Below are 72,089 nucleotides of genomic sequence, written 5' to 3' on the forward strand. Positions count from 1 at the left end.
TCAAAAAAAAATCACTCTTTTTTCTGTTTTTTTTTTGCATTCACAGACTTTTTTCCAACTCTCTGTAGACTATAACCAAATATTGACGCACGACAAATATGTATAAGATAACTTAACCCAAAAAACACGAACGATCAAAGTTTTAGGCTATTCAATAATTTTTTAGAAAAAAGCTTCTAATAAAGAAATATGGCAAACTGTGACAAAATTTGATTTTAATGTGATTCAACAAGACCATGGAAGAGAAAAACAAAAGGAATTATAAAATTATAAAATTTTCCAAATAGCAATAACTTAAAAAGTTTTTTTTTGCAGCAAATTTTCACACATCAAAAAAAAATTGAAAAATTCTCATTAGTTTGTGTTTCCACGCTGCAGGGGCTCTAAAATTAAATCACATGGTTGTGCACTGGTGGAAATTGCGCAACTCTAATGCAAGTTCCCACTTGAATTTAAAATTTTTCAGTCAAAAAATTTTAAGATCATATATTTTTTCGTTTGAAAATCGAAAAATGAAAATTTTCAGAATAGAGTCATTTTTTTCTGTTTATTTTTGCATTCACTGACATTTTTCCAACTCTCTGTAGAATTTATCCCACTATTGCCGCACTCCAAATATGTTTAAGATAACTTAACCCAAAAAAACACGACCGATCAAATTCTTAGGCTGTTCAAATTTTTTTTCGAAATAAAAAGCTTCTAAAAATGAGATATGGCAAACTGTGACAAAATTTGATATTACTGTGGTACAACAAGATCATGGAAAAGAAAAACAGAAGCAATTATAACATTTTCTTTATTAAAACAAAAAATTAAAAATTTTAGTTTGCAGCATTTTTTCACCAAAACAATTGAAAAATTCTCATTAGCTTGTGTTTCCACACTGCAGGGGCACTGGTGAAAAATGCGCAACTCTAATGCAAGCTCGCGTTTTAATTTAAAATTTTTGAGTCAAAAAATTATAAGATCATATATTTTTTCGTTTGAAAGTCAAAAAATGAAAATTTTCAGAATAAAGTCATTTTTTTTCTGTTTGTTTTTGCTTTCACTGACTTTTTTTTCGACTCTCTGTAGACTATATCCAAATATTGCCGCACTGCAAGTATGTATAAGTTAACTTAACCCAAAAAAACAAGACCGATCAAAGTTTTAGGCTGTTCAATATTTTTTTTAGAAAAAAGCTTCTAATAATGAAATACGGCAAAATGTGACAAAACTTGATTTTACTGTGATTCAACAAGATCATGGAAGAGAAAAACAGAAGAAAATATAACATTTTTTCAAAAAAAAACAATAAATTAAAAAGTTTTTGTTTGCAGCAATTTTTCATACATCAAAAAAAAACAATTGAAAAATTTTCATTACTTTGTGTTTTTACATAACAAGGGCTCTAAAAACAGATCAACTGGTTTTACACTGGTGGAAGTTGCGCAACTCTTTTAAAAGCTCCCATTTTAATTTAAAATTTTTGAGTCAAAAATTTATAAGACCATATATTTTTTCGTTTGAAACTCAAAAAATGAAAGTTTTCAAAATAAAGTCATTCTTTTTTCTGTTTATATTTGCATTCACTGACTTTTTTCTAACTCTTTGTAGACTATATCCATATATTGCCGCACTGCAAATATGTATAAGATAACTTAACCCAAAAAACACGACCGATCATAGTTTTAGGCTATTCAATTTTTTTTTTGAAAAAAGCTTCAAATAAGAAAATATGGCAAACTGTGACAAAATTTGATTTTACTGTGATTCAAAAAGATCATGGAAGAGAGAAAAAAAGAAGTTATAAAATTATAACTTTTTCCAAAAAGCAATAACTTAAAAAGTTTTTTTTGCAGCAAAATTTCACACATCAAAAAAAAACAAATGAAAAATTCTCATTAGTTTGTGTTTCCACGCTGCAGGGGCTCTAAAATTAGATCACAATGGTTTAACACTGGTAGAAGTTGCGCAACTCTAATGCAAGCTTGCAGTTTAATTTAAAATTTTTGAGTCAAAAAATTATGAGACTATATATTTTTTCGTTTGAAAATCGAAAATTGAAAATTTTGAAATTAAAACTATTCTTTTTTTCTGTTTATTTTTGCATTCACTGACTTTTTTTCAACTCTCTGTAGACTATAACCAAATTTTGCCGCACTGCAAGCATGTATAAGTTAACTTAACCCAAAAAAACACGACCGATCAAAATTTTAGGCTGTTCAATATTTTTTTTCGAGAAAAGCTTCTAATAATGAAATACGGCAAAATGTGACAAAACTTGATTTTACTGTGATTCAACAAGATCATGGAAGAGAAAAACAGAAGAAATTATAACATTTTTTTAAAAAAACAATAAATTAAAAATAATTTTTTGTTTGCAGCAATTTTTCACACATCAAAAAAAAATTAATGAAAATTCTCATTAGTTTGTGTTTCCACGCTGCAGGGACTCTAAAATTAAATCACATGGTTGTGCACTGGTGGAAATTGCACAAGTCTAATGCAAGCTCGCACTTAAATTTAAAATTTTTGAGTCAAAAAATTTTAAGATCATACTTTTTCGTTTGAAAATCGAAAAATGAAAATTTTCAGAATAGAGTCATTTTTTTCAGTTTATTTTTGCATTCACTGAAATTTGTCAACTCTCTGTAGAATTTATCCCACTATTGCCGCACTCCAAATATGTTTAAGATAATTTAACCCAAAAAAACACGACCGATCAAAATCTTAGGCTATTCAAATTTTTTTTAGAAAAAAGCTTCTAATAATGAAATATGGCAAACTGTGACAAAATTTGATATTACTGTGGTTCAACAAGACCATGGAAAAGAAAAACAGAAGCAATTATAACATTTTCTTTAATAAACAAAAATTTAAAAATTTTAGTTTGCAGCAATTTTTCACAAAAACAATTGAAAAATTCTCATTAGCTTGTGTTTCCACACTGCAGGGGCTCTAAAATTAAATCACATGGTTGTGCACTGGTGAAAAATGCGCAACTCTAATGCAAGCTTGCATTTAAATTTAAAACTTTTGAGTCAAAAAATTATAAGATCATTTATTTTTTCGTTTGAAAGTCGAAAAATGAAAATTTTCAGAAAAAAGTCATTTTTTTTCTGTTTATTTTTGCTTTCACTGACTTTTTTCTGACTCTCTGTAGACTATATCCAAATATTGCCGCACTGCAAGTTTTTTAAGTTAACTTAACCCAAAAAAAACACGACCGATCAAAGTTTTAGGCTGTTCAATATTTTTTTTAGAAAAAAGCTTCTAATAATGAAATACGGCAAAATGTGACAAACTTCGATTTTACTGTGATTCAACAAGATCATGGAGGAGAAAAAAAGAAGAAGTTATAAAATTATAAGTTTTTCCAAAAAGCAATAACTTAAAATGTTTTTTTTTTTGCAGCAAATTTTCACACATCAAAAAAAAAATTGAAAAATTCTCATTAGTTTGTGTTTCCACGCTGCAGGGGCTCTAAAATTAGATCACATGGTTTAATACTGGTAGAAGTTGCGCAACTCTAATGCAAGCTTGCAGTTTAATTTAAAATTTTTGAGTCAAAAAATTATGAGACTATATATTTTTTCGTTTGAAAATCGAAAATTGAAAATTTTGAAATTAAAACTATTCTTTTTTTCTGTTTATTTTTGCATTCACTGACTTTTTTTCAACTCTCTGTAGACTATAACCAAATTTTGCCGCACTGCAAGTATGTATAAGTTAACTTAACCCAAAAAAACACGACCGATCAAAGTTTTAGGCTGTTCAATACTTTTTTTAGAAAAAAGCTTCTAATAATGAAAAACGGCAAAATGTGACAAACTTTGATTTTACTGTGATTCAACAAGATCATGGAAGAGAAAAACAGAAGAAATTATAACATTTAAAAAAAAACAATAAATTTTAAAAAAAATTTTGTTTGCAGCAATTTTTCACACATCAAAAAAAAATATTGAAAATTCTCATTAGTTTGTGTTTCCACGCTGCAGGGACTCTAAAATTAAATCACATGGTTGTGCACTGGTGGAAATTGCGCAACTCTAATGCAAGCTCGCACTTAAATTTAAAACTTTTGAGTCAAAAAATTTTAAGATCATATATTTTTTCGTTTGAAAATCGAATAATGAAATTTTTCAGAATAGAGTCATTTTTTTCTGTTTATTTTTGCATTCACTGAAATTTGTCAACTCTCTGTAGAATTTATCCCACTATTGCCGCACTCTAAATATGTTTAAGATAATTTAATCCAAAAAAACACGACCGATCAAAATCTTAGGCTATTCAAATTTTTTTTTCGAAAAAAGCTTCTAATAATGAAATATGGCAAACTGTGACAAAATTTGATATTACTGTGGTTCAACAAGACCATGGAAAAGAAAAACAGAAGCAATTATAACATTTTCTTTAATAAACAAAAATTTAAAAATTTTAGTTTGCAGCAATTTTTCACAAAATCAATTGAAAAATTCTCATTAGCTTGTGTTTCCACACTGCAGGGGCTCTAAAATTAAATCACATGGTTGTGCACTGGTGAAAAATGCGCAACTCTAATGCAAGCTTGCATTTAAATTTAAAACTTTTGAGTCAAAAAAGTATAAGATCATTTATTTTTTCGTTTGAAAGTCGAAAAATGAAAATTTTCAGGAAATAGTCATTTTTTTTTTCATTTTATTTTTGCTTTCACTGACTTTTTTCCGACTCTCTGTAGACTATATCCAAATATTGCCGCACTGCAAGTTTTTTTAAGTAAACTTAACCCAAAAAAACACGACCGATCAAAGTTTTAGGCTGTTCAATATTTTTTTTAGAAAAAAGCTTCTAATAATGAAATACGGCAAAATGTGACAAAACTTGATTTTACTGTGATTCAACAAGATCATGGAAGAGAAAAACAGAAGAAAATATAACATTAAAAAGTTTTTGTTTGCAGCAACTTTTGACCCACATCAAAAAAAACAATTGAAAAATTTTCATTACTTTGTGTTTTCACATAACAAGGGCTCTAAAAACAGATCAACTGGTTTTACACTGGTGGAAGTTGCGCAACTCTTTTGAAAGCTCCCATTTTAATTTAAAATTTTTGAGTCAAAAAATTATAAGACCATATATTTTTTCGTTTGAAACTCAAAAAATGAAAGTTTTCAAAATAAAGTCATTCTTTTTTCTGTTTATATTTGCGTTCACTGACTTTTTTCTAATTCTTTGTAGACTATATCCATATATTGCCGCACTGCAAATATGTATAAGATAACTTAACCCAAAAAACACGACCGATCATAGTTTTAGGCTATTCAATTTTTTTTTCGAAAAAAGCTTCAAATAAGAAAATATGGCAAACTGTGACAAAATTTGATTTTACTGTGATTCAAAAAGATCATGGAAGAGAAAAAAAGGAGAAGTTATAAAATTATAACTTTTTCCAAAAAGCAATAACTTAAAATGTTTTTTTTTGCAGCAAATTTTCACACATCAAAAAAAAAAATTGAAAAATTCTCATTAGTTTGTGTTTCCACGCTGCAGGGGCTCTAAAATTAGATCACATGGTTTAATACTGGTAGAAGTTGCGCAACTCTAATGCAAGCTTGCAGTTTAATTTAAAATTTTTGAGTCAAAAAATTATGAGACTATATATTTTTTCGTTTGAAAATCGAAAATTGAAAATTTTTAAATTAAAACTATTCTTTTTTTCTGTTTATTTTTGCATTCACTGACTTTTTTTCAACTCTCTGTAGACTATAACCAAATTTTGCCGCACTGCAAGTATGTATAAGTTAACTTAACCCAAAAAAACACGACCGATCAAAATTTTAGGCTGTTCAATATTTTTTTTCGAAAAAAGCTTCTAATAATGAAATACGGCAAAATGTGACAAAACTTGATTTTACTGTGATTCAACAAGATCATGGAAGAGAAAAACAGAAGAAATTATAACATTTTTTTAAAAAAACAATAAATTAAAAATAATTTTTTGTTTGCAGCAATTTTTCACACATCAAAAAAAAATTAATGAAAATTCTCATTAGTTTGTGTTTCCACGCTGCAGGGACTCTAAAATTAAATCACATGGTTGTGCACTGGTGGAAATTGCACAACTCTAATGCAAGCTCGCACTTAAATTTAAAATTTTTGAGTCAAAAAATTTTAAGATCATATTTTTTCGTTTGAAAATCGAAAAATGAAAATTTTCAGAATAGAGTCATTTTTTTCAGTTTATTTTTGCATTCACTGAAATTTGTCAACTCTCTGTAGAATTTATCCCACTATTGCCGCACTCCAAATATGTTTAAGATAATTTAACCCAAAAAAACACGACCGATCAAAATCTTAGGCTATTCAAATTTTTTTTTCGAAAAAAGCTTCTAATAATGAAATATGGCAAACTGTGACAAAATTTGATATTACTGTGGTTCAACAAGACCATGGATAAGAAAAACAGAAGCAATTATAACATTTTCTTTAATAAACAAAAATTTAAAAATTTTAGTTTGCAGCAATTTTTCACAAAAACAATTGAAAAATTCTCATTAGCTTGTGTTTCCACACTGCAGGGGCTCTAAAATTAAATCACATGGTTGTGCACTGGTGAAAAATGCGCAACTCTAATGCAAGGTTGCATTTAAATTTAAAACTTTTGAGTCTAAAAATTATAAGACCATATATTTTTTCGTTTGAAAGTCGAAAAATGAAAATTTTCAGAAAAAAGTCATTTTTTTTCTGTTTATTTTTGCTTTCACTGACTTTTTTCTGACTCTCTGTAGACTATATCCAAATATTGCCGCACTGCAAGTTTTTTTAAGTTAACTTAACCCAAAAAAACACGACCGATCAAAGTTTTAGGCTGTTCAATATTTTTTTTAGAAAAAAGCTTCTAATAATGAAATACGGCAAAATGTGACAAACTTCGATTTTACTGTGATTCAACAAGATCATGGAGGAGAAAAAAAGAAGAAGTTATAAAATTATAAGTTTTTCCAAAAAGAAATAACTTAAAACGTTTTTTTTGCAGCAAATTTTCACACATCAAAAAAAAAACAATTGAAAAGTTCTCATTAGTTTGTGTTTCCACGCTGCAGGGGCTCTAAAATTAGATCACATGGTTTAACACTGGTAGAAGTTGCGCAACTCTAATGCAAGCTCGCAGTTTAATTTAAAATTTTTGAGTCAAAAAATTATGAGACTATATATTTTTTCGTTTGAAAATCGAAAATTGAAAATTTTTAAAATAAAATTATTCTTTTTTTCTGTTTATTTTTGCATTCACTGACTTTTTTTCAACTCTCTGTAGACTATAACCAAATTTTGCCGCACTGCAAGTTTTTTTAAGTTAACTTAACCCAAAAAAACACGACCGATCAAAGTTTTAGGCTGTTCAATACTTTTTTTAGAAAAAAGCTTCTAATAATGAAATACGGCAAAATGTGACAAACTTTGATTTTACTGTGATTCAACAAGCTCATGGAAGAGAAAAAAAGAAGAAGTTATAAAATTATAACTTTTTCCAAAAAGCAATAACTTAAAAAATTTTTTTTGCAGCAAATTTTCACACATCAAAAAAAAACAATTGAAAAATTCTCATTAGTTTGTGTTTCCACGCTGCAGGGGCTCTAAAATTAGATCACATGGTTTAACACTGGTAGAAGTTGCGCAACTCTAATGCAAGCTCACAGTTTAATTTAAAAATTTTGAGTCAAAAAACTATGAGACTATATATTTTTTCGTTTGAAAATCGAAAATTGAAAATTTTTAAAATAAAATTATTCTTTTTTTCTGTTTTTGCATTCACTGACTTTTTTTCAACTCTCTGTAGACTATAACCAAATTTTGCCGCACTGCAAGTTTTTTTAAGTTAACTTAACACAAAAAAACACTACCGATCAAAATTTTAGGCTGTTCAATATTTTTTTTAGAAAAAAGCTTCTAATAATGAAATACGGCAAAATATGACAAAACTTGATTTTACTGAGATTCAACAAGATCATGGAAGAGAAAAACAGAAGAAATTATAACATTTTTTTAAAAAAACAATAAATTAAAAAAAATTTTTTGTTTGCAGCAATTTTTCACACATCAAAAAAAAATTATTGAAAAATCTAATTAGTTTGTGTTTCCACGCTGCAGGGGCTCTAAAATTAGATCACATGGCTTAACACTGGTAGAAGTTGCGCAACTCTAATGCAATTTCGCAGTTTAATTAAAAATTTTTGAGTCAAAAAATTATGAGACTATATATTTTTTCGTTTGAAAATCGAAAAATGAAAATTTTCAAAGAAAATTATTCTTTTTTTCTGTTTATTTTTGCATTCACTGACTTTTTTCAACTCTCTGTAGACTATAACCAAATTTTGCCGCACTGCAAGTATGTATAAGTTAACTTAACCCAAAAAACACGACCGATCAAAGTTTTAGGCTGTTCAATATTTTTTTTAGAAAAAAGCTTCTAATAATGAAATACGGCAAAATATGACAAAACTTGATTTACTGTGATTCAACAAGATCATGGAAGAGAAAAACAGAAGACATTATAACATTTTTTAGAAAAAAACAATATATTAAAAAGTTTTTGTTTGCAGCAATTTTTCACACATCAAAAAAAAACAATTGAAAAATTTTCATTAGTTTGTGTTTTCACATAACAAGGGCTCTAAAAATAGATCAACTGGTTTTACACTGGTGGAAGTTGCGCATCTCTTTTGAAAGCTCGCATTTTGATTTAAAATTTTTAAGTCAAAAAATTATAAGACCATATCTTTTTTTCGTTTCAAAATAGAAAATTGATAATTTTCAAAATGAAATCAGTCTCATTTCTGTTTATTTCTGCATTCACTGGCTTTTTTCCAACTCTCTGTAGACTATATCCAAATATTGCAGCACTGAAAAGATGCATTAGATAACTTAACCCAAAAAACACGACCGATCAAAATTTTAGGATTCAATACTTTTTTAGAAAAAGCTTCTAATAATGAAATATGGCAAACTGTGACAGAATTTGATTTTACTGTGGTTCAACAAGACCATGGAAAAGAAAAACAGAAGAAATTATAAGATTTAAAAAAAAAACAATAAATTAAACATTTTTGTTTGCAGCAATTTTTCACCGACAGCGGATTTAGAAAAATTTAAGGGTCGGTGGCAAAAAATGGGTTTCTTGAAAGTTACCACAGAGCGTCTTTTGTGTCTGCCGGAGGTTGAATCCCTGAAGGGGAGACGTCCAAAATGGAGGAAGGCGACAAATGTTAATTCATACAGTCAAAAACGGACATCTTTCGACTGCTGTCGCGCAAAGTCCCAACATACCCATTTTGAGTCGAAATGATTGGAACATACCTTTTTTGGGTCGCAATGGTTTCAACATACTTCCCAACCTTCGCCAGGATACAAGCGCGTGGGCGGGCAATTAATTGAAAACATTACCCAAGCTTACACTATCAACGAGAGAGAAGCAGCTATAATGAAAACAGACACTAAATCATTTTTTAATTAATTTCAAAATGAAAATCGTTAAAGAAATTTTAATGGAGCCTAACCTGTCTATAGACAACCTTATGCATAAAATCAGAGATACTTATTTAATTGATTGCGACTGCTTCAACAAATCGTTTTTTTAAATAGTTTTACTACAAAGCGAACACCCAAAAAACATTGTACTAATTGAAATAAAGCAAATGAAATAAAATATAATTTTCATGTCTGAAAAATGTTTATTTTTGCTACTTTTTTTTGCTTGTTAATCTGACTGTAAAAATATATCAAGATAAAGGAACTGTAAGATCTTGAAATTTACTTTTTTTCTCTAAATCTATTATATATTTTTTTCAGCATAAATGTTACTTAGATTGAAATAAAGGAACTGTAAGTTTTTGAAATTTCCTTTTTTTCTTTGAATCTATTATTATTTTTTAAGCATAATTGTTACTAAGATTAAACAATTAGGCCCATGTAAGAAAGTACTTAATAGAAAATTCTCAGCGGCGCTTCAGCAGGTTGAATTACCTTTCGCGCTTGCTCAAGTTGGTGCTCTGTCAATGATAAGTTCTCTATATTGCTGGATCAATGCAGTACTTGAAACAATTTTATTATCATTTTAGTCACGGTTACATAGCAGTTTTTAGACTACCGCGTATTCCTACTCGTCAGTAAGGAAACAAATACTGTATGAACATATCAGAATCTTTAATTTTACAAAATAGGAGAAAGCAAACTTTCGAAATACATAATTATTATTTGTTGATTTCTTCTTTGTCTCGATTCTGATTGGTCAATACAGTATTTGTCTGCTTGTTGACGAGTAGGAATATGTGGTTGTCTAAATACAGACCGCACTCCTATAGTCACCTATTTTAACAAAATTTTCAAACCATTTTACAAAAAGACCTTGGATGATAATCTGGATGTGCAAGCTTCTCGAAAGGCAGAACTTTTATGAATCCGATTATTTGATCTTGAATCTCATATATAAGGTTTCCAGGGTTTGACAAAGTTAATGAAGTAGTGCGTAAACGTAGTGAAATTTTGTATGGCAGACGCCAATACGTATGGGTTGGTTTGTAGAAATTGATTAAAAATAGTGAACAATTAAGTTTGACTTGGAGGGAGGAAGCAGCATCAACACAAAATTAATACACGTATACTTGGCTGCCATTTTGTTTATTTTTTAAAAATAATTTTCGCGCACTATTTTCGATAACAAGCAAAGTGTCCCTAATGATTAAGTGAAAAAAATAGAACGCTGTAGAACTTGGGAGAATCAGAATTTATCCCCGCCCCCTCAATTTTTGGCAGCCAAATTTTTCTATAGGGTTCCCCCTTTGGTATATTTTTACGGGATCCATTTTTAGCCGGCCAACATCAAAAATTTTGTAAAAGCGCTTTCGGCGCTGAAATAAGTGATTTGGAAGGGGTGGCGCCAAAAAACAGCCTGCGGCGCAGAATTGTCATGACGAAAAAGGGTCAATATACTTGAAATTGGTCGATCTAACAAAACGTCGATAAAGTTTCTCAAAAAACCTCCACCATAGAAACATTTCTGCCACTGTTGACAATCCCTCTATACCTTTTAGGCTATCTCGAAGTTCATTAAAGTATGCATGATTTCTGAAAAATTTCCAAAATAAAAAGAGGGAAAAAATCGAAATTAATAAAAAAAAAATTAAATGTATCTTCCAGTGTTGGGGTCCGCCGAAAGTCTAACAGCGACCCAAGCATTGTAGTTTGTTCGGGTTTTTCTAGTCACGGGCTAAATTTGGACGCAACACATGACTGTCACTACAGCTTAGATGTGAACCGCGATCGCTTGGAAATGAACTCGGGAGGGACCAAAAAATTGACACATAGCAAAACTTATGTCACTGATTGAGGCAAAAACGATGCATATTTGGCTTCACTGATCCGGTTTACCGTTTTCGGTTGTCTAGTACGTCAGCTTGCTCACCTTTTACTAAACACTTTAGTCCCAATAACACTAATTAGGCGAAGAAAACGCTCACTTTTTGCACAAAATATGGCTCATTCAAAGTGACATTGACAATCACATTGCATCAATTGTTGGTGTTTTTCTTGTTATTTGCCTTCAAAAATTGTTTTCCATCTTTGCCTATTTTACAATGAATGACGTAAATGCCTAAGCACTTCCAGTGTAGGTGTTCGCCGAAAGTCAAACCGCGACCTAAGCTATGTAGTTTGTTCGGGGTTTTCTAGGCATGGGCCAACATCAAAAATTTTGTAAAGGCGCTTTCGGCGCTAATACAAGTTCGGCGCGCCAAAAAAACGCAATTTTTTGGTCAAATACTTTTAAAAAGGCTCACAATGTAACTTAGCCTGTTTTTTTTTGGAAAAACTCCTGCGGCGCAGAAATGTTTTGACAAAATAAGGTTAATATAGTTTAAATTGGTTGACCTTACAAAAATTTTTCAAAACGCTACCCCCATAGAAAAATTTCTGCACTGTTGACAATACATCTATGCCGTTTTAAGCTATCTTGAAGTTAACTTGTGAGCAAGAGCACATTAAAGTATGCATGATTTCTAAAAAGTTTTAAAAACAAAAAGAGAAAAAAAGGAAGTGAATAAAAACTTTTGATGTCTTCCAGTGTTGGGGTCCGCCGAAAGTCTAACCGCGACCTAAACTTTGTAGTTTGTTCGGGGTTTTCTAGACACGGGCTAAATTTGGACACAACACATGACTTTCACGACAGCTTAGATGTGAACCGCGATCGCTTTAAAATGAACTAGGGAGGGACCAAAAAATTGACACATAGCAAAACTTATGTCACTGATTGAGGCAAAAACGATGCATATTTGGCTTCACTGATCTGGTTTACCGTTTTCGGTTGTCTACTACGTCAGCTTGCTCACCTTTTACTAAACACTTTAGTCCCAATAACACTAATTAGGCGAAGAAAACGCTCACTTTTTGCACAAAATATGGCTCATTCAAAGTGACATTGACAATCACATTGCATTAATTGTTGGCAATTTTCTTTCCAGCTTCTTTCTGTCAAAAAAATAACATGTGTAGTTTTCAATTATTTGATATTTCATTCTAACTGAAGAAAACTTACAATTAACTTTTTACTGAAGATTTTTTTGTCATTCAACAAGTATTCAACATAAAGATCCGGTTGCATGGATGATTTTGTTTAAAAAATGATTACAATCGATCCCGGGTTGAGTTGACAGGAAACATTACCGCTGATTCAGAGCTATCTCCCAGTTTTATTGAAAATTTCATGGCTAAATCAAGCATAACCCAATTTTTAAAAAAAATTTAGCGATGGTTCAGGGTTATTTTTCATGGCCATTATTCTCAGCGATAATCATGAATAATTTAGCCACGACAAATTCCTGAATCAGCGCTGAAAAAAATACAAATATTCGAATTGAATTCAAAGCTTTATTACTTGTCGTGTAACTGGTGAAACGGGCAGACTTAGCCAGAGAGATGGAAAATAAGTGGAAAACAATTAAGTGGAAAACATGGATCGGAAAACTATTTCCGTGTTTAGCGATCAGTTAAAGATCCAAGAGCAGCTTTTGGTTAAAAAATTGCCGGCGTTCTTGTGAATAATGTGCGACCGGCTTTAATTTTAGGGAGATGACTGCATATCACCTGGAATCTCATCTGAGATTGTGCGAAGTTGCACAATTTCAGAGCCCTCTGTGTTGACAAAATAATTGCGATAGAAGGCAAACGCGTGGGCGTGCACTTATTTGAAAACATTAACCAATTTTACACTTTCAACGAGAGAGAAGCAACTATAGTCACTGAGGTTTCAACAAAAATTTTGAACCAATTTAGAAAAAGGCCTTGGATGATAATCTGGATGTGCAAGCTTCTCTAAAGGCAGAACTTTAATGAAACCGATTATTTGATCTTGAATTTCAAATATATAGTTTCCAGGATTTGACATACTTAATGCAGTGTGTTGGGAGAATCAGAAATTATGCTCCCGCCCCTCAAAATTGGCTGCCAATTTATTCCATACGGTTCTCTCTTTGGTATAGTTTTACGCGATCCATTTTTGGCTGGCCAACATCAAAAGCTTTGTAAAGGGGCTTTCGGCGCTAAAATAAGTGATTTGGAAGGGGGGCGCCAAAAAAACAGCCTGCGGCGCAGAATTGTCATGACAAAAAAGGGGTCAATATAGTTGAAATTGGTCGACCTAACAAAACATCGATAAAGTTTCTCAAAAAACCTCCACCATAGAAACATTTCTGCCACTGTTGACAATCCCTCTATACCGTTTTAGGCTATCTCGAAGTTCATTAAAGTATGCATGATTTCTGAAAAATTTCCAAAATAAAAAGAGGGAAAAAATGAAATTAATAAAAATTTTTAATGTATCTTCCAGTGTTGGGGTCCGCCGAAAGTCTAACAGCGACCCAAGCATTGTAGTTTGCTCGGGTTTTTCTAGTCACTGGCTAAATTTGGACGCAACACATGACTGTCACTACAGCTCAGATGTGAACCGCTATCGCTTGGAAATGAAATCGGGAGTGACAAAAAATTGACATATCGCAAAAATTATGTCATTGATTGAAGCAAAAATGATTCATATTTGGTGTCTTTGATCTGGTTTTCCTTTTTTGGTTGTCTACTACGTCAGCTTACTCGCTTTTTGCTAAACACTTTAGTCCCAATAACACTAGTTAGGCGTTGAAAACGCTCGTTTTTTGCGCAAGATATGGCATATTCAAAGTGACATTGACAAGCACATGGCAATAATTGATAGCAGTTTTCTTTACATCTTTTTTCTGTCAAAAAAAACGTGGGTTGTTTTGAATTATTTGATTATTCAATCCAACTGAAGAAAACTTACATTTAAATTTTTTCTAGAGGTTTTCTCGTGTCATTCAACAAGTATTCAACATGAAATGCGGATGCATAGAAACTTTCATTTGAAAATTGATTGCAGTAGATCCCGGGTTGAGTTGACAGGAAACATTAGCGCTGATTCAAAGTTATTTCCCAGTTTTATTGAAAAATTCATGGCTATTTGGCAGAACTTTTATGAATCCAATTATTTCATCTTGAATTTCATATATTTGATTTCCAGGGTTTGACATAGTTAATGAAGCAGTGCGTAAACGTACTGAAATATTGTATGGTAGACGCCAATACGTTTGGGTGGGTTTGTAGAAATTGATTACAAATAGGGAACAATTACGTTTGACTTGGAGGGAGGAAACCGCATCAACCCAAAATTAATACACTTACCCTTGGCTGCCATATATTTATTTTACATACTTTTTGGGCGTTATTTTCGATAACAAGGAAAATTTCCTTTGGAAAATGGTTAAGTGAAAGGAAAATGATTAAGCGAAAAAAAGAACGTTGTAGAACTTGGGAGAATCATAACTTATGCCCCTCTCAATTTTGGCTGCCAATTTAACCCATAGGGTTCCCTCTTTGGTATAGTTTTACGCGATATATTTTTGGCTGGCCAACATGAAAAGCTTTGTAAAGGCGCTTTCGCCGCTAAAATAAGTGATTTTGAAGGAGGCGCCAAAAAAAACTGCCTGCGGCGCAGAATTGTTTTGACAAAAAAGGGTCAATATAGTTGAAATTGGTCGATCTAACAAAAGATCGACAAAATTTCTCAAAAAAACTCCGCCATAGAAACATTTCTGCCACTGTTGACAATCCCTCTATACCGTTTTAGGCTATCTCGAAGCTCATTAAAGTATGCATGATTTCTGAAAAATTTCAAAAGCAAAAAGAGGAAAAAAGTAGTGAATAAAGGTTTTTTTTAATGTATCTTCCAGTGTTGGGGTCCGCCGAAAGTCTAACCGCGACCTAAACATTGTAGTTTGATCGGGGTTTTCTAGACACGGGCTATATTTGGACTCAACACATGACTGTCACGATAGCTTAGGTGTGAACCGCGATCGCTTGGAAATGAAAACGGCAGGGACAAAAAATTGACACATCGCAAAAGAGTTGTCTTTGATTGAAGCAAAAACGAAGCATATTTGGAATATTTGATCATGTTTCCCGTTTTCGGTTGTCTACTTACGTCATCTTACTCGCCTTTTACTAAACACTTTAGTCCCAATAACACTAGTTAGGCGAAGAAAACGCTCGTTTTTTGCACAAGATATGGCCAATTCAAAGTGACATTGACAAGCGCGTGGTTTTAATTGTTAGCAGTTTTCTTTCCATTTTTTTCTGTCAAAAAAAATAACATGGGTAGTTTTGAACTTTATGATATTTCAATCCAACTGAAGAAAACTTACTTTTTTTTTTCTAAAAGTTTTCTCGTTATTCAAAAAGTGTTCAACATAAAGATTGGGATGCATAAAAAATTTTGTTTGAAAAATGATTACAATAGATCCCAGGTTGAGTTGACAAGAAACATCAACGCAGATTCAAAGATATTTCCCAGTTTTATTGAAAAATTCATTGCTACTTCAGGAATACCCCATTTTTATGAAATTTTTAGCGATGGTTCAGATTTTTTTTATGGTCATTTGGTTATTAAAACTCTTGAGCAACTAAATTTTTACACTTCTCCAAATACCCCTTCTCATTTTTTACTCCGTCTTTAATTTCACCCTCTGCCTTCTTAAGTCAAATTTACATGGCCGTTTTTTTTCTCCGCTCCTTGTCCCTTCCCCTACCAAACGTTTTACCATCTAGCCATCTCTCCTCACATGCACCCTCCAACTTGGTGGAAGACAAATAACAAGAAAAATGCAAAAAAGAATTAGAAAAATTAAATCTTTTTTTTTCAATTTTTTAAAAAATTTTTCCCAACCTTTTGAAGTTTCTGATTTATAAGATGGAGCTTAAAAGCTTACTTCATGTGAGTGAAACTAAATTTTCAAGGCTTGAGTTTAGCATAACTAAGCTAATCTAAGGCTCCTCACTCGCTCGAAATTATACAAAAAAATCTACACACTGAGAAAACTTTTATATGAAATAAGGGCTTCAATATGTTATATTACTCAACCCAATCCAATTATTATTTGTGATAGCTAGTTTTGCGTAGATAAAAAAAGAAAAAAATTACAACAGACCCGAATACTAAGTTTTTACCCATTTTCAATGGTCAAAACAAAACAAAAATTTCAAGATAAAGACTAGACGAGTGGAAATTAAGAAAACATTCGATTCAAAAACCATTTAGTTGACCGAGTAAGACATGAGAACCGATCATTTAGGACGAAATTTTATTTTGAAAAATGTTGTCTAAAATGATCGGTTCTCATGTGCTACTCGGTTAACTAAATGGATTTTGAATGAATTGTAATCGATTGTTTTCTTCATTTCCACTCGTCTAGTCTTAATCTGGAAAAATTCGTTTTTTTTTTTCGTTTCGACCATTGAAAATGGGGAAAAACTTATTATTCGGGTCTGTTGATTTTTTTTTCTTCTTCTTTTCCACGCAAAACTAGCTACCACAAATAATAATTTGATTGCGTTGATTGATATAACATATTGAAGTTCTTATATCATATAAAAGTTTTCCCAGTGTGTAGATTTTTTGTGTATTTTCGAGCAAGTGATGAGGCTTAAATTAGCTTATTTATGCTATATTTAAGCCTTGAAAAGTTATTTTTACCCAAATGAGTTAAGTTTTGTAAGCTCCAATTTATGAATTAAAAATTTCAAAAGGCAGAGTAAAAGTTTTTAAGAAATTGAAAAAAAAAAAGATTTTAAATTTTTTTTGAATTTTTTTTGTGTTTTTCTTGTTATTTGCCTTCAAAAATTGTTTTCCATCTTTGCCTATTTTAAAATGAATGACGTAAATGCCTAAGCACTTCCAGTGTAGGTGTTCGCCGAAAGTCAAACCGCGACCTAAGCTATGTAGTTTGTTCGGGGTTTTCTAGGCATGGGCTAAATTTGGACACAACACATGACTGTCACGACAGCTTAGATGAGAACCGCGATCCCTTAGAAATGAAATCGGGAGGGACAAAAAATTGATATATCGCAAAATTTATGTCATTGATTGAAGCAAAAACGATGCATATTTGGTTTCTTTGATCTGGTTTACCGTTTTTGGTTGTCTACTACGTCAGCTTACCCGCCTTTTAGAAAACACTTGAGTCCTAATAACACTAGTTAGGCGAATAAAACGCTCATTTTTTGCACAAGAAGTGGCTTCTCCAAAGTAACATTGACAAGCACTTGGCATTAATTGTTAGCAGTTTACTTTCAATCTTTTTTCTATCAAAAATAAAAAAAATTACACGGATAGTTTTGAAATTTTTGATATTTCATTCCAACTGAAGAAAACGTAAATTTACAATTTTTTAAACGTTTTCTCGTCATTTATCAAGTATTCAACATTAAGATTCGCATGCATAGAAGATTTTGTTTGAAAAACGATTACAATAGTTCCCGCGTTGAGTTGACAAGAAACATTAGCGCAGATTCAAAGATAATTCTCAGTTTTATTGAAAAATTCATGGCTACTTCAGGAATATCCCAGTTTTATGAAATTTTTAGCGATGTTTCAGGTTTTTTTCATACTTATTTGGTTATTAAAAGTCTTGAGCGACTAATTTTGTCTCCAATTACCCCTTAACCTTTTTTACTCCGTCCTTAATTTCATTCTCAGCCTGCTTAACTCAAACTTACATGGCCATTTTTTCTCCGCTCCGTGTCCCTTCCCCTACCAAACATTTTTACCATCTAGCCACCTCTCCTCACATGCACCCCACAACTTGAGGGAAGACAAATAACAAGAAAAACACGAAAAAGTATTTAAAAAAATTCAGATATATATTTTTTTTTTTTCATTTTTTCAAAGTTTTTTTCCCAACTTTTTGAAAATTTTGATTTATAAGATGGAGCTTAAAAGCTTACTTCATGTGAGTGAAACTAAATTTTCAAGGCTTGAGTTTAGCATAACTAAGCTAATCTAAGGCTCCTCACTCGCTCGAAATTATACAAAAAAATCTACACACTGAGAAAACTTTTATATGAAATAAGGGCTTCAATATGTTATATTACTCAACCCAATCCAATTATTATTTGTGATAGCTAGTTTTGCGTAGATAAAAAAAGAAAAAAATTACAACAGACCCGAATACTAAGTTTTTACCCATTTTCAATGGTCAAAACAAAAAAAAATTTCAAGATAAAGACTAGACGAGTGGAAATTAAGAAAACATTCGATTCAAAAACCATTTAGTTGACCGAGTAAGACATGAGAACCGATCATTTAGGACGAAATTTTATTTTGAAAAATGTTGTCTAAAATGATCGGTTCTCATGTGCTACTCGGTTAACTAAATGGATTTTGAATGAATTGTAATCGATTGTTTTCTTCATTTCCACTCGTCTAGTCTTAATCTGGAAAAATTCGTTTTTTTTTTCGTTTCGACCATTGAAAATGGGGAAAAACTTATTATTCGGGTCTGTTGATTTTTTTTCTTCTTCTTTTCCACGCAAAACTAGCTACCACAAATAATAATTTGATTGCGTTGATTGATATAACATATTGAAGTTCTTATATCATATAAAAGTTTTCCCAGTGTGTAGATTTTTTGTGTATTTTCGAGCAAGTGATGAGGCTTAAATTAGCTTATTTATGCTATATTTAAGCCTTGAAAAGTTATTTTTACCCAAATGAGTTAAGTTTTGTAAGCTCCAATTTATGAATTAAAAATTTCAAAAGGCTGAGTAAAAGTTTTTAAGAAATTGAAAAAAAAAAAGATTTTAAATTTTTTTTGAATTTTTTTTGTGTTTTTCTTGTTATTTGCCTTCAAAAATTGTTTTCCATCTTTGCCTATTTTAAAATGAATGACGTAAATGCCTAAGCACTTCCAGTGTAGGTGTTCGCCGAAAGTCAAACCGCGACCTAAGCTATGTAGTTTGTTCGGGGTTTTCTAGGCATGGGCTAAATTTGGACACAACACATGACTGTCACGACAGCTTAGATGAGAACCGCGATCCCTTAGAAATGAAATCGGGAGGGACAAAAAATTGATATATCGCAAAATTTATGTCATTGATTGAAGCAAAAACGATGCATATTTGGTTTCTTTGATCTGGTTTACCGTTTTTGGTTGTCTACTACGTCAGCTTACCCGCCTTTTAGAAAACACTTGAGTCCTAATAACACTAGTTAGGCGAATAAAACGCTCATTTTTTGCACAAGAAGTGGCTTCTCCAAAGTAACATTGACAAGCACTTGGCATTAATTGTTAGCAGTTTACTTTCAATCTTTTTTCTATCAAAAATAAAAAAAATTACACGGATAGTTTTGAAATTTTTGATATTTCATTCCAACTGAAGAAAACGTAAATTTACAATTTTTTAAACGTTTTCTCGTCATTTATCAAGTATTCAACATTAAGATTCGCATGCATAGAAGATTTTGTTTGAAAAACGATTACAATAGTTCCCGCGTTGAGTTGACAAGAAACATTAGCGCAGATTCAAAGATAATTCTCAGTTTTATTGAAAAATTCATGGCTACTTCAGGAATATCCCAGTTTTATGAAATTTTTAGCGATGTTTCAGGTTTTTTTCATACTTATTTGGTTATTAAAAGTCTTGAGCGACTAATTTTGTCTCCAATTACCCCTTAACCTTTTTTACTCCGTCCTTAATTTCATTCTCAGCCTGCTTAACTCAAACTTACATGGCCATTTTTTCTCCGCTCCGTGTCCCTTCCCCTACCAAACATTTTTACCATCTAGCCACCTCTCCTCACATGCACCCCACAACTTGAGGGAAGACAAATAACAAGAAAAACACGAAAAAGTATTTAAAAAAATTCAGATATATATATTTTTTTTTCTTCATTTTTTCAAAGTTTTTTTCCCAACTTTTTGAAAATTTTGATTTATAAGATGGAGCTTAAAAGCTTACTTCATGTGAGTGAAACTAAATTTTCAAGGCTTGAGTTTAGCATAACTAAGCTAATCTAAGGCTCCTCACTCGCTCGAAATTATACAAAAAAATCTACACACTGAGAAAACTTTTATATGAAATAAGGGCTTCAATATGTTATATTACTCAACCCAATACAAGTTCGGCGCGCCAAAAAAACGCAATTTTTTGGTCAAATACTTTTAAAAAGGCTCACAATGTAACTTAGCCTGTTTTTTTTTGGAAAAACTCCTGCGGCGCAGAAATGTTTTGACAAAATAAGGTTAATATAGTTTAAATTGGTTGACCTTACAAAAATTTTTCAAAACGCTACCCCCATAGAAAAATTTCTGCACTGTTGACAATACATCTATGCCGTTTTAAGCTATCTTGAAGTTAACTTGTGAGCAAGAGCACATTAAAGTATGCATGATTTCTAAAAAGTTTTAAAAACAAAAAGAGAAAAAAAGGAAGTGAATAAAAACTTTTGATGTCTTCCAGTGTTGGGGTCCGCCGAAAGTCTAACCGCGACCTAAACTTTGTAGTTTGTTCGGGGTTTTCTAGACACGGGCTAAATTTGGACACAACACATGACTTTCACGACAGCTTAGATGTGAACCGCGATCGCTTTAAAATGAACTAGGGAGGGACCAAAAAATTGACACATAGCAAAACTTATGTCACTGATTGAGGCAAAAACGATGCATATTTGGCTTCACTGATCTGGTTTACCGTTTTCGGTTGTCTACTACGTCAGCTTGCTCACCTTTTACTAAACACTTTAGTCCCAATAACACTAATTAGGCGAAGAAAACGCTCACTTTTTGCACAAAATATGGCTCATTCAAAGTGACATTGACAATCACATTGCATTAATTGTTGGCAATTTTCTTTCCAGCTTTTTTCTGTCAAAAAAATAACATGTGTAGTTTTCAATTATTTGGTATTTCATTCTAACTGAAGAAAACTTACAATTAACTTTTTTCTCAAGATTTTTTTGTCATTCAACAAGTATTCAACATAAAGATCCGGTTGCATGGATGATTTTGTTTAAAAAATGATTACAATCGATCCCGGGTTGAGTTGACAGGAAACATTACCGCTGATTCAGAGCTATATCCCAGTTTTATTGAAAATTTCATGGCTAAATCAAGCATAACCCAATTTTTAAAAAAAATTTAGCGATGGTTCAGGGTTATTTTTCATGGCCATTATTCTCAGCGATAATCATGAATAATTTAGCCACGACAAATTCCTGAATCAGCGCTGAAAAAAATACATATATTCGAATTGAATTCAAAGCTTTATTACTTGTCGTGTAACTGGTGAAACGGGCAGACTTAGCCAGAAAGATGGAAAATAAGTGGAAAACAATTAAGTGGAAAACATGGATCGGAAAACTATTTCCGTGTTTAGCGACCAGTTAAAGATCCAAGAGCAGCTTTTGGTTGAAAAATTGCCGGCGTTCTTGTGAATAATGTGTGACCGGCTTTAATTTTAGGGAGATGACTGCATATCACCTGGAATCTCATCTGAGATTGTGCGAAGTTGCACAATTTCAGAGCCCTCTGTGTTGACAAAATAATTGCGATAGAAGGCAAACGCGTGGGCGTGCACTTATTTGAAAACATTAACCAATTTTACACTTTCAACGAGAGAGAAGCAACTATAGTCACTGAGGTTTCAACAAAAATTTTGAACCAATTTAGAAAAAGGCCTTGGATGATAATCTGGATGTGCAAGCTTCTCTAAAGGCAGAACTTTAATGAATCCGATTATTTGATCTTGAATTTCAAATATATAGTTTCCAGGATTTGACATACTTAATGAAGCAGTGTGTTGGGAGAATCAGAAATTATGCTCCCGCCCCTCAAAATTGGCTGCCAATTTATTCCATACGGTTCTCTCTTTGGTATAGTTTTACGCGATCCATTTTTGGCTGGCCAACATCAAAAGCTTTGTAAAGGGGCTTTCGGCGCTAAAATAAGTGATTTGGAAGGGGGGCGCCAAAAAAACAGCCTGCGGCGCAGAATTGTCATGACAAAAAAGGGGTCAATATAGTTGAAATTGGTCGACCTAACAAAACATCGATAAAGTTTCTCAAAAAACCTCCACCATAGAAACATTTCTGCCACTGTTGACAATCCCTCTATACCGTTTTAGGCTATCTCGAAGTTCATTAAAGTATGCATGATTTCTGAAAAATTTCCAAAATAAAAAGAGGGAAAAAATGAAATTAATAAAAATTTTTAATGTATCTTCCAGTGTTGGGGTCCGCCGAAAGTCTAACAGCGACCCAAGCATTGTAGTTTGCTCGGGTTTTTCTAGTCACTGGCTAAATTTGGACGCAACACATGACTGTCACTACAGCTCAGATGTGAACCGCTATCGCTTGGAAATGAAATCGGGAGTGACAAAAAATTGACATATCGCAAAAATTATGTCATTGATTGAAGCAAAAATGATTCATATTTGGTGTCTTTGATCTGGTTTTCCTTTTTTGGTTGTCTACTACGTCAGCTTACTCGCTTTTTGCTAAACACTTTAGTCCCAATAACACTAGTTAGGCGTTGAAAACGCTCGTTTTTTGCGCAAGATATGGCATATTCAAAGTGACATTGACAAGCACATGGCAATAATTGATAGCAGTTTTCTTTACATCTTTTTTCTGTCAAAAAAAACGTGGGTTGTTTTGAATTATTTGATTATTCAATCCAACTGAAGAAAACTTACATTTAAATTTTTTCTAGAGGTTTTCTCGTGTCATTCAACAAGTATTCAACATGAAATGCGGATGCATAGAAACTTTCATTTGAAAATTGATTGCAGTAGATCCCGGGTTGAGTTGACAGGAAACATTAGCGCTGATTCAAAGTTATTTCCCAGTTTTATTGAAAAATTCATGGCTATTTGGCAGAACTTTTATGAATCCAATTATTTCATCTTGAATTTCATATATTTGATTTCCAGGGTTTGACATAGTTAATGAAGCAGTGCGTAAACGTACTGAAATATTGTATGGTAGACGCCAATACGTTTGGGTGGGTTTGTAGAAATTGATTACAAATAGGGAACAATTACGTTTGACTTGGAGGGAGGAAACCGCATCAACCCAAAATTAATACACTTACCCTTGGCTGCCATATATTTATTTTACATACTTTTTGGGCGTTATTTTCGATAACAAGGAAAATTTCCTTTGGAAAATGGTTAAGTGAAAGGAAAATGATTAAGCGAAAAAAAGAACGTTGTAGAACTTGGGAGAATCATAACTTATGCCCCCCTCAATTTTGGCTGCCAATTTAACCCATAGGGTTCCCTCTTTGGTATAGTTTTACGCGATATATTTTTGGCTGGCCAACATGAAAAGCTTTGTAAAGGCGCTTTCGCCGCTAAAATAAGTGATTTTGAAGGAGGCGCCAAAAAAAACTGCCTGCGGCGCAGAATTGTTTTGACAAAAAAGGGTCAATATAGTTGAAATTGGTCGATCTAACAAAAGATCGACAAAATTTGTCAAAAAAACTCCGCCATAGAAACATTTCTGCCACTGTTGACAATCCCTCTATACCGTTTTAGGCTATCTCGAAGCTCATTAAAGTATGCATGATTTCTGAAAAATTTCAAAAGCAAAAAGAGGAAAAAAGTAGTGAATAAAGGTTTTTTTTAATGTATCTTCCAGTGTTGGGGTCCGCCGAAAGTCTAACCGCGACCTAAACATTGTAGTTTGATCGGGGTTTTCTAGACACGGGCTATATTTGGACTCAACACATGACTGTCACGATAGCTTAGGTGTGAACCGCGATCGCTTGGAAATGAAAACGGCAGGGACAAAAAATTGACACATCGCAAAAGAGTTGTCTTTGATTGAAGCAAAAACGAAGCATATTTGGAATATTTGATCATGTTTCCCGTTTTCGGTTGTCTACTTACGTCATCTTACTCGCCTTTTACTAAACACTTTAGTCCCAATAACACTAGTTAGGCGAAGAAAACGCTCGTTTTTTGCACAAGATATGGCCAATTCAAAGTGACATTGACAAGCGCGTGGTTTTAATTGTTAGCAGTTTTCTTTCCATTTTTTTCTGTCAAAAAAAATAACATGGGTAGTTTTGAACTTTATGATATTTCAATCCAACTGAAGAAAACTTACTTTTTTTTTCTAAAAGTTTTCTCGTTATTCAAAAAGTGTTCAACATAAAGATTGGGATGCATAAAAAATTTTGTTTGAAAAATGATTACAATAGATCCCAGGTTGAGTTGACAAGAAACATCAACGCAGATTCAAAGATATTTCCCAGTTTTATTGAAAAATTCATTGCTACTTCAGGAATACCCCATTTTTATGAAATTTTTAGCGATGGTTCAGATTTTTTTTATGGTCATTTGGTTATTAAAACTCTTGAGCAACTAAATTTTTACACTTCTCCAAATACCCCTTCTCATTTTTTACTCCGTCTTTAATTTCACCCTCTGCCTTCTTAAGTCAAATTTACATGGCCGTTTTTTTTCTCCGCTCCTTGTCCCTTCCCCTACCAAACGTTTTACCATCTAGCCATCTCTCCTCACATGCACCCTCCAACTTGGTGGAAGACAAATAACAAGAAAAATGCAAAAAAGAATTAGAAAAATTAAATCTTTTTTTTTCAATTTTTTAAAATATTTTTCCCAACCTTTTGAAGTTTCTGATTTATAAGATGGAGCTTAAAAGCTTACTTCATGTGAGTGAAACTAAATTTTCAAGGCTTGAGTTTAGCATAACTAAGCTAATCTAAGGCTCCTCACTCGCTCGAAATTATACAAAAAAATCTACACACTGAGAAAACTTTTATATGAAATAAGGGCTTCAATATGTTATATTACTCAACCCAATCCAATTATTATTTGTGATAGCTAGTTTTGCGTAGATAAAAAAAGAAAAAAATTACAACAGACCCGAATACTAAGTTTTTACCCATTTTCAATGGTCAAAACAAAACAAAAATTTCAAAATAAAGACTAGACGAGTGGAAATTAAGAAAACATTCGATTCAAAAACCATTTAGTTGACCGAGTAAGACATGAGAACCGATCATTTAGGACGAAATTTTATTTTGAAAAATGTTGTCTAAAATGATCGGTTCTCATGTGCTACTCGGTTAACTAAATGGATTTTGAATGAATTGTAATCGATTGTTTTCTTCATTTCCACTCGTCTAGTCTTAATCTGGAAAAATTCGTTTTTTTTTTTCGTTTCGACCATTGAAAATGGGGAAAAACTTATTATTCGGGTCTGTTGATTTTTTTTTCTTCTTCTTTTCCACGCAAAACTAGCTACCACAAATAATAATTTGATTGCGTTGATTGATATAACATATTGAAGTTCTTATATCATATAAAAGTTTTCCCAGTGTGTAGATTTTTTGTGTATTTTCGAGCAAGTGATGAGGCTTAAATTAGCTTATTTATGCTATATTTAAGCCTTGAAAAGTTATTTTTACCCAAATGAGTTAAGTTTTGTAAGCTCCAATTTATGAATTAAAAATTTCAAAAGGCTGAGTAAAAGTTTTTAAGAAATTGAAAAAAAAAAAAGATTTTAAATTTTTTTTGAATTTTTTTTGTGTTTTTCTTGTTATTTGCCTTCAAAAATTGTTTTCCATCTTTGCCTATTTTAAAATGAATGACGTAAATGCCTAAGCACTTCCAGTGTAGGTGTTCGCCGAAAGTCAAACCGCGACCTAAGCTATGTAGTTTGTTCGGGGTTTTCTAGGCATGGGCTAAATTTGGACACAACACATGACTGTCACGACAGCTTAGATGAGAACCGCGATCCCTTAGAAATGAAATCGGGAGGGACAAAAAATTGATATATCGCAAAATTTATGTCATTGATTGAAGCAAAAACGATGCATATTTGGTTTCTTTGATCTGGTTTACCGTTTTTGGTTGTCTACTACGTCAGCTTACCCGCCTTTTAGAAAACACTTGAGTCCTAATAACACTAGTTAGGCGAATAAAACGCTCATTTTTTGCACAAGAAGTGGCTTCTCCAAAGTAACATTGACAAGCACTTGGCATTAATTGTTAGCAGTTTACTTTCAATCTTTTTTCTATCAAAAATAAAAAAAATTACACGGATAGTTTTGAAATTTTTGATATTTCATTCCAACTGAAGAAAACGTAAATTTACAATTTTTTACTTACGTCATCTTACGTCAAATTTTTGATATTTCATTCCAACTGAAGAAAACGTAAATTTACAATTTTTTACTTACGTCATCTTACTCGCCTTTTACTAAACACTTTAGTCCCAATAACACTAGTTAGGCGAAGAAAACGCTCGTTTTTTGCACAAGATATGGCCAATTCAAAGTGACATTGACAAGCGCGTGGTTTTAATTGCCAGTGTAGGTGTTCGCCGAAAGTCAAACCGCGACCTAAGCTATGTAGTTGGTTCGGGGTTTTCTAGGCATGGGCTAAATTTGGACACAACACATGAATGTCACGACAGCTTAGATGAGAACCGCGATCCCTTAGAAATGAAATCGGGAGGGACAAAAAATTGATATATCGCAAAATTTATGTCATTGATTGAAGCAAAAACGATGCATATTTGGTTTCTTTGATCTGGTTTACCGTTTTTGGTTGTCTACTACGTCAGCTTACCCGCCTTTTAGAAAACACTTGAGTCCTAATAACACTAGTTAGGCGAATAAAACGCTCATTTTTTGCACAAGAAGTGGCTTCTCCAAAGTAACATTGACAAGCACTTGGCATTAATTGTTAGCAGTTTACTTTCAATCTTTTTTCTATCAAAAATAAAAAAAATTACACGGATAGTTTTGAAATTTTTGATATTTCATTCCAACTGAAGAAAACGTAAATTTACAATTTTTTAAACGTTTTCTCGTCATTTATCAAGTATTCAACATTAAGATTCGCATGCATAGAAGATTTTGTTTGAAAAACGATTACAATAGTTCCCGCGTTGAGTTGACAAGAAACATTAGCGCAGATTCAAAGATAATTCTCAGTTTTATTGAAAAATTCATGGCTACTTCAGGAATATCCCAGTTTTATGAAATTTTTAGCAATGTTTCAGGTTTTTTTCATACTTATTTGGTTATTAAAAGTCTTGAGCGACTAATTTTGTCTCCAATTACCCCTTAACCTTTTTTACTCCGTCCTTAATTTCATTCTCAGCCTGCTTAACTCAAACTTACATGGCCATTTTTTCTCCGCTCCGTGTCCCTTCCCCTACCAAACATTTTTACCATCTAGCCACCTCTCCTCACATGCACCCCACAACTTGAGGGAAGACAAATAACAAGAAAAACACGAAAAAGTATTTAAAAAAATTCAGATATATATTTTTTTTTTTTCATTTTTTCAAAGTTTTTTTCCCAACTTTTTGAAAATTTTGATTTATAAGATGGAGCTTAAAAGCTTACTTCATGTGAGTGAAACTAAATTTTCAAGGCTTGAGTTTAGCATAACTAAGCTAATCTAAGGCTCCTCACTCGCTCGAAATTATACAAAAAAATCTACACACTGAGAAAACTTTTATATGAAATAAGGGCTTCAATATGTTATATTACTCAACCCAATCCAATTATTATTTGTGATAGCTAGTTTTGCGTAGATAAAAAAAGAAAAAAATTACAACAGACCCGAATACTAAGTTTTTACCCATTTTCAATGGTCAAAACAAAAAAAAATTTCAAGATAAAGACTAGACGAGTGGAAATTAAGAAAACATTCGATTCAAAAACCATTTAGTTGACCGAGTAAGACATGAGAACCGATCATTTAGGACGAAATTTTATTTTGAAAAATGTTGTCTAAAATGATCGGTTCTCATGTGCTACTCGGTTAACTAAATGGATTTTGAATGAATTGTAATCGATTGTTTTCTTCATTTCCACTCGTCTAGTCTTAATCTGGAAAAATTCGTTTTTTTTTTTTTCGTTTCGACCATTGAAAATGGGGAAAAACTTATTATTCGGGTCTGTTGATTTTTTTTTCTTCTTCTTTTCCACGCAAAACTAGCTACCACAAATAATAATTTGATTGCGTTGATTGATATAACATATTGAAGTTCTTATATCATATAAAAGTTTTCCCAGTGTGTAGATTTTTTGTGTATTTTCGAGCAAGTGATGAGGCTTAAATTAGCTTATTTATGCTATATTTAAGCCTTGAAAAGTTATTTTTACCCAAATGAGTTAAGTTTTGTAAGCTCCAATTTATGAATTAAAAATTTCAAAAGGCTGAGTAAAAGTTTTTAAGAAATTGAAAAAAAAAAAGATTTTAAATTTTTTTTGAATTTTTTTTGTGTTTTTCTTGTTATTTGCCTTCAAAAATTGTTTTCCATCTTTGCCTATTTTAAAATGAATGACGTAAATGCCTAAGCACTTCCAGTGTAGGTGTTCGCCGAAAGTCAAACCGCGACCTAAGCTATGTAGTTTGTTCGGGGTTTTCTAGGCATGGGCTAAATTTGGACACAACACATGACTGTCACGACAGCTTAGATGAGAACCGCGATCCCTTAGAAATGAAATCGGGAGGGACAAAAAATTGATATATCGCAAAATTTATGTCATTGATTGAAGCAAAAACGATGCATATTTGGTTTCTTTGATCTGGTTTACCGTTTTTGGTTGTCTACTACGTCAGCTTACCCGCCTTTTAGAAAACACTTGAGTCCTAATAACACTAGTTAGGCGAATAAAACGCTCATTTTTTGCACAAGAAGTGGCTTCTCCAAAGTAACATTGACAAGCACTTGGCATTAATTGTTAGCAGTTTACTTTCAATCTTTTTTCTATCAAAAATAAAAAAAATTACACGGATAGTTTTGAAATTTTTGATATTTCATTCCAACTGAAGAAAACGTAAATTTACAATTTTTTAAACGTTTTCTCGTCATTTATCAAGTATTCAACATTAAGATTCGCATGCATAGAAGATTTTGTTTGAAAAACGATTACAATAGTTCCCGCGTTGAGTTGACAAGAAACATTAGCGCAGATTCAAAGATAATTCTCAGTTTTATTGAAAAATTCATGGCTACTTCAGGAATATCCCAGTTTTATGAAATTTTTAGCGATGTTTCAGGTTTTTTTCATACTTATTTGGTTATTAAAAGTCTTGAGCGACTAATTTTGTCTCCAATTACCCCTTAACCTTTTTTACTCCGTCCTTAATTTCAACCTCAGCCTGCTTAACTCAAACTTACATGGCCATTTTTTCTCCGCTCCGTGTCCCTTCCCCTACCAAACATTTTTACCATCTAGCCACCTCTCCTCACATTCACCCCACAACTTGAGGGAAGACAAATAACAAGAAAAACACGAAAAAGTATTTTAAAAAATTCAGATATATATATTTTTTTTTTTCATTTTTTCAAAGTTTTTTTCCCAACTTTTTGAAAATTTTGATTTATAAGATGGAGCTTAAAAAATTATTTCATTTGAGTAAAACTAATTTTTCAAGGCTTAAGTTCAGCATAACTAAGCTAATTTAAGGCTCCTCACTCGCTCAAAATTATACAAAACTTCTACACAGTGAGAAAACTTTTATTTGATATAAGGGCTTGAATATGTTATATTACTCAACGCAATCCGAATTTTATTTGTGGTAGCTAATTTTGCGTGGAAAAAAAACAAAAAACTGAAACAGACCCGAATACTAAGTTCCTCCCCATTTTCAAGGGTCGGAACAAAATAAATTCAAGATAAAGACTAGACGAGTGTAAATAAACAAAAAAAATCTATTACATTCGATAAAAAAAAACCATTTAGTTGTCCGAGTAAGACACGAGAACCGATCATTTTGGACAACATTTTATTTTGAAAAATGTTTTTTAAAACAAAATTTAGTCTAAAATGATCGGTTCTCCTGGGCTACTCGGTTAACTAAATGGATTTTGAATGATTTTTAATCGATTGTTTTCTTCATTTCCACTCGTCTTGGCTTAATCTTGAAAAATTTGTTTTTTTTTGTTTCGACCATTGAAAATGGGGAGAAACTTAGTATTCGGGTCTGTTGTAGCAAAACAAGCTACCACAAAAAGTAGTTGGATTGCGTTGAGTAATATAACATATTGAAGCCCTTATATCAACTAAAAGTTTTCCCCGTGTGCAGATTTTTTGTGTAATTTCGAGCAAGTGAGGAGGCTTAAATTAGCTTATTTATGCTATATTTAAGCCTTGAAAAGTTCTTTTTACCCAAATGAATTAGGTTTTGTAAACTCCATTTTTTGAATCAAAAACTTCAAATATTTGAGTAAAAATTTTTGGAAAATTGAAAAAAAAAAAGATTTTAAATTTTTTTTGGATTTTTTTTGTGTTTTTCTTGTTATTTGCCTTCAAAAATTGTATTCCGTCTTTGCCTATTTTACAATCAATGACGTAAATGCCTAAGATCTTCCAGTGTAGGTGTTCGCCGAAAGTGAAACCGCGACCTAAGCTATGTAGTTTGTTCGGGGTTTTCTAGGCATGGGCCAACATCAAAAATTTTGTAAAGGCGCTTTCGGCGCTAATACAAGTTCGGCGCGCCAAAAAAACGCAATTTTTTGGTCAAATACTTTTAAAAAGGCTCAAGATGTTACTTAGCCTGTTTTTTTGGAAAAATGCCTGCGGCGCAGAAATGTTTTGACAAAATAAAGTTAATATAGTTTAAATTGGTTGACCTTACAAAAATTTTTCAAAACGCTACCCCCATAGAAAAATTTCTGCACTGTTGACAATACATCTATGCCGTTTTAAGCTATCTTGAAGTTAACTTGTGAGCAAGAGCACATTAAAGTATGCATGATTTCTAAAAAGTTTTAAAAACAAAAAGAGAAAAAAAGGAAATGAATAAAAACTTTTGATGTCTTCCAGTGTTGGGGTCCGCCGAAAGTCTAACCGCGACCTAAACTTTGTAGTTTGTTCGGGGTTTTCTAGACATGACTAAATTTGGACACAACACATGACTGTCACGACAGCTTAGATGTGAACCGCGATCGCTTTAAAATGAACTAGGGAGGGACCAAAAAATTGACACATAGCAAAACTTATGTCACTGATTGAGGCAAAAACGATGCATATTTGGCTTCACTGATCTGGTTTACCGTTTTCGGTTGTCTACTACGTCAGCTTGCTCACCTTTTACTAAACACTTTAGTCCCAATAACACTAATTAGGCGAAGAAAACGCTCACTTTTTGCACAAAATATGGCTCATTCAAAGTGACATTGACAATCACATTGCATTAATTGTTGGCAATTTTCTTTCCAGCTTTTTTCTGTCAAAAAAATAACATGTGTAGTTTTCAATTATTTGGTATTTCATTCTAACTGAAGAAAACTTACAATTAACTTTTTTCTCAAGATTTTTTTGTCATTCAACAAGTATTCAACATAAAGATCCGGTTGCATGGATGATTTTGTTTAAAAAATGATTACAATCGATCCCGGGTTGAGTTGACAGGAAACATTACCGCTGATTCAGAGCTATATCCCAGTTTTATTGAAAATTTCATGGCTAAATCAAGCATAACCCAATTTTTAAAAAAAATTTAGCGATGGTTCAGGGTTATTTTTCATGGCCATTATTCTCAGCGATAATCATGAATAATTTAGCCACGACAAATTCCTGAATCAGCGCTGAAAAAAATACATATATTCGAATTGAATTCAAAGCTTTATTACTTGTCGTGTAACTGGTGAAACGGGCAGACTTAGCCAGAAAGATGGAAAATAAGTGGAAAACAATTAAGTGGAAAACATGGATCGGAAAACTATTTCCGTGTTTAGCGACCAGTTAAAGATCCAAGAGCAGCTTTTGGTTGAAAAATTGCCGGCGTTCTTGTGAATAATGTGTGACCGGCTTTAATTTTAGGGAGATGACTGCATATCACCTGGAATCTCATCTGAGATTGTGCGAAGTTACACAATTTCAGAACCCTCTGTGTTGACAAAATAATTGCGATAGGAGGCAAACGCGTGGGCGTGCACTTATTTGAAAACATTAACCAATTTTACACTTTCAACGAGAGAGAAGCAACTATAGTCACTGAGGTTTCAACAAAAATTTCGAACCAATTTAGAAAAAGGCCTTGGATGATAATCTGGATGTGCAAGCTTCTCTAAAGGCAAAACTTTTATGAATCCGATTATTTGATCTTGAATTTCAAATATATAGTTTCCAGGATTTGACCAGGATTAAACGTACTGAAATTTTGTATGGTAGACGCCAATACGTATGGATGGGTTTGTAGAAATTGATTACAAATAGGAATAATTAAGTTTGATTTGGAGGGAGGAAACCGCATCAACCCAAAATTAATACACGTACCCTTGGCTGCCATTTATTTGTTTTACATACTTTTTGCGTTATTTTCGATAACAAGGAAAATTCCCTTTGAAAATGATTAAGTAAAAGGAAAATGATTAAGCGAAAAAAAAGAACGTCGTAGAACTTGGGAGAATCAGAAAGTATGCTCCCGCCCCTCAAAATTGGCTGCCAATTTATTCCATAGGGTTCTCTCTTTGGTATAGTTTTACGCGATCCGTTTTTGGCTGGCCAACATCAAAAGCTTTGTAAAGGGGCTTTCGGCGCTAAAATAAGTGATTTTGAAGGGGGGGCGCCAAAAAAACAGCCTGTGGCGCAGAATTGTAATGACAAAAAAGGGTCAATATAGTTGAAATTGGTCGACCTAACAAAACGTCGATAAAATTTCTCAAAAAACCTCCACCATAGAAACATTTCTGCCACTGTTGACAATCCCTCTATACCGTTTTAGGCTATCTCGAAGTTCATTAAAGTATGCATAATTTCTGAAAAATTTCCAAAATAAAAAGAGGGAAAAAAATTGAAATTAATAAAAATTTTTAATGTATCTTCCAGTGTTGGGGTCCGCCGGAAGTCTAACCGCGACCTAAACATTGTAGTTTGATCGGGGTTTTCTAGACACGGGCTATATTTGGACTCAACACATGACTGTCACGATAGCTTAGGTGTGAACCGCGATCGCTTGGAAATGAAAACGGCAGGGACAAAAAATTGACACATCGCAAAAGAGTTGTCTTTGATTGAAGCAAAAACGAAGCATATTTGGAATATTTGATCATGTTTCCCGTTTTCGGTTGTCTACTTACGTCATCTTACTCGCCTTTTACTAAACACTTTAGTCCCAATAACACTAGTTAGGCGAAGAAAACGCTCGTTTTTTGCACAAGATATGGCCAATTCAAAGTGACATTGACAAGCGCGTGGTTTTAATTGCCAGTGTAGGTGTTCGCCGAAAGTCAAACCGCGACCTAAGCTATGTAGTTGGTTCGGGGTTTTCTAGGCATGGGCTAAATTTGGACACAACACATGAATGTCACGACAGCTTAGATGAGAACCGCGATCCCTTAGAAATGAAATCGGGAGGGACAAAAAATTGATATATCGCAAAATTTATGTCATTGATTGAAGCAAAAACGATGCATATTTGGTTTCTTTGATCTGGTTTACCGTTTTTGGTTGTCTACTACGTCAGCTTACCCGCCTTTTAGAAAACACTTGAGTCCTAATAACACTAGTTAGGCGAATAAAACGCTCATTTTTTGCACAAGAAGTGGCTTCTCCAAAGTAACATTGACAAGCACTTGGCATTAATTGTTAGCAGTTTACTTTCAATCTTTTTTCTATCAAAAATAAAAAAAATTACACGGACAGTTTTGAAATTTTTGATATTTCATTCCAACTGAAGAAAACGTAAATTTACAATTTTTTAAACGTTTTCTCGTCATTTATCAAGTATTCAACATTAAGATTCGCATGCATAGAAGATTTTGTTTGAAAAACGATTACAATAGTTCCCGCGTTGAGTTGACAAGAAACATTAGCGCAGATTCAAAGATAATTCTCAGTTTTATTGAAAAATTCATGGCTACTTCAGGAATATCCCAGTTTTATGAAATTTTTAGCAATGTTTCAGGTTTTTTTCATACTTATTTGGTTGTTAAAAGTCTTGAGCAACTAAAATTTTACTCTTCTCCAATTACCCCTTCTCATTTTTTACTCCGTCCTCAATTTCATCCTCTGCCTGCCTTAACTCAAATTTCCTTGGCCATTTTTTCTCCGCCCCTTATCCCTTCCCCTACCACACATTTTTAACGTCTAGCCACCTCTCCTCGCGTGCACCCCCCAACTTGGTAGAAGACAAATAACAAGAAAAACACACAAAAAAAAGATTTTTCTTCAATTTTTCAAAAACTTTTTCCCTACCTTTTGAAGTTTTTGATTTATAAGATGAAGCTTAAAAGCTTTTTTCAGGTGAGTAAAATTATATTTTCAAGGCTTGAGTTCATTTAAGCTAATTTAAGGCTCCTCACTCGCTCGAAATTATACAAAAAATCTACACACTGAGAAAACTTTTATATGAAATAAGGGCTTCAATATGTTATATCACTCAACCCAATCCAATTATTATTTGTGGTAGCTAGTTTTGCGTGGAAAATAAATAAAAAAAGTTGCAACAGACCCGAATACTATGTTTTTACCCGTTTTCAATGGTCAAAACAAAAAATAATTCAAGATAAAGACTAGACGGGTGGAAATGAAGAAAACAATCTATTACATTCGATTCAAAAACCATTTAGTTGACCGAGTAAGACAAGAGAAGCGATCGTTTTGGACAACTTTTTAGTTTGTAAAGTATTTTTTAAAACAAATTATTGTCCAAATTGATCGGTTCTCATGTGCTACTCGGTTAACTAAATGGATTTTGAATGAATTGTAATCGATTGTTTTCTTCATTTCCACTCGTCTTGTCTTAATCTTGAAAAAAAAAAATTTTTTGTTTCGACCATTGAAAATGGGGAGAAACTTAGTATTTGGGTCTGTTGTATTTTTTTTCTTTTTCTTTTCCACGCAAAACTAGCTACCACAAATAATAATTGGATTGCGTTGAGTGATATAACATATCGAAGCCCTTATATCATTTTTCTCAGTGTGTAGATTTTTTGTATATTTTGGAGCAAGTGAGGAGGCTTAAATTAGCTTATTTATGCTAAATTTAAGCCTTGAAAATTTAGTTTCACGCAAATGAATTAAGTTTTATAAGCTCCATTTTATAAATCAAAAACTTCAAAAGGTTGGGAACATTTTTTTGAAAAATTGAAAAAAAAAAGATTTTATTTATTTTTTTTGTGTTTTCTTGCTATTCGTCTTCAAAAATTGTTTTCCATCTTTGCGTATTTTACAATGACTGACGTATTTGCCTAAGCTCTACTTTTTTGATCATATTCTTTTATCACGCCCCGCCAAAAAAAACGACACTAATTTGAAAACAAGAAAAAAAAATTGCAAATTTGTACGACAGTTCGAAACCTTCTGTGCTACTTGCACAGTAAACGGCTATCATTGTTTTGATTTCACATCGTGCAAAAACATGCAACAATTGGCAATACATACAAAACAAGGTTAAGTTTGCAGTTTTTATAAAAAGTTTTCGGATGGTACGTTACGGCGTACTCGAGTTCAAACCTAGGTAAATTTTAAAAAATCTTATCCCAACACCGCCCATGTCAACAAAAATAACCCCCTATCTCTCATTTCTAACGTCCCCTTAACTTAGCCCCCACTTCCTCTACGAATTTGGAGGTTGCATGCGAGGAGAGGTGGCTAAAGGTTTTGTAGGGGAAGGGATAAGGGGCGGAGAAAATATGGCCATGTAAATGTTGAGTTAAGGCAGGCAAACTTTGAGAAATTAGGAAACTTTTGTGAAGGGGAACAATAAAAGCGACAGTGCATATAAAAGAGACGAGCCAAAAGCAGAATCTCCAATTAGTGTATTAGTCAACGTGAAAATAAATATATAATCAATTCATGATTTTTCAAAAAAGTGCCATATCAAAAGTAAGAGCAAAAAACTCAACTACAATGAACTTTTTCATTTTTTGAAAATTAAAATCAACCAAAAATTCATTTTAAAATATTTTGTAAGGATTCTATTGAGACCTTTAGTAATTTTGAATTATAATTTTTCATTATAACAAGGTTAAGAGTTTTTTTGCAAACAGGGCCTTCAACATTTGTAATGGGTCTCTGGAATCTACCGGATTCACTGTCGTGGCGGAGGAATAACGGCTAAAATTTTACTTTCCTGGTACTAATTTGCAACATCCCATGTACCGAGCTACCTTTTAGAGTATCTTAAGGCTTCTTGTGTGCAACCATTAAAAATTTTGAGGAACTAGTGTGTGCCAAATAGTTGCGGTCTTTTTCCGTCAACATATTACTTAAAATGACAATTAAAAACTTGAAAATTTTCATTTTCCTGTCTTTCAGTAGATGGCTTGTATTTTTTTCAGAATTCAATATTAATTTTTCGTTTAGTCTTGAAATCCAAGACACAAAAATTTTACGCAGATTACATAACTGTATTTTGGTACAAACATTTAGAAAGAAGGTTGCAGTTAAACATCAGTAAAGATCCTACTGGTTTGAAAACACTTTTTTCCAAGGAATTAAAAACAAAACCAAAATTTTATCGATCTTTGACTTTGTTTATATCAAATATTTTATCGTTTTGTGACAAAAAAATTTATTAGGTTTTTTTAATCAATTTGGTTTTTCTTAATCGTTTCATTTCATCTGAATAGTTTAATAGCCCTGAATAATTTTTTTTCAGTGTCTCTGATTTCTATTGTAAATCAAGGACAATTAAAAACTGTTAATTTTGGTTAATAGACTATAATTTAGGCCTGTAATATAGCAAGTCTAGCAGAGCGGACAAATGAGGGAGGAACAGACTCTTCTTCCCCAGTGATTTGACCCCCTCACCACCCAAAAGTTCGGCTGGCCAAAACTAAAAATTTTTTAAGGGTGACTTTGGCGCCATTAAAATCTAACTTTGAGGGCAACGTGCTCCGGAAAAATGCAATTATTAGGTCAGAAATTTTTTTACAAAATGATCACAACCAAATTTTGACCTGCTCTTTTTTGCAGCAAAAACTTGGCTATTTTTGATCAGTTTTTGGAAATGTCTTTGAATAGACAGACGCAGTTTTTTCGTCATTGGAAATAACGTGCAAAGCAATCTTTAATTTCTTCGAAAAGAAAACAATAAATATAAATGTGAAGATTGATTTATGCTAGATTTAATTATAGGAAAGTGAATACAAATCACATTTTGTAATTTTTTGTTGTGTTCATAAGACTATGGTCGGATCAATCTGTGCAACTTGCACAGTAAACGGCTATCGTTGTTTATCATGGGTTTTTACTTTGAAAAAGTGATACCAAGTCCCTGAGTTGATCATAAAGATACATTTTTTTCGTTTTTAGTGATATGATGGTTCATTATTTGCTCCTGGCTTTTCCATAGCAGAATCAAATCAATTTGCAAGTCAGAACACTAACTTCAAATACATCATTTGCAAGAGACCATTTTTCTCCGCTGTATCAACATTCGGCTGTTATTGTGCGAAATTTTTTTATATTAGTGGCAGAAAACTTTTAAAGAGCTTTTTCTACAATTCTAGGATGAGTACTTCCGTAACGATAAAAATGAGCGTTACATTTTAAGCATCAAAGTATATGATTGGGGCGTAGCAATTAGCATGTTAAAATTTTTCTTGTACGTAGCTAAACATTTGGTTAAGTACACGCTGTTTAAAATTGTTAATTATAGTTAACAAAACGTTAAGTAGCAAATCTTCAAACTAAGTTTTCTTACATGGGCATGCTAGTCGACACACATGCGTATAGCCCGGTCCCCGTATGAAACGAGCAGTTTAGTAGGACTTGTTTCATTGCTAGTCAGATTGTAGCAGTTTGTAGTCAGATTGGTATATTGGTGAGCGCGGCTCTTCTGTAAATACGAAGATCCAGGTATCGGTTTGAAAAAAAATGTAAATAAAAACAACCCGAGCAAACACATTCGGAACAATAACATCTAGTTCACAAACTGTTCTTTCCACAAACATATATTTAATTCAGTTGTAAGTACTCCCATCTGCTCAATTATCCCACTTAACCTTACATTTATTCCCTTTAACCACACATATCTCCCCATTTTATTATATACATCAACAGAACTGCTTGTATCATGGCAAAACCTTGCATGTTGTGACTTTCTTCTAACATTAGGGGGTATTTTTTTCCTTTTGAAAACAATGATGCAATTTTCAAAAAAAATTGAAAACTTTTTGAAATCTTCATTTTTTCCCAAGAACCATCTCCCACGCTGTTTAAGTACAAAATGATTTATCTCGAACAAATCAAAGAATTAAATAGACCAAATAGCTTGATTCAATTTTCAATCAACAAGGCTTGCATCAAGACAAAGCACTGCCTGTTTCGACTGCCGCTTAAGCTCTACAGGGTATTGTTCGCATTGAAAAACTATGAAAAAATAAATCCCGATCTAAACAAGACTGCTCGTATCAGGGCGAAGCCTTGAATGTTCCGACTGCCTTTTGAGGTTTATGGAGCAGTAATAACATTAAAAAATTCAATGAAATAAAACAAAAGATTTTTTTTTTCTAAAATGTGAAATTTTTTATGAAAATCATCCCCCCACACGCCATATAAAGTATAAAATTCGCTCCTTGTAACAATTAATTATGGCAAATAAGCTAAGATAAGCTACGCAACCAATTTGGAACCATTTCTAAGAGGGATTAACTCTCCACTTACGCGTTAACAGCGCGAAATGTATCGCGCGTTAATTGTCTCAAATTGGCCAAAATGGTAATCTTTAAACCCCCGTAACTTTACGAAAAACGATCACAGGTGAAAAATATTTTCAAATTTGAGCTCAGGACAACAATACCTTTCGAATGATATAAAAAAACTCCGTCAAAAATGGCTAGTTAAAAAGTCGAAATTTGTCTGAAGAAAAAAACCCACCCCGAGCACAAATATTCCGTTACTTTCGTATCGAAAGTCGGAACAATTATTTGAACTACAAAGTGATAGGTTTCCCATAGAGCAAAGTTTTAAGTTGATCAAATATATATCTTGTAACGATTTCTATAACCAAATAATTTTCGGGGCTTGCGCGTTATTAGCACGAACAATATCACGTGTGTTTATTATCCCAAATTAACCAATCTGGCAAAATCTTTAAACCCCTATAATTACAAAAAAGTCACAATTAAAACATGTTTAAATTTGAGACCAGGACAACAAAACTTTTCGACTGATTTTTTAAATGTCAGTCAAAAATTGCTAGCAACAAAATCGAAATTTGTCTGGAAAAAAAACACGCCAAGCACAAATATTCTGTCACTTTCTTCGAAAGTCAGAACAAAATTATATCTAATGTGTAAATAAATATGTATATACAAATATTATTAGATGTATAACAATTTCAACAAAATTTAATCTTAGAAATTACCTCGAGCTAATTGATTGGTATAACTACGACTAAACTTTCTGATGGCGGTTAATTATTAAAGAAGGTAGTTTTTAACTAGTTTTAAGTCTCCGAAATGACTTGAGACAGTTTGATGATTAAAACGGAAACATAAAAGCCTCTGATCAAGGGTTAAGAATTCTGACTCTACAAAAGTATGTTTCAACTAGCGGTATGCTCTGCGAGGCTTTTTTTCATCTTTAGCATTTTGATTTAGTTGTTGTGTCAAGGAATGTGATAATTTAATTTTAATTGATTACAACTGACATTTTGGTTCAACTTTTGAAGATTTAATTGTTATTGGAAAGGTATACAAGTAAGGAACTGGGCTTTGTGTGAGGGTATGTAGTTCGTGGATTGTAAGACCCACATTTTTTGGAGCGTATCTAGAACTTTTGTGTTGGAAGCGAGTTTGAATAGCGGAAATAGGGAGGTAAATGGGTAGCCACTCTTTCTCAGGGATGAAACCCATGACATCGCAAAAGACCCTTTCTTTGGCGCTGAAATCGATTTTCGGTTTCTCAAAAATCAGCCCCCTCCCACGTAGAAAAAACCTGAAGGCTACTAATTTGGTTCCTAAATTTCGTTCACAAACACGATAGTATATATCACTCTTAACTCGACATTAAGTGCAAAGGAATATTTCAAAAAATTGAATGAACCTTCTTTTTTGACATAAGTTTCCATATTTTGACAGCAATAACTATTTGGGCACAGTTAAACACAATTGGAGTATTTAGGACTTCAAACTGATACTAGCATAAATAAAACAGCTACATGAATCTTCATTTGGAGCTATTTGAGGTGATCGATAACAATAATAAAATAAATAATTTTCACTGTTTGCAAAAAAAAACAATTGAATAATTCGAGTGTGCACGAAATGTTACATTACGAAGCCAAACCGTACACTGTAAAGGCGCAAAATGTTGTGTCTATATTTTCCTGGTTTCCAGAGACCAATCTTTAAACAAGTTCCAAAATGTAAGTAGATTCCACTTAAAAAATTTCCGCAAATTTTGTCGGCACATTTGTTGTGTCGCGGATTCTGCAACAAGCTAATATAGCTAGTTGTTCTGGATTCCGCAACTGTCAGTGAATTCAGCAAAATTTATCTGGAATCCGCAATTGTAAGTTGAATCCGCAAAATTTGTAAGCGGAATCCGCGAATGAAAGCGGATTCCGAATTTATTTAACTACTGGACTTGCATTTGAACAATTAAAAAGTAGAGCTTGAATTTTTATCTATCGCAATGCGGAATGTAAAAGCAAGGTCTTAACCATTGTCAGCGGAATCCACGGACAAATTTTAAGAATCTGGTTAACTTTATCGGAGGTTGTTTGGAAACACATTTATTAAACAATTTTAGAGCTCGAAATGTCCTATTCTCAAGGGATCTGTAAATTTTAGGGGGGCAACCTATCATAATAGTACCTTTTTTGTAGAGAGTACTTTTTTAACAAAAAATGTCATTTTAACTTGCATTACTGTAAAAATACATGATTGGAGAAATCGAAAACTAAGTTGTAATTGCTGAAAAACAATTCAAAAGAGATGGGATTCGAACTCATGCACTGAGACTGTCCTAGATAAGTAGTCTAACGCCTCAACCACTATTACTAATGAAGAGATACCGGATTAGATCAACGTGAATTAGCTACTGAAATTACACGAACGCGAAAATACGCAAAAATCAAACGAAAATGGAGAAACTAGACAGATCGGTGCAGATGTCGAGACTTATGATAGAGGATTCCTATTTTGCCAAGTTTTTACTATGAGCACTCTCGTAAGATCTAAGATCAAGAAATTACTTTTTGATTATCAAAACACTCTTTGTTAATATTAAAATTTGTTTTATTTTGGAGAGTAGCCTATAACCTCATAAAAATTTCCCGTGTCAAATAACTGTTGGATTTTTTTGTGTTTTGTATGGTGATGACTGTAGGATCTATGATCAAAAAAATTTGATTTTATTGTCAAAGCAATGTTTTGCTAAAGCGTTGTTTTTGGGTGGTTTTGTTGTTCGATGGGAGGTTGGTTTGCTCCATAAAACTTCATCATAGCATAAATGCAAGGATACTTTGTTGATTTTCAATGATTTTTATAGGTAATTTCTTGCGTTTAGAAAACGAATGAGGCCGATTTTTCTATTAAATTGGAAAATTCATCATCTGGATTGTCGGAATTGTGGTCGTTTATGGCCAACTTTTTAGGAGTTTTGTTCAGAAGTTTTGATTTTTCTTATAACATCAAGATAAAATGGTTTTGGAGTAGATCAGATTTTAAAATTTGGTGATTGATTATTTTAGTTTTTTGATATGTGGTTATTTTTTCAGATTGTACCAAAACTAATTTTTTTATTCAATGTTCAAAGTGAAAAAGAAGTATCAACATTCGGCTGTTATTCTCCGCTGTATCAACATTCGGCTGTTATTGTGCGAAAATTTTTTTATATTAGTGGCAGAAAACTTTTAAAGAGCTTTTTCTACAATTCTAGGATGAGTACTTCCGTAACGATAAATAATGAGCGTTACATTTTCAGCATCAAAGTATATGATTGGGGCGTAGCATGTTAAAATTTTTCTTGTACGTAGCTAAACATTTGGTTAAGTACACGCTGTTTAAAATTGTTAATTATAGTTAACAAAACGTTAAGTAGCAAATCTTCAAACTAAGTTTTCTTACATGGGCATGCTAGTCGACACACATGCGTATAGCCCGGTCCCCGTATGAAACGAGCAGTTTAGTAGGACTTGTTTCATTGCTAGTCAGATTGTAGCAGTTTGTTGTCAGATTGGTATATTGGTGAGCGCGGCTCTTCTGTAAATACGAAGATCCAGGTATCGGTTTGAAAAAAAATTTAAATAAAAACAACCCGAGCAAATACATTTTTTTGTTTGAAATTCGGAACAATAACATCTAGTTCACAAACTGTTCTTTCCACAAATATATATTTAATTCAGTTGTAAGTACTCCCATCTGCTCAATTATCCCACTTAACCTTACATTTATTCCCTTTAACCACACATATCTCCCCATTTTATTATATACATCAACAGAACTGCTTGTATCATGGCAAAACCTTGCATGTTGTGACTTTCTTCTAAAATTAGGGGGTATTTTTTTCCTTTTGAAAACAATGATGCAATTTTCAAAAAAAAATTGAAAACTTTTTGAAATCTTCATTTTTTCCCAAGAACCATCTCCCACGCTGTTTAAGTACAAAATGATTTATCTCGAACAAATCAAAGAATTAAATAGACCAAATAGCTCGATTCAATTTTCAATCAACAATGCTTGCATCAAGACAAAGCACTGCCTGTTTCGACTGCCGCTTAAGCTCTACAGGGTATTGTTCGCATTGAAAAACTATGAAAAAATAAATCCCGATCTAAACAAGACTGCTCGTATCAGGGCGAAGCCTTGAATGTTCCGACTGCCTTTTGAGGTTTATGGAGCAGTAATAACACTAAAAAATTCAATGAAATAAAACAAAAAATTTTTTTTTTTCTAAAATGTGAAATTTTTTATGAAAATCATCCCCCCACACGCCATATAAAGTATAAAATTAGCTCCTTGTATTAATTAATTATGGCAAATAAGCTAAGATAAGCTACGCAACCAATTTGGAACCATTTCTAAGAGGGATTAACTCTCCACTTACGCGTTAACAGCGCGAAATGTATCGCGCGTTAATTGTCTCAAATTGGCCAAAATGGTAATCTTTAAACCCCCGTTACTTTACGAAAAACGATCACAGGTGAAAAATATTTTCAAATTTGAGCTCAGGACAACAATACCTTTCGAATGATATAAAAAACTCCGTCAAAAATGGCTAGTTAAAAAGTCGAAATTTGTCTGAAGAAAAAAACCCACCCCGAGCACAAATATTCCGTTACTTTCGTATCGAAAGTCGGAACAATTATTTAAACTACAAAGTGATAGGTTTCCCATAGAGCAAAGTTTTAAGTTGATCAAATATATATCTTGTAACGATTTCTATAACCAAATAATTTTCGGGGCTTGCGCGTTATTAGCACGAACAATATCACGTGTGTTTATTATCCCAAATTAACCAATCTGGCAAAATCTTTAAACCCCTATAATTACAAAAAAGTCACAATTAAAACATGTTTAAATTTGAGACCAGGACAACAAAACTTTTCGACTGATTTTTTAAATGTCAGTCAAAAATTGCTAGCAACAAAATCGAAATTTGTCTGGAAAAAAAACACGCCAAGCACAAATATTCTGTCACTTTCTTCGAAAGTCAGAACAAAATTATATCTAATGTGTAAATAAATATGTATATACAAATATTATTAGATATATAACAATTTCAACAAAATTTAATCTTAGAAATTACCTCGAGCTAATTGATTGGTATAACTACGACTAAACTTTCTGATGGCGGTTAATTATTAAAGAAGGTAGTTTTTAACTAGTTTTAAGTCTCCGAAATGACTTGAGACAGTTTGATGATTAAAACGGAAACATAAAAGCCTCTGATCAAGGGTTAAGAATTCTGACTCTACAAAAGTATGTTTCAACTAGCGGTATGCTCTGCGAGGCTTTTTTTCATCTTTAGCATTTTGATTTAGTTTCATCAAAAACTTAAAGCAAATTGATTCATAGAACTAAGATTAAACATTCTGATCATCATTAACTAGAGCAAATTGATTCATACAACTAAGATTAAACTTTCTGATGACGGTTAATTATTAAAGAAGGTAATTTTTAACAAGTTTTGAAGCTCCGAAATGACTTGAGGCAATTTCATGGTTAAAACAGAAAGAAAAACTCTGATCAACGGGTAAAATTTACAATTTAAAAAAGTAGTTTTCAACAAGCTGTACATCCGGTGAGGCTTTATTTTCGCCATTTAGTTTTATTGTCACTTTATTTTTTTTCCGCCAAATTCGCAAAACGGCTCGGGCAGTTGTGTCAAGGAATGTGATAATTTAATTTTAATTGATTACAACTGACATTTTGGTTCAACTTTTGAAGATTTAATTGTTATTGGAAAGGTATACAAGTAAGGAACTGGGCTTTGTGTGAGGGTATGTAGTTCGTGGATTGTAAGACCCACAATTTTTGGAGCGTATCTAGAACTTTTGTGTTGGAAGCGAGTTTGAATAGCGGAAATAGGGAGGTAAATGGGTAGCCACTCTTTCTCAGGGATGAAACCCATGACATCGCAAAAGACCCTTTCTTTGGCGCTGAAATCGATTTTCGGTTTCTCAAAAATCAGCCCCCTCCCACTTAGAAAAAACCTGAAGGCTACTAATTTGGTTCCTAAATTTCGTTCACAAACACGATAGTATATATCACTCTTAACTCGACATTAAGTGCAAAGGAATATTTCAAAAAATTGAATGAACCTTCTTTTTTGACATAAGTTTCCATATTTTGACAGCAATAACTATTTGGGCACAGTTAAACACAATTGGAGTATTTAGGACTTCAAACTGATACTAGCATATATAAAACAGCTACATGAATCTTCATTTGGAGCTATTTGAGGTGATCGATAACAATAATAAATTAAATAATTTTCACGGTTTGCAAAAAAAAACAATTGAATAATTCGAGTGTGCACGAAATGTTACATTACGAAGCCAAACCGTGCACTGTAAAGGCGCAAAATTTTGTGCCTATATTTTCCTGGTTTCCAGAGACCAATCTTTAAACAAGTTCCAAAATGTAAGTAGATTCCACTTAAAAATTTTCCGCAAATTTTTTCGGCACATTTGTTGTGTCGCGGATTCTGCAACAAGCTAATATAGCTAGTTGTTCTGGATTCCGCAACTGTCAGTGAATTCAGCAAAATGTATCTGCAATCCGCAAAATTATATCTAATGTGTAAATAAATATGTATATACAAATATTATTAGATATATAACAATTTCAACAAAATTTAATCTTAGAAATTACCTCGAGCTAATTGATTGGTATAACTACGACTAAACTTTCTGATGGCGGTTAATTATTAAAGAAGGTAGTTTTTAACTAGTTTTAAGTCTCCGAAATGACTTGAGACAGTTTGATGATTAAAACGGAAACATAAAAGCCTCTGATCAAGGGTTAAGAATTCTGACTCTACAAAAGTATGTTTCAACTAGCGGTATGCTCTGCGAGGCTTTTTTTCATCTTTAGCATTTTGATTTAGTTTCATCAAAAACTTAAAGCAAATTGATTCATAGAACTAAGATTAAACATTCTGATCATCATTAACTAGAGCAAATTGATTCATACAACTAAGATTAAACTTTCTGATGACGGTTAATTATTAAAGAAGGTAATTTTTAACAAGTTTTCAAGCTCCGAAATGACTTGAGGCAATTTCATGGTTAAAACAGAAAGAAAAAACTCTGATCAACGGGTAAAATTTACAATTTAAAAAAGTAGTTTTCAACAAGCTGTACATCCGGTGAGGCTTTATTTTCGCCATTTAGTTTTATTGTCACTTTATTTTTTTTCCGCCAATTTCGCAAAACGGCTCGGGCAGTTGTGTCAAGGAATGTGATAATTTAATTTTAATTGATTACAACTGACATTTTGGTTCAACTTTTGAAGATTTAATTGTTATTGGAAAGGTATACAAGTAAGGAACTGGGCTTTGTGTGAGGGTATGTAGTTCGTGGATTGTAAGACCCACATTTTTTGGAGCGTATCTAGAACTTTTGTGTTGGAAGCGAGTTTGAATAGCGGAAATAGGGAGGTAAATGGGTAGCCACTCTTTCTCAGGGATGAAACCCATGACATCGCAAAAGACCCTTTCTTTGGCGCTGAAATCGATTTTCGGTTTCTCAAAAATCAGCCCCCTCCCACTTAGAAAAAACCTGAAGGCTACTAATTTGGTTCCTAAATTTCGTTCACAAACACGATAGTATATATCACTCTTAACTCGACATTAAGTGCAAAGGAATATTTCAAAAAATTGAATGAACCTTCTTTTTTGACATAAGTTTCCATATTTTGACAGCAATAACTATTTGGGCACAGTTAAACACAATTGGAGTATTTAGGACTTCAAACTGATACTAGCATATATAAAACAGCTACATGAATCTTCATTTGGAGCTATTTGAGGTGATCGATAACAATAATAAAATAAATAATTTTCACTGTTTGCAAAAAAAAACAATTGAATAATTCGAGTGTGCACGAAATGTTACATTACGAAGCCAAACCGTGCACTGTAAAGGCGCAAAATTTTGTGCCTATATTTTCCTGGTTTCCAGAGACCAATCTTTAAACAAGTTCCAAAATGTAAGTAGATTCCACTTAAAAATTTTCCGCAAATTTTTTCGGCACATTTGTTGTGTCGCGGATTCTGCAACAAGCTAATATAGCTAGTTGTTCTGGATTCCGCAACTGTCAGTGAATTCAGCAAAATGTATCTGCAATCCGCAATTGTAAGTTGAATCCGCAAAATTTGTAAGCGGAATCCGCGAATGAAAGCGGATTCCGAATTTATTTAACTACTGGACTTGCATTTGAACAATTAAAAAGTAGAGCTTGAATTTTTATCTATCGCAATGCGGAATGTAAAAGCAAGGTCTTAAACATTGTCAGCGGAATCCACGGACAAATTTTAGGAATCTGGTTAACTTTATCGGAGGTTGTTTGGAAACACATTTATTAAACAATTTTAGAGCTCGAAATGTCCTATTCTCAAGGGATCTGTAAATTTTAGGGGGGCAACCTATCATAATAGTACCTTTTTTGTAGAGAGTACTTTTTTTTTTACAAAAAATGTCATTTTAACTTGCATTACTGTAAAAATATATGATTGGAGAAATCGAAAACTAAGTTGTAATTGCTGAAAAACAATTCAATAGAGATGGGATTCGAACTCATGCACTGAGACTGTCCTAGATTAGTAGTCTAACGCCTCAACCACTATTACTAATGAAGAGATACCGGATTAGATCAACGTGAATTAGCTACCGAAATTACACGAACGCGAAAATACGCAAAAATCAAACGAAAATGGAGAAACTAGACAGATCGGTGCAGATGTCGAGACTTATGATAGAGGATTCCTATTTTGCCAAGTTTTTACTATGAGCACTCTCGTAAGATCTAAGATCAAGAAATTACTTTTTGATTATCAAAACACTCTTTGTTATTATTAAAATTTGTTTTATTTTGGAGAGTAGCCTATAACCTCATAAATGACTAACTTAAAAATTTCCCGTCTCAAATAACTGTTGGATTTTTTGTGTTTTGTATGGTGATGACTGTAGGATCTCTGATCAAAAAAATTTGATTTTATTGTCAAAGCAATGTTTTGCTAAAGCGTTGTTTTTGGGTGGTTTTGCTGTTCGATGGGAGGTTGGTTTGCTCCACAAAACTTCATCATAGCATAAATGCAAGGCTACTTTGTTGATTTTCAATGATTTTTATAGGTAATTTCTTGCGTTTAGAAAACGAATGAGGCCAATTTTTCTATTAAATTGGAAAATTCATCATCTGGATTGTCGGAATTGTGGTCATTTATGGCCAAATTGTTAGGAGTTTTGTTCAGAAGTTTTGATTTTTCTTATAACATCAAGACAAAATGGTTTTGGAGTAGATCAGAATTTAAAATTTGTTGATTGATTATTTTAGTTTTTTGATATGTGGTTATTTTTTCAGATTGTACCAAAACTTATTTTTTTATTCAATGTTCAAAGTGAAAAAGAAGTATGTACGGATGAATTTTTTTGCATGTGTGGTTTAGGCTTATAACTGGCTTTAGTTATGTTTAAAATTGGGTGGGTCATAATTTTACTTGAATAGATATAGGCCTATAAGTTGTCATGTATTTTTTTTTCATATATCATCTCTCCACTTGAAACAATTAGATTCATTGTTCAAAGTTTTTTAATATCTTCTTTTGACGAGTGCACAACTGAGTCAGTATAAAATTTAAACATTAGCTTGCATATGCTTGATATGATGGTCGTTCCAATCGAAAATTATTTCTTTCATTTTGTTATCTTGATAATTTTGACTCTTTGCTATATCTTTTTAGAGATTTGGGGTGAACAGGCTCTTGAGTGGAGCCTAAGGGGTAAATGCGTTCGCCAATGAACTAATTCAATGGGTTATATCGTTTTTTGTACATGAAATGTTTTCAATTTTGATTGGTCAAAAGGTTAACTTTTTCTTGGTTGTTGTGTGTCCAATTATTTTTATGGCTAGTGGTACGACATTAGATTTTTCACCTTGCCTATTTTTTAACTCAAGTATGATGTAGTTCTTATGTGGATGACGTCATGGAGAACGAACACCTTGAACTGTTTCATGTTTGTTGTTATTGTTGTTTGTTTTTATTTGAGCTTTTTATTTTACCCGTATTCTAATTTGCCGTTTCCTTTTTACTGTATACAGAATGTGAATAGCCTGAAAGTTAAACCGGCCTGTTAAAATTGTTGGTGGGAGTTGAATATCTAATTGAAATGTTTTTTGTTTATTAAAACTGAGTTATTTATTCTCTTATCTTGACGTGTGCCTTATGAGTCAGCATAAAATTTATGCATGAGCTTGCCTGTCTATGATATGATGATCGTTCCAATCGAATTTTTTTTTAAATTGGTTATCATGATAATTTTGCTATATTTGTTAGAGATTTGTGGTGGACGGGCTCTTCAGTCAAGCCTAAAGGGTACATGGGCTTGCCTATGAACAAGCTCAATGGGCCATTTCGTTTTTTCGTACTTGAAAAATTTTCAGTTTTGTTTGGATGATTTTTTCTTGATTGTTGTGTGTCCACAAAAATTTCATTCTGAAAATAAGACATTTGATTTTTCACCTTGTCCTGTTTTTAAACTCAGTTATAATGCCGCTATTATCTGGATGCTGCCATGTAGAATGAGCTACTTGAAATGTTTACCGTTTGTTTTTTTGACAGCTTGTTCTTATTTGAGCTTTTTATTTTAAGCGTATTCTAATCTTTGTCGTTCTTTTCACTTTACCCAGAATGTGTAATGGTCTGAAAGCTGGGCCAGCCTGTCAAAATTGTTCGAGAGATATATGTTCAAATGTTTGATTAAATTTGTTTGTTCATGGGGAGTAAATTGTTCATCTAAGTAATCGAAGTAAATTAGAATTAAATAAAATTTAATCAAACTTGAACTACAGCTGAATTAACTGTTACGTTCAAAAATACGCCAAAGTGTTCCTGGAATGGCTGCATGATTAATATATGTTCTGATTTCGCAGTTTTAAAGAAAGCTAAATTAAAAAAAAATTTTTTTATTGAACTGATTGAGATGAACTGATAAATTGTTTCACTTCTGTTTGTTCAGTTAGTAAGGATTGAGACTGCAGGAATTGAGATCGATGGCAGGAAAAGAGATCGGATATGGCTGTTTCACAGGAGTTGAGACGAAGTTGGGTGTTTGACTGGAATTGATATCGAACATTGGGCGTTTCAACTGGTAGTTGATCAACGTTGTAATTGAGATTGAACTTGCTAGTGACCACCCAGTAAGAAACATATAAGTTTAAACGCTACTACATATTTACACATTTTTAAACGGAATCCTCAAACTAAATGCGGATCCCACTTACAATTTATGTTTTCCACCTTCAACTTGAGGATTCCACTTATAATTCGCGGATTCCACTTACAATTTAGTTTTTGTATACACTTGTCTTATTGTTTGTTTGTGGATTCCATAAACTGTTCTGTATTCCGCAAATACTGTTGCGGATTCCTCAGACTCGCCTAATTTTGGAGCATTTTTGAGCCGTACAGTGTTTTAGGTATTTGTTTGTTGAATTCAGAACAGGAAAGATATCAAAGAAAAGTAGAAACGTTGCAGATTCCGGGACAAATCTGATTTTGGCCTGTTGCGGAATGCGCTCATATTGCACAGAATGCACAGTTTGGCCTCGTAGTGTAAAATTAAAATGGACGGCACATGAATTGAATCTAGACGTTGAATTCAAATCAACCCTCATCACAGGGCATAGACCTATCAAAAACCTTCCAGCGCCGATTCCGCAGCAAAATTCGAAGCATATTTCAAACGCAAATACCTACATAGTTTAATGCAGTAGTGGGGATTAGGGAAAGAAAAAAATTAACTCTTGCGTGCAAAAACGGCTGCTACCGAAACCTTTGATGTTTTTGCAAGCCGAACCGACTTTTTCTTGGTTTTGCATTTCAAAATATGCAGTTTTGTTCTGTTGCTTTGGGATCTTTAGTTTTATTTTTATTTTTTAAGAAAATTTCATGTTTTTCTTATTTTTCTTTTTACATCCTGCAGAAGAGTAAGTTTAATCCTTGTGTTGATCATACAATTATAAGGTGTTTATGTTTTAGTAATACAAATATTCTATATTGTTATATTCAGTTCCTTTTTGACGCTATAAAAATGGACTACAGAAACTACGACTATGAAAACTACAGTTTGCTCTACATGGACAAAGAAGATGACTACTTCAATGATTATTTCTTCAATTATTGGTCTACTAAGATGAAAACTAATCCAGCAGTTTTTCTGGAAAATTTGAAGTTGAAATGGTTTTCTGAAATAGCAATGGTGAGTTTTTTCGATTCTGTGATAATCAACTATGTGTGGTCAAATATGTGGCGCACTATTATTGGCCGCAAAAAAAACGTATAAATTATATTTAAAGCAGTTTTTAAACAAATCTGGCAAAAAGAGGCAAAACTATTGATAATTTATTTTGAGGAATCAATACGCACCTATACGCATCAATACTAATAAATAACGCACCTGAAATGAAAAAAAAAGATCTTTTCACTTTTTCATAACTAAAACAAATTTTATCAACGAAATAGAAAAAAGCAATAAGAAAAACACGAAACATGGAAGTTTCCTATATTGAAACTATTCAAGGTTATAATTCCGTTATAATGTGTAAGGAAAAAGCCGACCTTTGTCTCATGAAAACAAATTGAACAAAATTTGGGATGATTTGTCAATTTAGAAAAATTCCAGTTTTTTTGAGCTGCAAGGAAAACATTCCCACTTCAAAAACATAAATTTCAAAGTTTTTTAGTCTAGAAAATGCCCCAATTTCCAAAATCAAAACAGTCAGTTTACGCTCAAAAAACCAAAGTTTTAGTTCAAAGTTGATCTTTAAGTTTAATTGGGAATTATTCAACTGCAACAGGTTTTTGAACGCCACTGCATCGATCGAAAAACCTTTTGGCCAAACCAATATCGAAGCATGGGTTGGTTCAAAAATGATCTTATTTCAGTTTAAACCGGGTCAAGTCAAGAACAATTGAGGCATCAATTCGTGTCGAATCATAAAATGAGCTCAATTTGAAAAATACTGCACTCGTATTTATGCGAAAAAGTGAATAAAAGTTGCAGTCGCTTTGAATTTATTTTCCATTTTTTAAATTCCATTTACTTAAATTAGTTTTTATTCAAAAATAAATGAAAAAAAAAAATTGCGCAATTTAGAACAACAACGACGAAGAAATTCAAAGAAAGACTAAAAAAGTTGCATGGTCTCAGCGGTGAAGCTCACTTACGTATGCGTCTCATAATTCATATTTTTCCAGTGTACCATTACGTATAGTTTTGTAGTTTTTTATTTTTTACGCGGCAATCAGCGTTCAGTGCAAGAAAGGCAAGTCGGCGGAAGATGTTGTTGATATCTATGTTTTGTGTCATATTGCGTAATTCTGTGTCATATTACGTAACTTTACCAAAAGTTATACATAAAGGGAGTAGTCTAAAATGATTTGATTGGTCTCAGAATAATTTTTTTAAAAAGATTAAGTAAACTCAAAATTCAAAGTAGGAAAATAAAACGGCGTCAAACATGAACACAGTTTGCAAAGATTTGTCGAACACTTCGCCGATCTTTCTTTTAGGTCAGTCAAACTGATTTTCCGAGCTCTCTCAATTCACAATTGAGGATTTATTTTGACCAACTTTTCTGTGTCGCAGCCAAAAACTGCGATTTTTAGCGCGCGCTCTCCTTTAAGAGGGGAGGGGAGATGTTGAGGGGGCGACCACCCCTTCATCCGCAATTGACATTACACAAGTTCAGAACAATATGAATTGTTTGCTTTTTCCAGTCTCGGTTTAGTTTATACAATACAGAGCAGTTATGTTTGTTACATAAACTTCGTGCAAACAAAAACATTGCTTTCCGCTGAATCGTATTTGCTCTGTATTTTTTGCTTGCTGTCTCTTATGCTTTTTCAAAACTTCTGAAAAATCTGGCTTGATTGATTTAGTTTTCTGTTTCATTATGCTAAATTGCTCTTTTTTATATCCAGCTATAATCTTTGAATTATTGAATTAGCTCATGTTTTTCTGCAAATTTTAAGTAACCTCTAGGACATTTCACGGGAGTGAAAGTATAATATACCAAAAAACTAGTGCAGATTTAATTTATCCGGACAAAACGAACAAAAATTGAAAGTTTAATAAAGTTTTTCTCAATATGGATTATAATTAGACAACAAGTGAAGAGAACAAAAGTTGCTTACATTTTTAACTTAAGTTGGATCGTTCAGTTTTTTTTTGCGAATTTTGGAATCAAAACTTAACCCAGAAAAAAAGGAGTCATTTTGTTTTGCGTTATTGTTCCGACTTTCGATGCGAAAGTAACGGAATAATTGTACTCGGGGTGGGTTTTTTTTTCTTCAGACAAATTTCGACTTTTTAACTAGCAAATTTTGACAAAATTTTTTTACATCATTCGAAATGTATTGGTGTCCTGAGCTCAAATTTGAAAAGATATTTCACCTGTGATCATTTTTCGTAATGTTATGGAGGTTTAAAGATTGCCATTTTGGCCAATTTGGGACAATTAACGCGCGATATATTTCGCGCTATTAACGCGTAAGCGGAGATTTAATCCGTCTTAGAAATCGTTCCAAATTGGTTGAAAGAAGCTTATTTGCCATAATTGATTTTGCTACAAGTAGCAAAATCTATCCTTTTGTACTTTATATGGCGTGTGGGCGGATGATTTTCACAAAAAACTTCAATTTTTAGACTAAAAAATTTTCATGTTGTTTTAGTACATTTATTTTCCTAATGTTATTACTGCTCCATAAACCTCAAAAGGCAGTCGAAACATTCAGGGCTTCGCCCTGATACGAGCAGTCTTGTTAAATTTAGAATTACGTTTGATATATAAGTTAATTGATGAGAAAGTTATTAAAAAGCTTCTTGAACGGCCCAAAAAAATTCAGACGGGTAAAAACGTCCAAAAACATGTATAAAGTATAAAATTTCTGAAAAACTTGGGTTGATTGATTTAGTTTTCTGTTTCATTATGCTAAATTGCTTTTTTTTATATCCAGCTATAATCTTTCCAATTAATCAATTTTTTGTTACGAGCAAAACATCTCAGTGACAGATAAATTCATTGAATTAGCTCATGTTTTTCTGCACATTTTAAGTAACCTCAAGGACATTTCACGGGAGTGAAAGTATAATATACCAAAAAACTAGTGCAGATTTAATTTATCCGGACAAAACGAACAAAAATTGAAAGTTTAAAAACGTTTTTCTCAATATGGATTATAATTAGACAACAAGTGAAGAGAACAAAAGTTGCTTACATTTTAAATTCTAGTTAGATGGATCAGTTTTTTTGCGAATTTTGGAATCAAAACTTAACCCAGAAAAAAAGGAGTCATTTTGTTTTGCGTTATTAATCCGACTTTCGATACGAAAGTAACGGAATATTTGTGCTCGGGGTTGGGTTTTTTTTTCTTCAGACAAATTTCGACTTTTTAACTAGCCATTTTTGACGGCATTTTTTTTTTTACATCATTCGAAAGGTATTGTTGTCCTGAGCTCAAACTTGAAAATACATTTCACTTGTGATCAATTTTCGTAAAGTTATGGAGGTTTAAAGATTGCCATTTTGACCAATTTGGGACAATTAACGCGCGATATATTTCGCGCTATTAACGCGTAAGCGGAGATTTAATCCGTCTTAGAAATCGTTCCAAATTGGTTGAAAGAAGCTTATTTGCCATAATTAATTTTGCTACAAGTAGCAAAATCTATCCTTTTGTACTTTATGTCGCGTGTGGGCGGATGATTTTCACAAAAAACTTCAATTTTTAGACTAAAAAATTTTCATGTTGTTTTAGTACATTTATTTTATTAATGTTATTACTGCTCCATAAACCTCAAAAGGCAGTCGAAACATTCAGGACTTCGCACTGATACGAGCCGTCTTGTTAAATTTAGAATTACGTTTGATATATTAAGTTAATTGATGAGAAAGTTATTAAAAAGCTTCTTGAACGGCCCAAAAAAATTCAGACGGGTAAAAACGTCCAAAAACATGTATAAAGTATAAAATTTCTGAAAAACCTGGGTTGATTGATTTAGTTTTCTGTTTCATTATGCTAAATTGCTTTTTTATATCCAGCTATAATCTTTCCAATTAATCAATTTTTTGTTACGAGCAAAACATCTCAGTGACAGATAAATTCATTGAATTAGCTCATGTTTTTCTGCACATTTTAAGTAACTTCAAGGACATTTCACGGAAGTGAAAGTATAATATACCAAAAAACTAGTGCAGATTTAATTTATCCGGACAAAACGAACAAAAATTGAAAGTTTGAAAACGTTTTTCTCAATATGGATTATAATTAGACAACAAGTGAAGAGAACAAAAGTTGCTTACATTTTTAATTTAAGTTAGATGGATTAGTTTTTTGCGAAATTTGGAATCAAAACTTAACCCAGAAAAAAAGGAGTCATTTTGTTTTGCGTTATTAATCCGACTTTCGATACGAAAGTAACGGAATAATTGTGCTCGGGGTGGGTTTTTTTTTCTTCAGACAAATTTCGACTTTTTAACTAGCCATTTTTGACGACATTTTTTTTACATCATTCGAAAGGTATTGTTGTCTTGAGCTCAAATTTGAAAAGACATTTCACTTGTGATCAATTTTCGTAAAATTATGGGGGTTTAAAGATTGCCATTTGGCCAATTTGGGACAATTAACGCGCGATATATTTCGCGCTATTAACTCGTAAGCGGAGATTTAATCCCTCTTAGAAATCGTTCCAAACTGGTTGAAAGAAGCTTATTTGCCATAATTGATTTGCTACAAGTAGCAAAATCTATCCTTTTGTACTTTATATGGCGTGTGGGGGGATGATTTTCACAAAAAACTTCAACTTTTAGACTAAAAAATTTTCATGTTGTTTGTAGTACATTTATTTTATTAATGTTATTACTGCTCCATAAACCTCAAAAGGCAGTCGAAACATTCAGGGCTTCGCCCTGATACGAGCAGTCTTGTTAAATTTAGAATTACGTTTGATATATTAAGTTAATTGATGAGAAAGTTATAAAAAAGCTTCTTGAACGGCCCAAAAAAATTCAGAAGGGTAAAAACGTCCAAAAACATGTATAAAGGATACGGTATCGCTTAATTGCCAGAAAATGAAACAAAATACAAACCAAAACTTTTGCTTAAAAACACACTTCGAACATTTTCCGCAAAATTTTTGTGATTTTTTTGTATATCTTTTTTTTTGTTGTGTAAATGGCTCCCTTTGATGTAAGTTTGTAGACAATTAATTCGGTAATCCTTGATTAACTAACGCAAACCCAAATGAACCATTTATGGGGTAAAAATTTGGTTAAGAATTGTGCAAAATAAGCTACACCATGTTAATTCTGGTAAAAATCTAAGAAATTTCTGTTCTCTTTAGTTTTGTCTAACTTTAACCCAGCTTGAAAAAAACGCGTTTGAATTTTTGCTCGATTTGTTGATTTTTTTTGTCTCGGATTAGCACTCACTGATCAGCACTGTAGTTGGCTGTGAATTAGACTCAAGAAAAAAAAACCGAAAAGTTTATAAAAAAAAACCCGCTCTCAAGGGACTTACTTAGCTCACGCGTCTTAGACAAACGCAATTCATCGCGGTTTAGTCATACCAAATGGGCCCGATTAGCAATTTTCAAACCCCATTAATTTTCGAAAAAGGTTAACAAGCAAAAAGTTTTTTTCTAAAAAACTACTTAAACTCAACATACACACATTTTTTAGATAGTTAACTCATAGTTGCTTGGTGAAAATGTCGAAAATGGGCTGAATAAAAACCACCCCAATAAATTTTCCGTCGGAGCAATAACATGATGAAAATCATTGTAAATGAATTCTCTATTTAGTTTCATTGCAGTTTGTTCATAAATTTCAGTTATATTGGTTCTATAAACTAACTCCATCGCATTTGATGTGAGAAAAAAAACAGTAAGTTAGGTTAAAAATGGAAAACAAAATAATTTTTTTTTATTCCTGTATTTTTTTCTATAATCGTGTTCAAAACACTGTTGCTACTTGCCCGGGTCCTAGCAACTAATTATCATTGAATAAATTGGTTTTTATTCCGTTAGAACTAAAACTACAAGCAAATATGATTTGACTCACGAAATGAAATTTTCCTTTCGGAATTGAAGTTGTATTAAAGTTATAAAGTGTTATAAAAAGTATTGACGATCCTGGCGTTCTTTCAGTGTTTCTGGGGTTCAAAATTTGTTCAATTTCATATTGTGGGATATCAACAAAAAGCTATATCTGAGCTGAACATCAAAGATTCTGAAAGACACCCTGAGGACTTGCGTTGTTTGTAACTTTCTGTTTTGATTTTCAGGGGCCCATGTTCCTACTTACTATCTTTCTGAATTCTTACTTCATTGCATGCGTCCTGATCGACAAAGGACTCTTTTTTTTCTCCTAGCCCCCCTTCCCTGTCTACTTTTATATTTTTTATACCATTTTTATTTCCATTTAGTGACAAAAAACCAAATGACCAAAATGTCATCGACTATAGCTAAGCAGCTACGCCCAGTTTTATGCAAATAATCACAGCTATTCAAGTTCAGATTATAAGGTTTTCTTATATTTTTTGGAATAAAGTTGTGGACATTGAAGGGGGCAATAGGTTGAGTTTGAGTGAAAAAATGAGTCAAACAAACAAAGACCTGCATAATTTGTCTTACTTCTTGGTGACTCTCCAAAGTGTTGTCGATCTGGTTTTTACTGGAATTCTGGGACTCGCCAGCTACTTGATCGAATTCTGGGCTACTCTCATGTTTTTCTGTCGTGAATCTGGCTTTAACTACACTGGAGCATTCATGCTACTACCATTTTCTCCTTTTGTGAAATGAAACTTAAAAACTTCCCCCTATTCTTGGTTGCACATTTTTTTTCATTCGGTCAAACCTTTGCTACCGTTTCAGAAGAATCCTTTTTAGCCGACCATTTCAAATTTTTTGGGCGCATTTGGCGCCAAATTACACTAGCTCTAGAGCAGAGCATACTACGCTAAGGAAGGTACCGGATTCATAAATGTTTTGAATCGGAACATTCTCTGTGCTATTTAGAGATAGCAACAGAATAAATTCTCACGGGGAGGGGAGAGGAGGGGAGGGGAGGGCATAGTTTGGGCTACTACATTCTCGGACTGCTCTCGAAACCCATCAAAAATTTAGCATGTCACCCAAAAAAATGAAGAAACTGAGGCAGATAACCACTTCTGTTACTTTATTTATCCTGGATGAAACTTTGAAATTCAAAGAGAATATTGATTTACCAGATGAAAAAACTCACAAAGTTTTTCGGCATGCTTTTCAGAATGAGTAGAAATTTTTCACGTAACACCTTGTTCAATTAAGTAAAGTTTCTGCGCAACCACTTATTCAGTACGATCTTTCGGCATACAGTGCTACAAACAAAATAACAAGTGATATTCTAAACCAAAAAAAAACAATAGTTCAAGACCTTCTTCAGAAATTGTGATTCTAAGTGTTTAACATATTTTAAAAACAAAATATCCTCAAATTTAACTAAACTATTCTCGGCGAACAAACTTTATGCAAATTAATGCAATTATTGTCAAATTTTTTAATGAAAAATGACCTGTGTATTTTTATATGAATTCGCAAATCAAAATGAAATAAGCAATTTAACGGACAATCCTATGAACGCTCGAAGGGTGGCAGTAGCTGCGTATAAAATTTCTTTAGATGCGCCTCTTCCAAGGGTGCAAAAAAAGTTGAACTGTGTTATAAAAAACCATCCAAGTTTTATAAGTTTTATAACACCTGCAACTCGTTTCGAAGTTTTGAACTAAACGTCTTCAACTACTTTTTTGTATTGCTATATTATGGACAATGAAAATTATTATAGAAAAATAATTTTTTTTCTTCTCCCTTAATTCATTCGTTTTTCGTTTTTTCTATTTTTTGTTTTTATGCGTACTTTTACACACCCGTTTCTTGTATGCATTTATTCAAATTATCTTACGACTGTAGTTAAAATATGTTAGGAGACATAATTCTCACTTCATGTAGATAAAATAGTGATAATTTTTTTCCTGTCAGAAATACCTGAACCTACAATCCCGAGCAGATGTAATTTTATTTTGAAAAAAAAATCATTTTGCAAAGTTGTGTATATTTTCTGCCTGAAAACAATTTATCATCATCTAGTTGAGTGAAAATTTCTATGAAATAATACTTCAGTGACGTTCTCCCAAATAATGGCTTTGCAAAAATATAATTAAATTATTTTGTATCAGTATCCCATCTCTCTGCAATGCTATTTTGGAAATTTTATCATGAATTTAAAAAATCAATTTTTTGGAGTCTTGAATGAGTCGTAATTTTGTAACGAACCTTTGCTGTTTTTGTTCAATCTTCGGCTATTGTCATATCTTCAAGGTAGAACTACTACGTTACTTCTGTAAAAACAATCAAAAATAATGGAGGAACTGGCTCTCAAAGCGTGGAGTATCCGGCCTACCCAATATGGGACAGACTTTGCGGCCGGGATATCTTTGCAAATGCCTTCAAGTTGAACGAGATTTTTTGTTTGTAATTATTCAATTGTTGAGCTTGAAGTTTGAGAAAAAATTGGTTAATGATTGTTATTTACTTTTTTTAAATCGTATGTTAGTCTTTTGGTCATTGAAGAAAGGCTATAAAATTATATTTTTTCTTGGTATCTTTTCCGGGTCTAGTTCCCCTTTTTATGTTCAAGGCTCAGATTTTTGGAAGCAAAATTGGCAAATCAGCGAAAAGCACTTCGAATTTAGGAATTCATGGGGACATTGCTGATGATACCAAGGTTTCAGGACTTAATATGACTTAAATGTCCCGAATATGCTATTTGACTCTAGAAAAGGCGTGTCACGTGACTTTCAAAATATGTACACAAAGTCATGGACCTCGACCCGGGTTTTCCCGTTGACCCACGGAATTTTATTGGATTCTGCTGTCCAAACTTGCAAAATGACCATGCTTGCTGTTAGAATTCATAGTTTGTGCCCATATGGCCTGAAACATAAAACATCGAAGTCAACTCAAGTTTTGAAAGCTTGTATTATTTTAATCAACTATGACGTAAGTTGGATCAAAAAGTTTGTCAATTGTTTCAATAGCGATGTAAAAAATTGACACCGTTTGATCATTTCTATCGCAAAAATGGTCAAGATTTTCATCGGTTATTCAGAACTAAATAATCGAAAAACTTCATCTCCAAGAATTTACATTCTCTGCTAAAATCCATCTTAAATCCATCTTAACTTGCAACGATATAATCCATCTGATCCTAAAAACTATATAATCCACAAAAATCCTTCCTAAGAACCTCAAAAAAGTTTTCGTTCAGCTCATATTTGAGTATTCGACACATTGCTGATTTCACTCCTCTGGACACATTTTGGCCAGCATATGGAACTGTGAGACGATGGCACCAGATGCTGAGACTCATTACTGACGTCACGCCCTATTGGTGTCAAGTCGTTCAGAACGTATCCTTTGCCGGTGATAGATCAGAATAATTCGTATGTGCAGTTTAAAAGCAGGCGTAAAATCAGATCCAAAGCATTTTTCTAGCCTATTCTTATGTAATCCGGATTTAAAGCTCATGTCATCCAAGCTGAAAGGTACAAATATGAGGAAAGGAAATTTTAAAAACAAAAAGAGGTGATTTTGTTCTCCGCCTCTCAGTCCAAAGGTTGGTGGATTGAGGCCCAACATAATCCGTGCTCATTGGTTGTGAGAGTGTAGCAACATGAAGGCAGTGTAAAAAAATTATCCCACCCCCCCCCCCCCCCCCCCCCGCAACAAGTTCCTGTGCTCACCGCGTATTCTGATCAGTTACCTATTTTACTCAGTGGAGAGATACCTGCTCATTTGTACAGGGGAAACCAGCAATTCGTTTCTGACTAAAAGAAAACGGTAACAAATAACAAATCAAACAGACATTCCTTTCATATTTTCCCAATGGTATCACCGGAAAGGGAGGGGGGATGGATTATCAGTGCAATTTTTTGTTTCGCGAAAAAAAACTAATCCATCGCTTGAAAGCATATTTTTTTGCAGCTTTTATAGAAAAGTTGGAATATATATTTTAAGAATTGAACAAGCGGGGGCCCCTAGAAATCAATTCACAAAAGGAAGCGCACTTAGAAAAATTTCAACTAGATTTGAACTAGACAAACTAGATATTTCAGAAATAATCATTTTGACTCGAAGTGTACCCGTACCCAGTAAATTTTCTAAAACAGATCTGAAACTCTTTATTTCTTGTGTGAGTTAATTTTCAGATCTGAAATTTTTTATCTCAGATCCTAGATAAGAGTTAACCAATTTCAGATTTGAAAATTATTTTTTTTTGATAAAAATCGAAAATTTCAAAATTTCGAATTGACTCTTGAAGTTTTGTTACGTGTCACGTTGAGCATGAAAATATTAAATTTAGATAGATAATTTCAGATCTGTCTTAGAAAATTTACTGGGTACGGGCATCATTGTTAATTTTGAGACCAGAAAAAGCCAAGAAAAAGAGAATTTCAGATTTGAAATATCCAAGAAAAAGAAAATTTCAGATCTGAAATACCCAAGAAAAAGAAAATTTCACATCTGAAATTAGATCTGAAATAGATTTTTTCAGATCTGAAATAACCAAGAAAAACAAAATTTCAGATCTGAAATTATATCTGAATAGCCCATGCTTAAAGTATCCAAGCGTTATTTAAACATTTCACAACCTATTTCAGATCTGAAATTTAGATCTGAAATAGATAATTTCAGATCCGTTTTAGAAAATTTACTGGGTACGGCATCTATCTTAATTTCAAGGACGACAAAATATTTTCAATATCAATTGTTTTTCTTATGAGGGGAGCCTACTTTAAGTTCGCTTTTTTAGGACTTTAGGTGAATGTCTGCTTGAAAGTTTCTAAACAGGATCCTGATTTACTTTGCTACAGTAGTGCTAGGATTCCTAGTTCCATTCATGATTACATCAGATTACTACATCCACTCAAATCCTTTGGTTTGTCTTAATCCTTTTCTCAATCTTTTAAAACAATCATTTAAGCCGTAACATTTCGAGGCCAAACTGTGTATTTTGTGAATTGTAAGCGGATTCAGCAATAAGGACGCTCCCTCTGTTCTTTTTTTGTTCTTTTCATTATTTTTGACAAACTTTTAACATGTTTAAAGACTTTTCGCTGGAATCCAGGAACAAACAGACACAAAATTTTGCGCCTATCGAGTTTGGCATTGTAATGAAAACGATATATAGTTAATTTCTAACAACAGAGTGATCGTTTCGCTACTGTTTACTGCCTTTTTACAGGTATTAAATTTATTTTAAAAAGGAATTTAGAACATTCAAAATGAAGCACCATCAGAAAGTTAGTCAATATTTCTCGAGTTTCTTGAAAAAGTTTTGCTATTCATACTTCCATTGATACTAGTTGGAAAGCTGATGACAACGAAACAAACAGGGGCAGATTTAGGGGAGAGAGGGACGCATCGGCTCTCAAGAATTTGGCATCTGAGGCACTAGTTTTTTCAGACTCAATTTTCGGATACCGACTCGAAAATTTCAGGGGGAGCGCGCGCAGAACAATGCCAATTTTTCTATCAAAACCGCCAACAAATTACCAAAAAACGGCACTTTGTCCACTTTTCTTCGTCTTTTTTTTTCGTCAAAAATTTGCCTGCGGTGCAAAAAAATTGCCAAAAAAGCTGTCTTTATTGTGCTACCAAATGTCTCGGAGCCTGTCTCCTCCTTCAAAAACGTTATAATTGCATCTGTGAAAACTCATTCGAGAAACTTACCCGTGCTGATAAGAAATAATCTTTCATCAATTTGAATCAGTTTGAAATCGATTTACCATTCTGTTCGATTAAAAAAAACAGCCTGTTTGAACCAAACTTCCCGTGGATTTAAATTTTAAGAAGAAAGAGTTTCATTTTTGTAGACAAATTTTTACACACATTTTACGCACAGTTAAAATAATATATATTCATTTTTATTCAGCTTTTTTATAATAATTTCATGCAATTTACAAAAATTTTGTACTTTGAATTTTAGCGCGAAATTTTTAAATTTGTTGCAAAAATCTGAATGGAATTTTTGTTTCGAGGTGAAATGTAGTGTGAATAAAGTCTAAACGGATTAAAATGGTGCATAAATGGAAATTTTTTCATAGGCAGCTATTTTTAACGTTTTTTCGAGTGTTTATAGTATTTTAGCACAAAATTCCGTCAAAAATAGATAGTTAAATAGTCAAAATTTGTCTGAAGAAAAAAAAACTTTGCTACTTCGCAAACCGCAACATTGCTACCTTTCTTTGATCTTCTTTGCTGTTTTGGAATCCACAAACAAATACTTAAAACATTGTACTTCTCAAAATCATTTCGAAAATAGGCGAATTTGCGGAATCCGCAACTGTATTTGCGGAATCCAGAACATTTTGCAGAATCCACAAACAAATAATAAGACATGTCTTTAGTTACATTGAGCTGCTGCGGAATCCGCAGTTGCAAGCGGAGTCCCGAAATTGTAAGTGGAATCCGCAAAATGCAAGTGGAATCCGCATTTTGTTTGCGGATTCCACATACATTTTTCGGTTTCCGCACACACTTTGCGGAATCCACTTACAGTTGCGGAATCCAAAAACAACTAGCTATATTTTCTTGTTGCGGAATCCGCAACGAAAGAAATGTGCCGACAAAATTTACGTTACAGGTATTTGTACGCGGAATCCAGGAAACTTTTGTAAGAGGAATACTCATTCATTTTGGAACATGTTTGTATCTGGATTCCAGGAATATACAGACACAAAATTGTGCGCCTATCCAGTGCACAGTTTGGCCTCGTAATGTCCGTCAATTTTTTTTCAAAAAAACTAGAATCTTGAATTGACAAGACCGTTTTATCGTAGTGTTGAGTTAATTATGCAAAAAAAGATATCGCAAATTGATTTTTACACGGCTTGTTTCATCTCTTCAAAATCAGTTTAGTTCGAGTTCAATCTCAGAATTTTCGGTTTTATGACAATCTACCCCATGCCAAATTGCCCTATGCCAGTTTACCCTAAAATTTACTCTAAAAATAGTTCAACTGGTCAGAGATAATTGAGCTTCCTATCTCGGTTTTAGGTCGCCGATGGGCGTGCTACGCGCGCGTCACCGCTTCGTGGCGATAACCGGCTCTAATTTTCGTAAAGAGACCTTGTAGGCAAGCACACAACAAATTGGCGCAACTGTCGCGATTTTGCTGTTGTCTCTCTGTCTTATTTTAGGCGTAGGGTAAACTGGCGTAGGGTAGATTGGCACAGGGTAAATTGGTACATAGGGTAGAAGGGCATAGCTTAAAACGGAATAGGGTAAAGTGAAATAGGGTAAGTTATCCTGCTACCAAATTTTCAGTACGGGTAGCAGCGACAGAAAAAAAATTAACACTTAAATCTTTTCTCTTTTTGCTCCAAAATTCCCAAAAAACTAAAATCCAAAAGTCCAATCGTCCTATAAATTAGCTTTTCTTTTTGAAATTCAGTTTCCAATTTCTTTTTACTTTGTGATTTGGGCTAATCAGATTCAAATAACAAGATCTTTTGGTCAGGAAATCAAAATGATCAGTTTTGGACGCCATAAAGAAAAGATTCTGGTTTTTTACTCAACTGGACTGATACCTATGAAAAAATTGTAACAAGATTTTTTTCAGTTTGAAGGATATGGCTGTCATAATTGCATTCGAAAACAACTAGAGCAAATTGAGAAGTACACGCGTTTTCCCTTGATACACCTTCCCACTTTTTTATTGTGTGCTTTCTTGTATTACAAATGTATCATGAGTCTGCGCAATTCAAAACAAATAACCAGAAGAAGATAGTTCATCATCTTCATTCAAAAATGCCTCTAATTACACATCAAGTTTTCATCGTAAAAACCTTGCACCAAATTGCTTTATGTGAATATGCATTTTAGCTCTCGCTAATTTACGTCAAAAACTAAAAAACAAGACTGCCCGTATCAAGGCGTAGCTTTGAGTGTTCCGACTGCATTTTAATTTCTAAATTTTGGAATAGTTTAATAGTTTTTAATAATATAATGATGAAAATTTTAAATAACAGAAAAAAAATCAAAAAAAAATTTTGAGGTGTTTTTGAAAATCATCCCCCACAGCTTTTTTTGAAGGTTTTTTTTCATGTCTCCAAAAACTTTTTTTTCGTGTTTTCGGAGATGTTCCTGTTTTTTAACTACAAATATTTTATGCAGATAGTGTTGTATTAAATAACTACAAATAAATCTAACTTAATCTACTAAAAAGGAAAAAGAGCGTGCCTCAAGGCAATTTGGAACTATTATGAGACAGACAAGGCTACTCGTATATCAGGGCAAAGCCTTGAATGTTCCGACTGTCCTTTAATTCATATCGAATAGTTTTTGGAAAAAGAAAACTTTGAAAACCTGTTTAGTTTGGACATTATCAAAGTTTGAAATAGTGAGTCGACGAAATTGATACGACCGATTCGCTAGCCTCAATTCAATTTGGAACATTTTTGTTGTGCGGGTTGATTCCTCGCGCATAATTAATTTTCGTTACGCTCTCAGCTTTATGAATTAAAACTTCAAAGCCCGCATAATTTAGTCCAAAACATGGCCAATGTGGCAATTTTCAAACCCCCAGAACTTTACAAAAAGTAATTGGAGGTGAAAAATATAGTTTTTAAATGTTGACCTCAAAAATCGTTATCTTCAATGGGTTACAAAAAGTTTTGTTGAGGACTATTATTTCGATAGGCGAAAATTGAATGAGTAAAAAAACACAACGAGGCTGAAGAAAGCCATGAGTGCACAGCGGCAGATAAAACTTTAAAACTGCTCTGCACTAAAAATTATTTGTGTAATTTCAAAAATCCCAAGGAGTCGAATGAACATATTCAAATTGATTTATGGGGCCTCACAAAAATTCTATACGAATCAGACAAATACGCATTATAGCGATAGATTGATTTTTGTCGTTGGCCCCTGGCGATGACATGTAACAAGAACAAATCCGACAGAATGTTGAAGCTCATATCAAAATTAATCACAAATCATGGGGTCCCTCGGTAAATATATACGGACCAAGTGTCTAGTTTCACCTCGAAGCCAATTACTGGGTTTTGCAATGCCGAAGGCATAATTTCAGTGTACTCTCCCGTAAATGATCAGAGAGTGACAGTAATAAAATTATCTGTAAAAAGTTTATCATTCGTCGATAAATAAGTTTTTCAAAAACTTTGATAATTGCTGAAAGAAGGCTAATTGGCCGGTAATTATTAAAATCAATGTCACTTCCACTTTTGAATAAAGCAATCACCTTGGCAATTTTGCAAATATCAGGAAAAGACTCTTTGATGAACATTTCATTAAAGCAAACAACCATGAGCTTCATAATGACTGGTGCACAAAGTTTGACCATCATATTACTCAACCAAATATTACTCAACCTATATCAAGACCAGTCGAATGTTTGTTTTTTAAATTCTTAATGACTTTTGCCATTTCGTCAATGTCAGTGGGAAAGAAAACAAAAGTATCGCAATTGCGAGTGATTGTATCAAAATATTTGAAATCCCCAATTTTTTTGAAAGTTGAGGTACAATGGTTACAAAAAAATTATTCAAATCATTTGCCTCTAACTTACTTGAAATAGTTTTCTTTTTTCCACAAAACTTATTAAAAACTTGAAACATTCTTTTTGAATCATTAGAGTTACCCAATTCATTGTCATACAACTTTAGCTTTTCTATCGCAATTTGTTTTTTTTTGGTTTCATTCCTCAATTGTTTGAACTTTCTTTTTGATTCATCATTGGGAAAAGTAATCATTCTTTTATGTGCAGTATCTGTATTGTTGCACAGTTTTTTGACATTTTTAGTTATCCCCGTTCTTTTCGAATGTTTTTTTTTGATATCTACTAATTAAGAAGGGCAAAACCTATCGAAAACATTAGTGAGGGAGTGATTAAATTTTTTTTGCGTCTCTCTTCAGTAATTGAATTCAGTTAGTTCAATTACTTTATTTTTTCATCTATGAATTTCAAAATTTTTGGGAAAAGAGGAGCGTCATATAGGTACATTTAAGTTTATGCTAGTTATAAGTTTTCAAATTTCTGTGCATGGCATTTGATCATCGCGTCATGATTGATACCTGCCAACGGTCAAGTCCATTTCCAGGGGGTGCTAAAACATCGTCGTAGAGTGATTGATTGAATTACAGATTGTTACGCTGACTTTATGATTCGTAACCTACACTTCTGGAATTGAAGTTTTGACACTACTTACTGCAACAAATTTTAAGGCCAAATAAAATATTTGAAATTTTATCATGTTTTGTAAACTAGGTTTTTGTTCCGACTTTCGATACGAAAGTAACGGAATATTTGTGCTCGGGGTGGGTTTTTTTTTTCTTCAGACAAATTTCGACTTTTTAACTAGCCATTTTTGACGGAATTTTTTTTATCATTCGAAAGGTATTGTTGTCTTGAGTTTAAATTTGAAAAGATATTTCACCTGTGGTCATTTTTCGTAAAGTTATTAGGGTTTAAAGATTGCCATTTTGGCCATTTTGACCAATTTGGGACAATTAACGCGCGATATAACTCGCGCTATTAACGCTTAAGCGGAGATTTAATCCGTCTTATAAATCGTTCCAAATTGGTTGAACGAAACTTATTTGCCATATTTGATTTGTTACAAGGAACGAAATCTATCACTTTGTACTTTATATGGCGTGTGGGGGGATGATTTTCACAAAAAATCTTTAAAAATTTTTACAATTTTTTTTTTCATTTTTTTACATTTAATTTTTTCATCTTATTTCTGCTTCATAGACCTTAAAAGGCAGTCGGAACATTCAGGGCTTCGCCCTGATACGAGCAGTCTTGTCTTAGTTTTAAATCCTCGGAAAACATCCCTTTATCCATGAATAAATACATCGCATCAATTTTTTAAATTAGTGAGGGACTGATTAAAAAATTTTTGCGTCTCTCTTCAGTAACTTAAAGTGATATTTCAAGTTGTCACTGTTGGTTTACTAGGTGCAAGCCAACTGAGGCGACTGGAGAAACGGACAATCATTTAAAATTTTATGAGAAACAAAACTAAAATCAGAACGATAAACATTTGACAGTTGAATCGTTGATGTGAAAAACATTGAATCCAAAAACAGAACAAGACTGCTCGTATCAGGGCGAAGACCTGAATGCTCCGACTGCCTTTTAAGGTCTATGAAGCAGAAATAAGATGAAAAAATTAAATGTAAAAAAAATGAAAAAAAAAATTGTGAAAATTTTTTTAGATTTTTTGTGAAAATCATCCCCCCACACGCCATATAAAGTACAAAATGATAAATTTAGCTTCTAGTAACAAAAATAACTTTACAAAAATTGATCACAGGTGAAATATTTTTTCAAATTTAAGCTCAAGACAACAATACCTTTTGAATGATATAAAAAAATTCCGTCAAAAATGGCTAGTTAAAAAGTCGAAATTTGTCTGAAGAAAAAAAAACCACCCCGAGCACAAATATTCCGTTACTTTCGTTTCGAAAGTCGGAGCAACAAGACTGCTCGTATCAGGGCGAAGCCCTGATTGTTCCGACTGCCTTTTAAGGTTTATGGAGCAGTAATAACATTTTTTTTTCTAATATGCAGTAGTAAGTTTTTTTTTTCTAAAATGTGAAATTTTTTAATGAAAATCATCTCCCCACACGCCGTATAAAGTACAAAAGGATAGATTTTGCTCCTTGTAACAAACCAATTATGGCAAAAAAGCTTCTTTTAATCAATTTGGAACGATTTCTAAGACGGATTAACTCTCCGCTTACGCGTTAATAGCGCGAAATGTATCGCTCGTTAATTGTCCCAAATTGGCCAAAATGGCAATCTTTAAACCCCCGTAACTTTACGAAAAATGACCACAGGTGAAATATCTTTTCAAATTTAAACTCAAGACAACAATACCTTTCGAATGATAAAAAAAATTCCGTCAAAAATGGCTAGTTAAAAAGTCGAAATTTGTCTGAAGAAAAAAAAACCCACCCCGAGCACAAATATTCCGTTACTTTCGTATCGAAAGTCGGAACAATAACCTTGCTCGTATCAAGGCAATGTCCCGAATGTTCAGATTGGCACTGTTAGATCTAAGAAGTAGTGTTCCCTTTAAAAAATCATGATAAAACTTTGAATAAGAACCACTTTTTAGAATTTTCTATGGAACAACCCCGCCCGAGCTAAATATAGTTAAAATGGTTGTGTTTTGCATATGGCAAGATAATCAATAGACCAATTAGACTGCCTGAATGCAATTTGAAGTTTTATCTAAGATAAATAAGACTGCTCGCATATTAAAGCAAAAAATGAATGCTTCAACTATCCTCTCTCTATCGGCGTTCCATTTACAAAACCTTACAAAATAGTCAAAATAAAAGTTTATTTTGAATATTTTAAAAAACACGCTCAGTTGTATTAATTTTATTCCCCCACAAGCTATGTTAAGTAGAAAGAGATATATTTTGAAACTGGTCACTTATCGTTAAGTGCAAATTGATGGCCGTAATTCAATTTGATTGGTTAATTTGCCGCTTACACTGGTTATGTTGCCGCTAACAAAATTTATCACTCGTTAAATATCGCAAATTGAGCTATAGTTGCCAAGATAATCAGTTCAAACCAATAAAGCTGTGAGAAAATGATCACATCTAGAAAAAAAATTTAAAATTCAAGCTATAGGCTACAACAACAATTTTCTGATACTAAGAGAAAAAAACAAAAAAATAGAAAGGAAGCCAAAAATCGACAAAAAACATCCCAAGCATGTGTTTTCCGCTTTTTTTCTGAGAAAATAAATTTTGGTTTACGCGTTATTTGCACAAAATTTTTTGATCTCTCAAATTAGTCAAATTTGTAGTTGTTAAGTCCCAAAAATTCTAGAAAAAAAAAACATTACAAGAAAAGAAATAAATTCTAATTTTGAGTTCATAGTAACAATGTATAATTTGCGATCATTTGATAAGCTTTAACCAATTCTGTAATTTCCTGTAAAAATAAGTAGAATTCAAGTTTTTAAAAAAGTTTGTGAAAAACGTGTGTTCAAATTGAATATAACCCATATTTCGTTATTAATTAGGCTGCGTAAATACATCTGCCCATAATCAAGGATTTGTTTGCATGAAATCTGTGATGTTATAAAATTTTATACATAACCCGTATAAAATAAACCAAATTGTTAAAATCTATAAGCTTAAGAAAAATGGTCGGTTTTCAATCTCAGCACCATAAATTTTTATTGCCTACGCGTATAAGCTATCAGAAAAATTATATTCAAGATAAAACACCGTCAACGTCTTATAGAGCTGAAGACATTTGAGCTCTAACTTTGAGCTCATAGTAACCATGTATAATTTGCGATCATTTGATAAGCTATAACCGGTTCTGTACAGTTACAATTCAGTATTTTCCCAAAAAAGTTAGTAGATTTCAAGTTTTTTAGAAAAACTTTGTAAAAAACATGTATTCAAATTGAATATAACCCATATTTCATTATTAATTAGGCTGCGTAAATACACCTGCCCATAATCAAGTTTTTATTTGTATGAAATCTGTGATCTTTTAAAATTCTATACAGAACCCGTAAAAAAACAACCAAATTGTCTAAAATCTATAAACTTAAGAAAAATGGACAGTTTTCAATCTCAACATCTTAACTTTTTATTGCCTATACCTATAAGCTATCAGTAAAATTATATTCAAGAAAAAGCACCGTCACCGTCTGATCGAGCTGAAGACATTTGAGCTTCTTACTTTGAGCTCATAGTAACAATGTGTAATTTGCGATCATTTGATAAGCTATGACCGGTTCTGTACAGTTAGATTTCAGTATTTTCCAAAAAAAAGTTAGTAGATTTCAAGTTTTTTAAAAAAACTTTGTAAAAAACATGTATTCAAATTGAATATAACCCATATTTCATTATCAATTAGGCTGCGTAAATACACCTGCACTTAATCAAGTATTTATTTGTATGAAATCTGTGATGTTTGAAAATTCTATACATAACCAGTATAAAATCAACCAAATTATCTAAAATCTATAAGCTTAAGAAAAATGGTCGGTTTTCAATCTCATCATAACTTTTTATTGCCTATGCCTATAAGCTATCAGAAAAATTCAAGTTAAAGCACCGTCACCGTCTGATAGAGCTGAAGACATTTGAGGAGAGTTGGTAACCGCAAACTATAAATTTCAGGAGATGCTCCAGGATGTTTCTCGACTTAGAGTTTCTCGAGGTAGAAAAAATACTTTTCAGCAAACATTCTGAAATCTATTTTTAGGATAAGCCTTCAATTTGCTGCGTTGATGTGAAAAACATTGAATCCAAAAACAGAACAAGACTGCTCGTATCAGGGCGAAGCCCTGAATGCTCCGACTGCCTTTCAAGGTCTATGAAGCAGAAATAAGATGAAAAAATTAAATGTAAAAAAAAATGAAAAAAAAAAATTGTGAAAATTTTTTTAGATTTTTTGTGAAAATCATCCCCCCACACGCCATATAAAGTACAAAATGATATATTTAGCTTCTAGTAACAAAAATAACTTTACAAAAATTGATCACAGGTGAAAAATTTTTTCAAATTTAAGCTCAAGACAACAATACCTTTTGACTGATATAAAAAAAATTCCGTCAAAAATGGCTAATTAAAAAGTCGAAATTTGTCTGAAGAAAAAAAAACCCACCCCGAGCACAAATATTCCGTTACTTTCGTATCGAAAGTCGGAGCAACAAGACTGCTCGTATCAGGGCGAAGCCCTGAATGTTCCGACTGCCTTTTAAGGTTTTATGGAGCAGTAATAACATTTTCAGGTTTTATGGAGCAGTAATAACAAAAAATTAAATGTAATAAAAAAATAATTTTTTTAAATAAATTCGAAATTTTTTATGAAAATCAACCCCCCACACGCCATTTAAAGTACAAAAAGATAGATTTAGCTCCTTGTAACAAATCAATTATGGCAAATAAGCTTCTTTCAACCAATTTGGAACAATTTTAAGACGGATTAACTCTCCGCTTACGCG

The sequence above is a fragment of the Symsagittifera roscoffensis genome, chromosome 9 (assembly GCF_963678635.1).
Source record: "Symsagittifera roscoffensis chromosome 9, txSymRosc1.1, whole genome shotgun sequence".
Classification (NCBI taxonomy): domain Eukaryota; kingdom Metazoa; phylum Xenacoelomorpha; order Acoela; family Convolutidae; genus Symsagittifera; species Symsagittifera roscoffensis.